This window comes from Cupressus sempervirens, chromosome 7 (assembly GCF_028749045.1).
Source record: "Cupressus sempervirens isolate cs-2001-9-10 chromosome 7, ASM2874904v1, whole genome shotgun sequence".
NCBI classification, from domain to species: domain Eukaryota; kingdom Viridiplantae; phylum Streptophyta; class Pinopsida; order Cupressales; family Cupressaceae; genus Cupressus; species Cupressus sempervirens.
In genome coordinates, this window is record NC_143124.1 from 308,341,828 (window position 1) to 308,413,916 (window position 72,089).

Below are 72,089 nucleotides of genomic sequence, written 5' to 3' on the forward strand. Positions count from 1 at the left end.
AAGATAAAATATCATGTTGTTGGATTGCATTGACTGAGAAATATATCCAGCAACTAAAGAAGCAATGCTTAGAAAAATGGTATAATGATGCCTTGGATTTTTCATAAAAATAATTGATGGTGACCATGAAGAATAAATGGGCAGATATACAAAGCATATAAAAATATGTAGTAATGGTGGTCGACACATTGAAATTATCTTACAGTGTTGATAATATAACTACTATATATATATATATATATATATATATATATATATATATATACTAATTATGTTTGAAAGGGAAGTACAACAATAAAAATGTTATTAATCTCTTGGAAGAACAAGTGGAAAAATATCAGTAATTCTCCATAGATATCAACATAGAGGAGTTATTTGAAATTTTGAAGTAATTGAAATTGTGTCTATAACATATATTAGAATGTGGAAAGAATAATGGCATCCTAAATGATATTTAGTGGCATCAAGTCAATTGCATATGGTGACCAAACTCCATGAATGTGTAGAAGTTTATATGGAGAAGAGACTAGTAATAGTATAATCAAATATATATAGCAATGCAACTTACAAAAGATCAAGACACTATTCAATCATCAATGAGTCACAACGTGCGTAGTATTAGGATAAATTTATCACATACAAAGTTACAAAAAGAATATGCATATACGATAAAATATGAAGTCAAACAATAAATTCTTTATTTCCCTTCCATAACCTTGAAAATTGGGATGGATTCAAGTTGTGCATGAACACCAAAATTACATGGGTGTTTTTGTTGATTTTTTCCCACAAGAACATTTGGAAGGGCTTGGGAGTAGCAAGGATGCTCCCATTGCCATTCTGAACATGATCCTATTAGGTACAATAACTTGAATTGATTAAGAAGAACTAGTAACTTGTATCCTACTAAGATTTACCTGAGCATGGAGTTCTTTTAAAAAGGTAAACACAATTTATAAAGAGAAAAATTCATAATAGGGAAAGGGAAGAATGATTTTGCCATTTCTTTCCATCAACCCTCCCATCTAAATGTCTAAATAAACTCAAACAATAGATGCATCTACCCAACCCTATATTTACTTCATTAAACTTTATAAAGGAATGTTATAATAGATATTTACGCCTATAAATAAGAGCATCACTACTTTCTAAGGGCTTCTTTTTGTATTTTAAAAGCTACAAATACTTGCCCACATGAATCATATGGTAGTGAACTTAGAGGTTTGAATAACAATTCTATAAAGTTATTAGGATCAAATGGATCCACTTCTATACATACCTAAAATGAAAAGAAAAATATTATGACAATTAAATGCTAAAGTATTTCAAAATTGATTGTGGTAGACATCATTAAAAAGTTCAAAGGATCCCACACCTAATCATATTATTTGAGACATCTGCATGCATAGTAAAGTCTCCATAAAACCTAAAAAATGAGTAGAATGCATCACAAGAGTATATTAAATCCATTTATTGAGATACCTACATTCTCCAATACTTGTCTTGGTGTTGTACTTGTGAACTTATATAGAAACACATCATCATTAACATAGAATAGATAGGGTCAGTCATGAAGAAGGATTTTTCAATAGGCATTGAAAAGGCATATAACAGTCACCTAAAGTATCTCTAAGACATGAATGCAATGCTATTTAAGTGATAATGTCATGCTGCCATGTGATGATGCAAGGAAAAGAGAATGATAAAGTATTCAATATAATAACATTTAAATGTAAAAAATCATTTAAATAAGATCCTATTATAAATTATTCAGTCAAAAATAAAGTAATGAATAGGTTCAAGAAGTAATAAAGGAAATATATTAGTGCCATGATCAAAGTGATAAAAGTTTGCATTCCACTATACAATTTTGGGGCTCTTGTCACTGAAATAAAAGAACAAAATTGATGTGACACACTAAGTATCATTCCAAATCCTTAATCTTGGCTTCTTTTCAAGTCTTTTGGATCTTGGAAATTTTGAGTTCATAACTTTTTCAACATATTTTGGCTAGTGAATATTTTTTTTGATAAGATTCTTTTAAGAGACTGACCCAAATTTTCTTTATGTTAATTTAATTTCTTTATGTTTTCTACGTGAAATTTATTTCAACAATTGAAGCAATACAAACTCTCATTTTTTTTCTATTTATGTTGGATTCTCTATACATTAAGGACACATGTTTCTTCTATTTTTCTCGTGTGAATAAATGTGTACTATTGTAAAATTTCTCTTGAACTAGTCTAACTATAGGCACTTTAGATTATTAATGTAATAAATTGTGTATGGTGGAAAGACCTTCACTTATTCTACCCTCTAACATTTATAGTTGTCCTCTTTGTAAACATAATCTAAATGTCCATTGTGGAGATGGTTATCAATAACATGTGTCTCAATTCCTTTTACAAGATCCAAGTACTAGTCTACTTAGATGTTGTGTTGGGATCTTCACTTCTTTTAGCATCTTAAGTTTCATGATTGAGATGTCTTTAGTTGGTAAGCTAGTAAAAAAATTCTTGATTTAATTTTGCTCATTTCTATTGGTCAAGAAGCACAGTCTTCTATTGAAGAAGGAAAAAAGGAAGGTGTGATTATCAATTGAGTATTTACTATGATTGACCAAAAAAATCATTGACCTTTGGGAAAAGCTATCCAAGTATGACTCATCCCGCCTACTATTTAATTTTTGTCGCATAACAACCTTGTATTATAGGTTCTTCATTGGTTTTGTCACCTTAAACCTCTAATTTGACCGGCCATTTTGTTGAAAATATATTACATAAGTTTATAGAAAAAATCGGAATAGACAAAATATTTAGTCGTTTCAACATTCGTTCAATTCCAAGAGAATAAATCAGATCCTTAGTATACTAAATGAAATATTAAAACTACTTTTGCATTAAAAAGTGGGAAATATCGCCTATTCAGATTAAAGTTGAAACCGCAACCTTACAATTCAATTACAAAACTTTCTTATTTCGTATATAAATTATATGATCAAATCAAAAGAGTACATGTGGCAGCGATAGTAAACGTCAGAGGAACAATCGCAACAGAAGAATACATCTACTTAAGACAGTTTTGGTTACAAGTGGAGGCATTTAGGTGACGGTGACCCTTTCCTCAGGAAACAATCTATAAATATTTTAGGGAGTAACAGAAGCATCATATTAAAACATATCTGATACGGACAATGAAGTATATGCAACCTAAACTGCATCAGATTAGGTCAGCAAACTTGTGAACATTGTTTTGGCCTATATTCGACTGCAAGATCCACGTAGAAATTATGAGTAAAAGCAAACAGTAAGATGGTGCCAGGACTGGTTGCCCATGAACTTCTCCAGAAATCCCAATGTCGAAAGCATCCACAATATATGTAAAATGAATAAGTATAAATGCCGGCCAATTTTCTAAGGTTACTGAAATAAATGTTAATTAATAATATTTAAATGACAATTGTTTAGAATGTGTTGCTTAGTAATAAGACACAAGCGCTAGAAAGAAAAAGAACAAGCTACTAAAAATGGAGGCATATCTCTGGAGTTCAGCTTGTGCAGGCAATAAATATGACAAAGAGAATCTTTTGTTATTATATTCCTAAAGTGTTGTCTTTGGATCTAGTACATACCAATCAAATGAAATTCTTGAAGCATCTAATTGGCATTGCAAATGATATAACATTAGTCTTTCTATGCGGTTGTGAAAGACCTAGAGAGCAACGATGGCATCTAATCTGCCTGTTGCTTACCAAATTGATAGTGCGGATCCAGAATGGCTGAATCCTGGCCACAATGCATGGCAATTGACTGCTTCAACACTTGTGGGATTACAATGTGTGGGCATGATAGTTTTCTATGGTAGTTTTGTGAAGAAGAAATGGGCAGTAAACTCAGCCTTCATGGCATTCTATGGATTTGCAGCAGTACTTATTTGTTGGGTAACATGGGCATATAAAATGTCCTTTGGAGAAAAGCTCCTGCCCTTTTGGGGTAGGGCAGGTTTTGTGTTGGGTGTAGATGATCTTCTTCAACAAGGGCCATTTTCAACACCATTTCCAGTGGCAACTATGGTGTACTTCCAGTTTGTGTTTGCAGCTATCACTCCCATTTTGCTGGCTGGATCTCTGCTGGGAAGAATGAATTTTCATGCCTGGATGCTGTTTGTTCCTCTGTGGCTTACTTTCTCTTATACTATTGGGTGCTTCAGTATTTGGGGAGGCGGTTTTTTGTTTGCCGCTGGAATAATAGACTTTGCAGGAGGGTATGTCATCCACCTGTCCTCCGGAGTGGCTGGCTTCACTGCTGCTTATTGGGTATGTTGCAAAATCATATCCTACCCACTAGCAATGGCTTCTTTTTTTCTTACTATATCATTACAAAAGCTTCGTTTTTCATTCTCTCTTCACAATTTCAAATAATTACAAGGAATATATTTGGCGTTCAGTTTAATTTATTTAACTTAAATATGAGATGAAATACATTTAATTTTAAAAGAAGTCTTTACCTTTAGAAGTCAATAAATAATGTCAGTGGAGCTATTCAATTGTGTTGACATGATCGATTTGAAGATGCAATTGAATCATGCATTTGCTTATTTGCTTATGATTGGTGTACAAGTTTATTTTCACGTATTTCTGAAATTAAAAAGGGCCTTGGATAGATTTAGAGTCTGAATTTTAATTCCACTGAATAGTATTCTTACTCATTTTCTCATGATTGGTGTGCGAGATTGTTTCCATCTATTATGAGTTTGAGAGGGGTCTTTGATTTTAACTACATTATTGAAGTATAAAATGTCTTCCTATTTTGTGAAATCTATATTTGTTATACATAAGCTGCAGTTAAAAAGTATGTTCCAATTTTCATTAAATATAAAAAATATTAAATTGTTGTCATGCTCAATATTTTGTTTATATATATATATTCTCTAGAACTATTGTAAATTAAATATATTATCATATAAGTCAAAATCTTATTTTCTTATTGGGAGTTTGAGTCTACTAGAGAGTAACAAATAATAATAATTAATCTTCATTTTGTCCAACTACCCATCTAAAAACAAGGTCATGATGTACATTTATATTTATAAGAAGTCTTTTTTTGAAGATATGCATATTCTTATCAATCTAGATATACAATTGTGTTGATATGATATTTATAAAAGTCCTAAAATCCATCTCAATTGTTAATTTTAGTGAAGTAGGTAATTGAGTAATCATAACAAGATCCATATATTCATTAAGATGAATTTAATTACTTGCCACACTAGATAAGGATACTGATGAATATAATTATCAAAGCTATACATCTTAGACATATGATTAGCCATATACACTGTCATACTACACTTTTTGCACCCAAAAATTAACATTGAATCAAAATTGAACTCCAGTTTATATTACTTCTCTATGTAATATAATAACCTAATAATATATTATGATGAATCTAAGGAACAAAAAACAACATTAGACACTATGCATATACAAAAAAGATGAGCAAACTTATTGTTTGAAGGGAAGAGTATATCATGGTGTGGTGCTCTATGAGATCCTAGAAAAATCTGTACTTGACAAGAAAAATGTTTAGAAATACCTAATTCAATAATACAACCAATATATCTATTTTGATGAGTGGTAACTTGATGTAGTCTTCTTAAAACTAGTAGAAGAAAAATAAGCTGAACAAGGAGTAGAAATAAAAGATTCCTTGAGTATTTTTTAAACTTGTGAATATCCATTTTGTAGCAATGTCATTAACTATGCCCTTTCCTTGGAAATAGTTAGACATGGGTCTCTCCTTAGTGAATGTTATTGGATATATGCTTGAAATCTCACTACATTTTATTTTTGGCTTCTTATTTCCCTTTTCCTTTCCTTTACATGGTATGATAGCTAAATGATGTTTTGGAATAAAATTATTTTGATAGAATTTTTTATTTAGATCTCTAGGCACCCTTTTGCAAAATGGGTCAAATTATGGTTTGATAAATAAATAGTCTAACCCATCTATAGAGGCATAGAAGAAAGTAGAGAAATAATGAAAATGTGTCATGTTCAATTTATCCCAAATTAAGAATTTCTATATTTTATTTATTTTATCTTCCTTGCAACCCACTAGTTGAGATCCTAATAATCTGAATTGATTCAAGTAACCCTAATAGTATAAAGTTAATCAATAAAAATAAATTTCATTCTTTTATAGATTATACTCTTAGAAGTTCAAAAGAAATTCAAGAGGTTGGGGATATTCAGGATTCTGTGTGTAATAAAAAGAAATTGTTGGTGAAGTATCAAGATATTGTGACCAAAGAACTTTACTGGAGCTTTCTAGATAAAAGTTGGTGACCATAACATTGATTTTTTTTCATCTAATAACTTCTAAACTTAGAGATACTAAAATAATTATAGATACTTCTACTCATTCTGGGGAATTTCACTCTAATGAGAACCTCTCTAAAGCTTTTAAGGACTTTTTCTCCTATCTTTTGAAAAAAGCCATCTTTTGGATTCTATCCCCTCTCTAGTGGGTGAGGAGACTAATCGGATGCTAGTTGTTATTCCCTCTATGGATGAAATTCAAAAATATATGTTCTCTTTTGAAGGTGAGAAATCCTAGAGACCTCATGGGTTCTTGATGTTATTTTTCAACACTATTGGGATGTTATAGGGCCAAAGGTATGTGTTGCAGTTAAAGAATTTTTTGGATCTAGGAAATTTCTCAAGAAACTCAATTCTACCTTTAGGGTAGAAGGAAGAAGTTGGGTCTCATTGCACAAAAGTTGTAGATTGAGATCACACTATTTAAAAAATAAGCACCCACTTTTAAAAAATAGGCACCCATTTTAGGCTCTAGTGCTCAATCCAAAATTCAAAAAATAAGAACCCATTTTTAAAAAAATTAGATGGCCATTTTTATTTTCAAAAAATGGGTTACCATTTGTTTTAAAATAAAAAATTTGAAATTTTTTTAAAATAGGTACCCATTTTTCAAAATTAGGTCCTATTTTTTTTTAAATCATTTTTTTTTGTCTTTTTTGGGATTTTAAATATGTTTTAAATGCTGATTTCACTTTCTCATAATTGGCACCCATTTTTTTAATTTCAAATAATAGCTGCCTATTTCTCACAATATGGGGCAATATTTTTTCACTCCTACCTCAGATTTTTTTTTGGGATAGGTTTGGTAAGGCCAAGCCTATGCCTTGATCTCTCAAGATTTAGCTAATGCATTGAACTAACAAATTCATGCCTTGCCATAATTTCCAAAGGGTCTTCCCAATCTAAAAAATGTATGAAAAAAAAATCATTAAAGTTCTCACTGTCCTGATTTCAAAAATATAAATTTGGTAGTGTTATGATTTTATTTACTATTTTTGCATTTTTTTTAATCAAAGGTGGTACCTAAATGTAAAATAATGAGGTTCACTAAAACTTTAATACCTTTTTTTTCTTAAATTCATTTAAATCTTATCAATCTACATAAAATTCTTTTGAAGTTTAACAAAATGAGAAAAGTAAATTTTTGATAAAATTATGGTGTTTGTACATGAGAGGTTTTAAAGTTTACTTTTATAACCAATTAAAAATTATTAATAATCAAACTATTCAATAATAAATTAAGGAAATATGTTACCATCAATTTGGTGTCTTCGATAACTTCCTTTAAAAGGATTTACAAAAAATTATTTATTTGTGTCAAATTATTGTGTTTGTACACAAGTGTGGTATGGCCATGAAACAAGCATTTTGAAAAAGTAGTTTTTAAAAATTCATACCAAAAAAATCTATAATATGGGCACACAAATAAATTGCATATTCAAAAGGTAGATTATGAACACTTCAATTTATATTTCTCAAGTTTTTAAATATTCAATCTCTAAATGCCTCAAATTTTGACATCAATTGACAAGAAATTTCAAAATTAGGAAAAACACTTCCACTTTTTACTCAAAAGTGAGACCCAACTTCTTGCACTTACCGTTCATTATTTTGATTCCTAAAAATGAAGGTACTAGAATGGTAAAATTCTATAGGTTGATCAATATGTGTGATTATATCTATAAGTTTTTCTCTAAACTTTTTGAATTATTAGATAGTAGCCAAAATGATGGGGGGTTGATCCCAAAGTACAAAAAAGCTGAAGAATCTACCAGAGGTTACCTCCTAGTCATCTACCCTATGCCAACTTTAAACTTCAAAAAACAAGATATAACCATAGCATAATTAATAGTACTATCAATCCTTAAACTAATATGTAGAAAAGAATGTAAAATAGACTAGCAACACCAAAACAAATTGTTGCTATTAGTCCCTTTAATTATCATAAGCATAAAAAATAGGACGCCATAGGGGAACAAGTTCATAGTTACAAGCATAAAAACAACAAAAGTAAACACCAGAACTAGGGCTAGCTACCCTCTGTTGGTGCTCAAAATTGCGTTCTTATTTTGAGCGACCATCTAAAATTTTGAGTCAAATCAAGCCTTATGAATGCCCATAATTCCATGTGTACCCAACTATACCTATGAGGCCCTTGAGGTGTTTAATGTTTCTAACACCCTCCATTCAGCCTATTTATGTGTTCCATGAAGATCAATTGTCATTCTGAGTTATTTGGCAAAGTCTTGTTTTGAGCTAGTTCCGAATTTGCATTTTCACCTGTGTCAAACAGCAACAGGAGACTGTGTTTACCAATAAATATCTCACACCCAGAAAATTTTTGTGATTCACCACTTTGGGAGTGTCTAATATCCATACCTGAGAACCTATGTTTCAGATTTTGAGTCGTTTCAAGTCCATTTGAATAGGTTTTGAATCCCTCAAAGTTGGTCAGTTACTGTTTCCATGCTTTTGCACTTTGCACCTAATTCTGGGAAGCCTTGTTTGACATGCAATAACTTTTGACCAGTTGACCCAAATGAGAAAATTCCTTTTGTGTTGTATTGTAGATGTCAGAGACTTGTTATGTTCCAAGTTTTAGCTTATGACGAATCCGTTTGGTCAGTTTTCAAGCGTGATTCCAAATGCAATTTATAAGTTTTAACTGGTGTCAGTAATTGCAGATTGATTGTAACCCCTGTTCTGGATGTCATATCTCCTGATCTGTGATAGGTGTAATCGAATGGTTAGTTTCCCTATGTTCTATACTAAAACTACTTTAAGTGTGCCAGTTTGCAAGTTATGACGAATCCATTTGCACACTTTTCCAGGTCAATTCCATTCACAAAAAATGTTTTCTGTCAGCATGTCTAGTTTACAAATTTTTGAGTGGCAAACTTTGACTGAACGCCATTCGTGCCCTGTTATTCGTCATGAGCCTAAATCATAGATCTGTAATGTACTCATGACAAAGAATGAGTTTCCCGGTTTTAATTTTCCAATGTGCTAATTTGCCTTGTTTTCAAGGTCAATTCCAAACCCAGTTTATTGCTTTCTAACGTGTTTCTCTATAGGTAATTTTAAGGAGGCAACTTCAAAGGTCGATATCTTTTGACCCCAATGTCTTCATGCAACGAGATCTTGCAAACCTACTGAACATGTTAGAGAAATGATATAGCTAGAGTTTTGGGTCTCTGTCAGATGTTTGAATCAGTTTTTAAAGGCAGGCAACAGGCCTCCTGATAGTGATTTCACAGTGGGGTGGAAATAATTGCATTAAGTTTTTAGTGATGATTCTATGATCAATTTGTGATTGAAGCTAGTTCCTGACATGTTTGAAGTTCTCAGTGGATCAATTCCATGAATCAGTTGTTCGGAAACGAAAATTTTTTAGCTGGACCCAATTTGGGCCCGGCTGAATCCATCAAGGTTGATAAAGCTCAAGGGAATTTAAGGATGTCTCGGGGGAGAAAGTAATAGTGTTAACCACCAGAATGCACTTTATATGTTTATCATCTTGTTTGAAAGAACGATGGTTAATACCTAATATGTGTTTACTAGCATCTAGGGCATTCAAAAATTGGGTTCCCACCTTTTGAGAGAGCCCACGTCAAGAAGGTTGAGCTTCATAACATATCCAAAGGAAACTTATTGCACGTAGTATGTATGATTAAATCATATCCAGATGCCACGAAGCTGTTGCAAGCAACAAACCAGTAAATAGCATGGAGCCATGGGAACGTTTGCATAAAACTTGGAAGATCCCACATTGAAATCTTCTTCAAAGGATTAAAAACAAGAGACAACTCGCAGCCATAAAGGAAATGGTAGAGCCAAGAGTTGAAGCCACCAAGAGGCGTCCACAGTGGGCAGAAGGAAGAGAAGCTGCAAGTTTAAAACAATCAATGTTTGACATGGAAGTCCACGCAATCCTAAGGAAGCCTTTCAAAGGCTGATATGCCAAAGGCGTTTAGGAAGCCCATGCAAAGGAGGTGATAGTTGAAAGTAGAAGCCTGCATGAGTTAACATGAAAGTCCACGCCAATAAAGAGAGTAGCTCACACATTGAGCAATCAACGCATGGAGACAAGGTAAAGAAAGAGGTTGCAGTCTTAATAGGCAAAGAAGCCAATTAAACAAGCAGCCACGCCCAAACAAAGGGCAGTGATCAGAGCAACGTGCAAGAGGAGCCTCTACATTAGAAGCAATTCCCATGTGTGTAAGAGGTAATTCATAGCAACTAGGAGAGAAAACTTATAACTGCCAATGCTGAAAAAGTAGCATGAAACGCAGTGAGAACCATGCCAAGAAGGCAGATGGGGAGCAGGCATAAAATGTGAAACAAAAGGCAAACACATTAAAGGGCAGGAGAGCCTGCTAAAGCCTAACGTCAAATGAAACCAGTTAGTGTTTCTAGAGGCAAATGCATCTGCAACATTGAAAAAGGATGCCTCACGCAGAAAAGGGAAGGACACCTTGTGTTGTCACCCCTGGAATAGTTCACGCATTGTTTTGAAGCATTTATGTTTTGACAAATTCAGTCTACTCAACACACTTCCCCACTAGAGATATATGTGGCATGAACTGAATACTGAAGGGCCACCTTTGCATAAAAAAACCATGGCTAAAACAAAAGGATTTAGTCCCATATTGCCCTTGTGGGGTATTTTAAATAAGTTTAAATACAAGTTCACTTCAAACACATTGTGAATTAAAGGCGGAGGCATTTGAGAAGCGTCTGGTCAGAGAGTAGGGCCCGTGGTCATATAGAAGACATCGAATTTGAAGCCCTCACAATATTTTAAATGAAAGAGCATCGAAGCTGACATGGTGCCAAAATTTAGTTTGCTCTAGATTTCGACACATGGCTTAGATCGATGAATAGCGCATGCCCACAAAACTGAGTTGCATGGACATTTAAAAATGCAGGGACGCGCTTGGGCACCACATGGCATGGTGGGTCCCACAGGTGATGCAATGGCCAAAATGAGCAGTTCAGACGGAGGCACAGGATTTAACCACGTGGCAAGATCCGACGGTCTGCGCATCCCTGCAATATGGAGTTGTAGGGATTTAAGTAATGTGGGGAAGTGCATTCTCGACACGTGGCACCTGGTCCCTGCGATGCTGACGTGGTATTTGAGAATAGTGGTCGGCCAATCAAAAGCTGCCACGTGGCAAAAAGTTGGTCAACTGAAGCTTGACCTCAAATTGGAAAGAGAGGGAAAATATATGATGTTTGAAAAAATAATTTTTTAAATATATTTTCTTAAAAAATGCACGTGATTGAGTTTTATTTCAAAAGGATGCATATTATAAAGTTTGGACATTAGATTTTTTAATTTTGGAAATAAATTTAAAAAATCAAATGTGAAGACCATGTTTTGTATACTAGAGGGGCCATTTTTAAAATGATTTTCAGTAGCTTTCTAATAAGAAAAATAGGCGATGTTATATATCGCCGAAATTGGGAGAAGACAAACTTTCTGATTTTGGAGTCAATTTTTGCACAGGTAGTAGCCGGTTCAAGCTACAAGAGGTTTTCTTTCAGGTTCCCAGATTGCAACCGAATTCAAGTGTCAATATTCAAAGTTGTTTTCTAGCATGGAAATGACCTAAATATGGTTAAAAGGAAGTGAAAATGAGATTTGAGGCAATTTTAACCATTTTCTAATCAGATTGAATCTCAATTTCATCAGTATTTCATTGAGGCAAATCAGATATTTTGGTGATTCAAAGAATTTCATCATTAGGTAGAGATATTTTCAAGTTTATTACAAGAAATGATGAGAACAGAATCAGATCAAGATGGGAGGAAAGAAGAAAGAGGTTTTTCAGTTGCCAGAAGATTGAATTTCAAGTGGACACTTGTCATCTTCAGATCAAATCTGAGAATTCTTTCTCTTCTATATCTTTCTTTCTTGCTTCCATTTGAGAGGTTCCAGTTTTTGTGACTGAGAAACCAGGGGGTTCCAGTCTTTGGAGAAAAACCAGTCACTACTGAGATACCAGATTTTGGATCCAGTTTTGATATGTTGCCATACTGCAATACCACATATTTTCTTCAGCAGAACTCTCATGTGAACAACATTGTAGCGATAATATAGATAGTTCTGAGATATTAGGTTGTTTCATGTTTTAATTTTATGCATCTGAATGTATAGTTTCAAGGAAATGAATACATATGAGCAACAATTTCACTAGTTTTGTTTTGGTTCTTGTCTCCTGTCTCAGCAATCTGTAAGTCTTATGTGGTTTTGGAACAAAGATTTGAGACCCATTTGCATCCCTTTCAAGTTGTATGTTTGATGTATTTTGTTGTTGGACCAAAGGGCCAAGTAAATGCTCGATATGTTTAAACAAGGTTACTAGTTATTTGAGAAGGATATTTTGTGAGAATGAGACCTAAATGAACACTGATGTCTGAATCACAAGGTGGTTGGATAGATCTGATGTCTGGGTATATGAGATACATCCTGATGTCACAGATGTATGTTTTGAATTAATGGAATTGCCCAATGGATTAGGCACTGATCAGTTATAGGATCACTGGTTATACTATTGCAATTTTGAGGTTTTGTTGAATCAACATCTTTAATCAAATGAATTTCCCTTTAATGTTGAAGAGCTATAAACAGAATGCCCTCACTCAGCTCATGAATTTTATTGTTTTGCATCTAGCTACTGTAGATATATGTTATTTCATAAGTTATTAGGAGAAATAAGGGTTTCTATCTGCTTTGTATTAGATTTAGCATATGCTTTGATAACTGGTACCATATAAGGAATCTATAGGTTCACTTGCCTAGGTTTTGTAGAGCCTGAAGTGCAGAAGGAGTATAGCCTTATAGCTGGCCTGGTGTCTGAATGGATGTGTTGATAATGGGAGTTAGCTACCCCTAGATGTGTCATATTCTCATGGGGATAATTGGAAACGGGTAACGTTTTCAAACACCAACAAAATGGCGACTCTACTAGGGAGATAAGATGGCAATCCATTTTGTTGAAAGAACAAGAGCCTCTGATGTGAAACACAGTGGGTATAGCATATCAATAGAAAGATGTGTTCCTTTTCCTTGCTAAAGTTTCATGTTCCCCAGTTAAGCTTTATTCATTATCAGCAGTATGTTGAAAATGGATGAAATTTGTGTTCTATGACTGTCATAGGTCTATCTTCAATCAGTTTAGTTTTTGCAAATACTGTTGAGAAAGTTTCAAAGTCAAGAATTCATTTATAAAGTATATTTTCTTTCCAAGATAATAATGATCTGCAAGTTTTTCCTACATTGAAAGTCTCGTTCAGATTTGTCAAGTGACTAACTGTGTTTTATTTCTCACAAAGTGTGAGTGGCGACTCTCAAATCTCTGTACCAGTTGTTTCTAGTTGATTTCTTTGCAAAATCTTGAAGGACTTTCAGTCGCATGGGCAGATCTAAAACTGTTGGTAGTTTCTTGGAAAGGAATTCTAAATTCTTGATAAGTTTTGAAGTGCTGTTTGAAATCTGTTGTTATAAAGAAATTGAAATGTAAAAATAGATCACAGAAGTGGTTATTTCATTCCTCTTGCAAAGAGGTGGCGACTCTACAAATTTTTGACCAGTGGTGTAAAGGATTTTCAGTCTTGCACCTATGCCAGATCAGCAGATCGAAGTTTTCCATCAGCACTTGAGGTATTTTGGTTTTCATGTTTTCTTTTCATGAAAGTCAAATGTTAGAATCAGTGCCTCTATTCTGTGATTTTTTGCACTAGTAAGAAGAGGTAGAAATTTTGTTGTAAGATGTAGTCAGATCTCAGATCTGAGATTAGTTTACCAAATTCAGAGATTTTAGAAACTATGAGTAATAACATTACTATGTTGAATACAATGGTCTACAAAAGGATTGTCAATCTTATAAGAATTGAGGTAGGAAATACTAAAGGTTTAAGTGTCAAACAATGTTATTTAAGGCTTAAGTCAGTAATCAGTAAGATGCCTTTTCATTGTAGACCTAAGGAATCTTCCCTGCCAAATGTTTTCCTTGATGTTCTACTACCCAATTCAGTCAATTGGCCAGCACCTATAAGGTACAAATAATTTTGCAAACTAAAAAATTTATTGAGGAGATGGAAAGTGATGATTATAGATTTCATGTTATGTCTTCTGATGATAATGAGTGTGCTGAAAGTCAAGGTAGTAATGAATACAATGAGTCCGTAGAGTAAGATAATCTATCTTCCGAATGTGAAGAGGTGGATTCAAATGTTAATGAGTTAGGTAATAGCAATCAGCATGAAAAATATGGATATGAAAGAGAAGATAAATTTTGTTACAGTACATATGAAGTTGAAGAAATTTGTAACAATATTAGATCTAGTGATTGCCATGATATGAAAGAATGTTGTAATAATTTTGATTTTCCAGATTATTACACTAATGATCCTCCCTTTGTAAGTTCTTCATGTTGTCCAGATGACAATCACAGCCATGAGAAGATTTGTGAGGCAGTCTTCTTGAGTTCTGATGAAATCTCTGTTTTGCTGGCTCGTGAGTTTGAAAAGCATGTAAGTATCTCTAAGGATCTTCATATGTCCTCTCATAATACTTTCAAATTCCCCAAAGTTTGATGAGAAAAAAGAGGTAGAATCTGAACAATCTTTGTTAGACTTTGGAGGTGTATATAACAGAACCTCAAATGTTTTTGCACATGACGATTTGTTGGATGTAGAGAAAGTTGATGAAGGAAAGTTTAATGTTGTTTCAGATTCTTTTCATGTTGATCTTGCTAAACATTGTTTTGATGTTTCATATGATGAAGTGGAAAATAGTAAAGGTTGTCAATCAGATTATAGATTTTCTTCATGTACTGATAAGTCTTGTAAATATGAGTTCAAGGTGTATTCCGACATTCAATTTGATGAAGAAAATGATAGTGATCAGCATAGTTTAGATCAACACTTTTAGAATGAATTTTCATGTATGGTGACTAATCAATGTTTTGAGTGTGAAGAGGTTTCAGTGAAGGATGAATCTAATTTAGTGAATGATACGACTGCAAGTAGACAACAATCAGATTCCAAACACTCTTTGCAGCCGGAGACACAAGGTGAGTTGAGGGTTTTTGGTCTTTGCGACTTGGTGAATGATGTAGATTTTGAAGTTTTTGTGTTTCTGATCAGCATGCATGAATCATCATTGGATTTTGATTCTCAGTTCAGTTTGTGTAGTCATGAGCATCCTGATGCTTTTTCTCATAGTGAGCATGAAGATGAAATGGTCTTTGAATTTTATATGCGCTATGAGAATGAAGGAAGTTGTTTTGTTTTGCCAAGTTATTTGTTTCAGTATGATGATCTAATTGGTGAAACAAATGATAATGAGAATTTCTATTTACCTCAAGGAGATGTAATTGAGAATCAGGTTTATGATAGAGGTAAGGAGTTCTGAAACTTTCTGGTGGCCCGGGTCATCGTGTGTACATAGTAGAGTAGTTTCCCTATTTTCAATAAAGCTGTTCAAGAGGTTTTTGTTGTCAAGTGTGTGGTCTACTTCTCCCAGAGATCTAAAATCTTTCCATGACCGCAAGGTACATGCATCCCTAGACAAAGCCACTGTTGGTGCTCAAAATTGCATTCTCATTTTGAGCGACCATCTAAAATTTTGAGTAAAATCGAGCCTTATGAATGCCCATAATTGCATGTGTACCCGACTGTACCTATGAGGCCCCTGAGGTGTTTAATGTTTATAACACCCTCCATTCAGCCTATTTATGCATTCTATGAAGATCAATTGTCATTCTAATTTATTTGGCAAAGTCTTGTTTTGAGCTAGTTCCAAATTTGCATTTTCAACCAAGTGTCAAACAGCGACAGGAGGCTGTGTTTGCCAATGAATATCTCGCACCCAAAAAAGTTTTTTGATTCACCACTTTGGGAGTGTCTAATATCCATACCTGAGAACCTATGTTTCAAATTTTGAACCATTTTGGGTCTATTTGAATAGGTTTTGAATCCCTCAAAGTTGGTCAGTTACTGTTTCCATGCTTTTGCACTTTGCACCTAATTCTGGAAAGCCCTGTTTGACGTGCAATAACTTTTGACCAGCTCACCCAAATGAGAAAATTCCTTTTGCGTTGTATTGTAGATGTCAAAGACTTGTTATGTTCCAAGTTTTAGCTTATGAAGAATCCGTTTGGTCAATTTTCAAGCGTGATTCCAAACGCAATTTATAAGTTTTAACTGGTGTCAGTAATTGCAGATTGATTGTAACCCCTGTTCGAGATGTCATATCTCCTGATCTGTGATAGGTGTAATCGAATGGTTAGTTTCCCTGTGTTCTATACTGAAAGTAATTTAAGTGTACTAGTTTGCAAGTTATGATGAATCCATTTGCACACATTTCCAGGTCAATTCCATTCGCAAAAAATGTTTTCTATCAGCATGTCTAGTTTGCAAATTTTTGAGTAGCCCACTTTCACTGAATGCCATTTGCGCCATGTTATTCGTCATGAGCCTAAATCATAGATCTGTAATGTTCTCATGACAAAGAATGAGTGTCCCAGTTTTCATTTTCCCATGTGCTAATTTGCCCCATTTTCAAGGTCAATTCCAAACCCAGTTTATATCTTTCTAATGTGTTTCTCTGTAGGTAATTTTAAGGAGGCAACTTCAGAGGTCTATATCTTTTGACCTCAATGTCTTCATGCAACGAGATCTTGCAGACCTGCTGAACATGTCAGAGAAATGATATAGCTAGAGTTTCAGGTCTCTGTCAGATGTTTGAATCAGTTTTTAAAGGTAGGCAACAGGCCTCCTGATAGTGATTTCACAGTGGGTTGGAAATAATTGCATTAAGTTTTTAGTGATGATTCTATGATCAATTTGTGATTGAAGCTAGTTCCCGACATGTTTGAAGTTCGCAGTGGATCATTTTTGGGAATCAGTTGTTCGAAAATGAAAATTTTTTAGCCAGACCCAATTTGGGCCCAGCTGAACCCATCAAGTTTGATAAAGCTCAAGGGAATTTAAGGATGTCTTGGGGGAGAAAGTAATAGTGTTAACCACCACAATGCACTTTATATGTTTATCATCTTGTTTGAAAGAATGATGGTTAATACCTAATATGTGTTTACTAGCATGCAGGGCATTCGAAAATTGGGTTCCCACCTTTTGAGAGAGCCCACGTAAAGAAGGTTAAGCTTCATAACATATCCAAAGGAAACTTATTGCACATAGTATGTATGATTAAATCATATCCAGATGCCATGAAGCTGTTGCAAGCAGAAAACCAGTAAATAGCATGGAGCCATTGGAATGTTTGCATAAAACTTGGAAGATCCCACATTGAAATCTACTTCAAACGATTAAAAACAAGAGACAACTTGTAGCCATAAAGGAAATGGTAGAGCCAAGAGTTGAAGCCACCAAGAGGCATCCACAGCGGGCAGAAGGAAGAGAAGCTGCAAGTTTAAAACAGTCAATGTTTGACATGGAAGTCCACGCAAGCCTAAGGAAGCCTTTCAATGGCTCAGATGCCAAAGGCATTCAGGAAGCCCACGCAAAGGAGGTGACAGTTGAAAGTAGAAGCCTACATGAGTTAACATGAAAGTCCACGCCAATAAAGAGAGTAGCTCACGCATTGAGCAATCAACGCACGGAGACAAGGTAAAGGAAGAGGTCATAGTCTTAATAGGCAAAGAAGCCAATTAAACAAGCAGCCACGCCCAAACAAAGGGCAGTGGTCAAAGCAACGTGCAAGAGGAGCCTCTACGTTAGAAGCAATTCCCACGTGTGTAAGAGGTAATTCATAGCAACTAGGAAAGAAGACTTATAACTGCCAACGCTGAAAAAGCAGCATGGAACGCAGTGAGTCCCACGCCAAGAAGGCAGATGGGGAGCAAGCATAAAATGTGAAACAGAGGGCAAACACATTAAAGAGCAGGAGAGCCTGCTAAAGCCTAACATTGAATGAAACCAGTTAGCGCTTCCAGAGGCAAATGTATCTGCAGCATTGAAAAAGGATGCTTCACACAGAAAAGGGAAGGACACCTTGTGTCGTCACCCTTGGAATAGTTCATGCATCATTTTGAAGCATTTATATTTTGACAAATTCAGTCTGCTCAACACACTTCCCTGCTGGAGATATACGTGGCATGAAGTGAATACTGAAGGGCCACCTGTGCATAAAAAAACCATGGCTAAAACAAAAGGATTTAGTCCCATATTGCCCATGTGCGATATTTTAAATAAGTTTAAATACAATTTCACTTCAAACGAATTGTGAATTGAAGGCAGAGGCATTTGAGAAGTGTCTGGTCAGAAAGTGGGGCCCGTGGTCATATAGAAGACATCAAATTTGAAGCCCTCGCAATATTTTAAATGAAAGAGCATCGAAGCTGACATGGTGCCAATATTTAGAATGCGCCGAATTTTGACACGTGGCTCAGATCGATGAATAGAACACGCCCGCAAAACTGACTTGTGCGAAGGTTAAAAATGTGTGGACACGCCTAGGTGCCACATGGCACAGTGGGTCTCGTAGGTGATGCAATGGCCAAAATGATCAGTTCAGACAAGGCACAAGATTTCACCACGTGGCGAGATCCGACGGTCTGCGCATCCCCGCAATATGGAGTTATAGGGATTTAAGTAATGCGGGGAAGCGCATTCTCGACACATGGCACCTGGTCCCTGTGACGCTGATGTGGTATTTGAGAACAATGGTCGGCCAATAAAAAATTGCCACATGGCAGATTGTTGGTCAACTGAAGGTTGACCTCGGATTGGAAAGAGAGGGAAAATATAGGATGTTTGAAAAAATAATTTTTTTAATATATTTTCTTAAAAAATGCACGTGATTGAGTTTTATTTCAAAAGGATGCATATTATAAAGTTTGGACATTAGATTTTTAAATTTTTGAAATAAATTCAAAAAATCAAATGTGAAGACCATGTTTTTTATACCAAAGGGGTCATTTTTAAAATGATTTTCAGTGGGTTTCTGATAAGCAAAATAGGCAATTTTATATATTGCCGAAATTGGGAGAAGACGAACTTACAGATTGTAGAGTCAGTTTTTGCACAGGTAGTAGCTGGTTCAAGCTATAGGAGGTTTTCTTTTAGGTTCCCAGATTGCAACCGAATTCAGGTGTCAATATTCAAAGTTGTTTTCTAGCATGGAAATGACCTAAATATGGTTAAAAGGAAGTGAAAATGAGATTTGGGCCAATTTTAACCATTTTCTAATCAGATTGAATCTCAATTTCATCAGTATTTCATTGAGGCAAATTAGATGTTTTGGTGATTCAAAGAATTTCATCATTAGGTAGAGATATTTTCAAGTTTGTTACAAGAAATGATGAGAACAGAATCAGGTCAAGATGGGAGGAAAGAAGAAAGAGGTTTTTCAGTTGTCAGAAGATTGAATTTCAAGTGGACACTTGTCGTCTTCAGATCAAATCCGAGAATTCTTTCTCTTCTATATCTTTCTTTCTTGCTTCCATTTGAGAGGTTCCAGTTTTTGTGACTGAGAAACCAGGGGGTTCCAGTCTTTGGAGAAAAACCAGTCACTACTGAGATACTAGATTTTGGATCCAGTTTTGATATGTTCCCATACTGCGATACCACATATTTTCTTCAGCAGAACTCTCATGTGAACAACATTGTAGAGATAATATAGATAGTTCTGAGATATTAGGTTGTTTCATGTTTTAATTTTATGCATCTGAATGTATAGTTTCAAGGAAATGAATACATATGAGCAACAATTTCACTAGTTTTGTTTTGGTTCTTGTCTCCTGTCTCAGCAATCTGTAAGTCTTATGTGGTTTTGGAACAAAGATTTGAGACCCATTTGCATCTCTTTCAGGTTGTATGTTTGATGTATTTTGTTGTTGGACCAAAGGGCCAAGTAAAGGCTCAATATGTTTAAACAAGGTTACTGGCTATTTGAGAAGGATATTTTGTGAGAATGAGAACTGAATGAACACTGATGTCTGAATCACAAGGTGGTTCGATAGATCTGATGTCTGGGTATATGAGATACATCCTAATGTCACAGATGTATGTTTTGAATTAATGGAATTGCCCAATGGATTAGGCACTGATCAGTTATAGGATCACTGGTTATACTGTTGCAATTTTGAGGTTTTGTTGAATCAACATCTTTAATCAAATGAATTTCCCTTTAATGTTGAAGAACTATAAACAGAATGCCCTCACTCAACTCATGAATTTCATTGTTTTGCATCTAGCTACTGCAGATATATGTTATTTCATAAGTTATTAGGAGAAATAAGGGTTTCTATCTACTTTGTATTAGATTCAGTGTATGCTTTGATAATTGGTACCATATAAGGAATCTATAGGTTCACCCACCTAGGTTTTGCATAGCCTGAAGTGCAGAAGGAGTATAGCCTTATAGTTGGCCGAGTGTCTGAATGGATGTGTTGATAATGGGAGTTAGCTGCCCCTAGATGTGTCATATTCTCATGGGGATAATTGGAAATGGGTAACATTTTCAAACACCAACACCCTCTTTGTGCCCATGCGTGTCCTTCTCCTTTTCTTTAGGCACATCCTTATCCACATCCTCCTCCTCCACCTTAACTAGTTTGTGCAAGATGGTCTTTAGCCATTCCTCCACCTTAAACCCCTAAATTGATCAAGTTGTCATAGTATATTTTCCCACATTCTTCTCCTCTTTATTTACCTATAAAAAGTAGAGGGGTATGGCTACAAAGTGCATGACCTTGGTGGAAAACTCAACAAAATTTTCAAATCTTTGATAGATACTATTTTGATTATATGCCAGGTCCCTCATAGACTACTCGAGCCTTTCTAGTCTCATATTATTGTGGCTATGCTTGCCTTTCTTCCCAACATCTCTTGTGGTTTCCTTCCTTAGGGATGTGATGTCTTCCCGCCTGCTTCTAGTCAAGTTAGCCTCTAGGGTGTCAGAGATATGGGAAGAGCTTAGAGGGTTGAAGGTACACTCAGTGTCCTAAGGTACTCTCCTCTTTCTTGCAGGTTTGACATCACTTTTGGAAGAATCGAAGGTGGAATCATGCTTTGGGAGAACTTAAATTTTCCAACTGGAGACATTTACTAGTTCTCCTATCACTCTACATACTCTTCCTAGTATCTTAATCTAACTCTATCAGGCTAACATTAACCACAGGGTGAATCATTTTCTTGAATTTTTTGAGGCTAGGGCAAGGGCTAGGGTCCAAATAGACTTGGGGCTGATAAAGACTAGAAGGTTAACCAAGAGTAATGGGTTTTGGGCTAGATGCCTGATAAATAGTTTGTCCATAAGCCCCTAATGGATAAGGTAGAAATTTTTATCCTCCTCATGTTTCCTCCTAGCCTTATAAATAAAATTTTCCAAAAATATAATAACATAAATTGGGAAGGAAATGTGGTATATATATCCTTGAAGTGATTCAAAATAGGAAAGTCCCAATAATATATTACCTAAAAGTAGTCCTCCTATGTGATATACCACATAATTGCATAGAAGATGGTGTCCCAAGGCTTAGGACGGGCTTCCTGAGAAAACCCTCCATGAATTTGCATTGTTTCCTCCTTGAATTTGAAAACTTTCCACAAACTAGCTTCCTCATTGACCTTGGCCTAACTCCACCAATTTTATCCTATCATAGTAAATTCCCCAACCCTCACAATAGTTTCCTCCAACATTTCAAATCCTATAACATTGACAGTCACCTTTTGGTCCTTCCAAGTCTGAAAGAACTACATCAAGACATTCTCACTAGTGCTCACGTCTTCTCCCAATTTGACCACCAATTCTTTAGATGACATAGCCTTGTTGTAGGGTTTGTAGTTACTAAATATAAAATGAAAAGCCTCAATGATCAAAATGGAAAGGTAGTGCATAACCATCATTATTATGCAAGGTTTCCTGAAAAAAAAATCCACCCTCCACAACATGTGTGAGCGATCTCTTTCCATCTATAAATGGTTCTCACCACCTATAGTGTGTGAGAGAATTCAACAACTTTTCTCTTTGATCATTAGTAGGCTTTTCTCTATATCTTGCTAAATCCACCTTCTGCATCCTTTTTGGGTAGTAATCAATACTCACGATAGTGGAAACGTTAATGTATATCATCATACAATCTTTTTAAACAATCCCTTTATGGAGCACCTTGAAAGCCTGCCACCTATTTTTATTATTCATATAGCATTATTAAAAGTACACTCCCTTTCCATCATAACTTGTGTTGATGAAGACAAAAATATGGCATGCTCTCATTCAACTAATCTCCTACCACCATGGCAAAATTTATCCAGCTCATCTACCATGTCATTCCCTTCCTCATATATGTGAACAACATAGATCTCATGGTAATCTTCCATCAACCTTCAGATTTTATTGATTATGACTTTAATCGACTAGTTACACTAGCCCTCACCCTTAGCAGCCTTAATGATTAGCATAGTGTCCCCCTCAATGGAAAGCTTATTGATTTCCTAAGCTCTCGCAATTCTCAACCCCAATAGGAGAGCTAGTGCTTTAGCTTCATTGTTAGAGCCTCCTTCATATTTTCTAGTATATAGGTGACTACCATATTTCCCATACTATTAAGAAGGACACCTCTCACTATAGTCTTTCACATCATGGTCGAGCCATAAAAATTTAGTTTGAATCAAGACTCAAGGGGTGGGTGCCACATCATCTTCTTTCTAGTCAAGACTTTCAAATTGTCAAATTGTACCATAATTGAGTCAAAATTCCAAGTCGATGCCTATTTAATATCTATTCCACTTAGGGAGTTTGGGGGAGGGGGACTTCCAATGTTAGATACTACTACATTCTTTTAGGAGCCTAATAATCTACTAGGCCACCCCTAAACTAGTACTGGCATGTTACCTGAAAACCTTATTGTTTCTCTCCTTCCAGATTTTCCAAGTAACATATGAGCAAATAATTGACCATAAGTTTCTAAGATATGGGTGAGAAAATAGACTATCCAATGAATAAATTGCTTCAACTCACTCTACATACATGACTACACCTCCCATAAGGTAAGGACTTCCCTCTAAACATCTATGGAAAAGGGGCAATGGCTAAGTACCTGTGTGGAATAGATTTCCCATCTTGGAGACATAAAATGTAGCAGTTAGCAAGTTAACACCCTCTACACTCAAGGTTATCTACAGTGAGGATCAAACCATGAAAAGTCATCCACCAAAAGTAATTTATCTTTGGTAAGATCCAAGGGTGCCAGGATTTTCTCCAATCAACCTAGGTCACACCCCCCATACAATAGAGATAAGTAGACTTAATTATGAACTCCCCCAAGGGTGTGAGTTTCCACACTAAGGAGTCATCAACTAGCATGAGGGAGATACTATAGGTATGGTGCAGGTCTTGTAGCTCTTGGCAAAGCCTGAACTCTATTGGCTCAAGGTTCTATAAAGTTATCTATTATCTACTAGGGGTAATAAAGTTTCAAGTCTGATGGCCATACAATTTATTGCACTTCTCATGCATAGGTAAACACTTAGTATGCATAAGGGTATCTAGAAGAATTTGGTATAGCTTTGATACCATGTAAGAATTTTCCTTAGGGTAGAATTCACCCAAGACCTAGAACTCAAGCACAAGCACAATAATAGACCAAAAGAGTATGATCAAAATGATGATATGATATTCATTCAATGTGAAACTACACTAGGAGTGCCTGTATATAAAGGCCTCTAGAATACTTCTAGAATGCATAGGAATCAGTAACATGATAAGTTGTACAACTAGGCACATGTCCACCAAATATGGTTATACTCCATTAAGCACAGGAGTAAGTGCAATGATGAGAGGATAAGCCTACAAAGGTGTACCATGCAAAATAATGTTTTAGACACCATGTGCTAAATTAGGAGTGAATAACTATGTTGTCCACATGGCAATGCAGTTAATTATACAAACTCCAATTTTTTAGACACCATGTGTTGAATTAGAGTTCCTTACTCCAGTGTTGTCAACATGACAACTCAAAAGAGTACACAAACTCCTAAGTGTCTCACCTAAGAAATAATAAAATAATGCATTAACCTAAGTAAACTTAAGTAAAGTGTAAATAGTAAATACTTATTTACACCAAAATCCCCCCTAAGTGTAACTTAGGGAAATGCACTTAAGCTTACGAAAGCTAGGATGAAATGCATGATGGATCCCAACTACTAGGCCATGTTAGGTACCCATGTACATAATGAAATGAAATCTCTCATAAAACAAAGAAAGAGGGAAAACCTCATGGGAAAAATCCTCTTCCAAAAAGAGAGATAAGAAAACTAGATGCATGGATGGATGGAGTAATCAAGACTCCCCCATTATGACATACATCAAGTATATACAATAGATAAATATGAGAAGAAAGCAGTCGAAGAAGAGGAAAAGGTCCCCTCCTTAAGAGAGAAGAAGAAGAGAGACAAGGTAGTCCTGCCAAAAAATGTAGAGTGCCAATCAGTGATAGTTGCTCTGCTGTAGAAGCTGATGTAGGAATGCTAAATAATGTTCCTCCCTTTTGGAAGAAACAATATCATGGGTACATAAGGGATGCTTCCCTTATGTGTAGAAAGAATCTCGATGATCAATGATGCCTTTGAAACCTAATCAAATATTGCTCTGTCGACACTGACTGTCACCCCTTCTAATGTTGCTGAAAAGAATAATGCTACATCTAGCAAGGATGTATGTAGAACCTATCCCAAAGAATCTACTATCTCCTCAACTAACAAAGAGACCTCCTACAACTGTTGTACATAAGTATCCACAATCATATGAACCTGTGAAGATCGATCATGTAGACAATGGATATGAGGGTCAGAGTAAGCCCTCACAACAACTAAAGAAGGATCTTCTCCAAAAAAAGAAAAGATGTATATCATCAATGATGTCTTTCAAATATGCTATTTGTGACTCCATGAACAAACCCAAAATATCTATCAAGAAGTCATCCACTGATGTTGGAGCTTGAAGACAAGGTGTACCCTGCTATGCTAGACCTATCACTATGGCAATATGTGCATTTGGAATTTGTTGATGTTGTAACCTCACACTATATATGTCAATAGGATCCCACATATCTAAATCTATTGAAGCACTATTACTAGAGTCATGATCAGTTTCCACAATGCATGAAGTAGTCTCCTCAACAAAGAGAAGACAAATGGTATCGATGATGTCTCCCACATCTTCAATGTGAGGCTCCACAAATAGACCTACAATATCTAGAAGGAAGTCATGTCTTAAAGCTGAAGTAGGAAGACATCGTATATCCCATTGCACTAAATTAGGAGCATCTATGGATGGAACTAGATTAGTAGTATTAACAAGAGCATCGGGAGGTGTGATCTCATCTAGAGGTGAAGGAACCAATACTAGAGCTGCTAAAGATAGAATGTCATCTAGAAAAGGAGGAACTGTTGGATCTCCATATTCTTTCCAAAGAGCCATCCACACATCATACGGGTGAATGAGCCTTTTAATGACATGCCAAGGATTAGAAATCATATTTATTATAATAATATCCAAGAGTCTATTAATATGTGGTTGTGTTTCAGTGTCAGAGATTAGTTTGTTGGAACATAAATAAGGAAATACCTACTTATGCTCACTTTTTAGATGATTAATGACTAAAGCACTCCATTTTTTATAGTTCTTTTTTGTCAATAGAGGTCTAATCCCAAACTGACATGTGATACAAAACTCATCCATTGGATCAATGACTGTAAGCCCCCCCCAAAATGCAAAAATATTCAATCAACACCCCCCCCCCCCCCCCCCTCCCCACCATGTATGATTTGGCACTAAGTGCGATATCCACATGCCAATTTAGGGCCTATTTTTGAAAGTAGTGTTTCTATCCATAGAAGCCTATAATCTGATTATAGATCTAGAATATAGAAAAAAAAAATATGAACTTTCAAAAAAATAGAACCTAATTATGTGTCCAGATGAGCCCATAATAAGCATTTGAAGTGGCAAAAATCAAGATTTGTGAGTTGTAAAAAAATTTAGGAATAGTGATCCCAAACCACCTACACCAATGTGTAGACCATTAAATTCTACCCCAAAATATAAAAACTTGCTCTCAAAAAGGAGTTCATATGAGAGAGATATCATTGTTTGAAAATTGTTGTTGTAATTATTTTTCCCGAATCGCTACTATCGCACCTCCAAGAAACAAATGGCTTAGGATTTGGTCGCAGATGTCCAATTTGGATGAATCAAAATCTAATATGGGGTTTTTTTGACCTTCTGAATGTGATGCAAATACCTGATTTGCACCAGCAAGCTCCAATCTTCACATATAAAAAAATTTCCCCTACTGCCCTGATTGCCAAAAATTTCTCAAAAAATAATGCAAATTCAAAAAAATTGAAGAGATTGAAATGATAAAATATGCAGATCTGAAATTTAAATTTAGAGATCTGAAATGATCATACCAATTCTACAAATCAGGCCTTCGAGTTAGGGTTTACAAAAAAAAATTGCCTCAATTTTGACTATGGCCCAACATAAGTGAATTTATAGTCAAATTTCACTAAATCAACACTCTACATGCAATGGCAAGGTCCAGTTTGGCTCTAGATGCTCCCATTGTCTATGGATTCTCTGGATCTAGGTTGAGGTACATAAGCAATAATGGTGTTGAACTGCTATGTGAAGAGAATCTCCCTCAGCTCTAATACCATGTAAGAATTTGGTATAGCTCTAATTCCATGTAAGAATTTTCCTTAGCAACTCAAGCACAAGCACAAGCACATTAGTAGACCAAAAGAGTATAATCAGAATGATGATATGATATTCATTCAATGTGAAAGTACACTAGTAGTTCCTATATATAAAGGCCTCTAGAATGCTTCTACAATGCATAGGAATCAGTAACATGATCTAAGTCATACAACTAGGCACATGTCCACCAAATATGGGTTATCCTCCATTAAGCACAGGAGTAAGTGCGATGATGGGAGGATAAGCCTACAAAGGTGTAGCACAAAAAATAATGTTGTAGACACCGTGTGCTAAATTAGGAGTGCAAATAATTGTGTTTTATACATGACAACTCAGTTAATTATGCAAACTCCAGTGTTGTAGACACCATGTGCTAAATTAGAGTTGCTTACTCCAATGTTGTCAACATGACAATTCATAAGAGTACACAAACTCCTAAGTGTCTCACTTAAGAAATAATAAAATAATGCATTAACCTAAGTAAACTTAAGTAAAGTGTAAATAGTAAATACTTATTTACACCAACATGGTTATTATGAATCCATTGATCTTTCGAGAAGTCAATAGAATTGTCATTCCTCATAATCTAGTGACAATCCATTTTTTAGGATCTTTTGGGTGTTAACCACATTGTTTTAGATCTTGGAGCCCTTAGGGAGATCATATGTCCAAGGTAATTGGTGAAGAGAAGATCTTCTAAGATATTTAGCCTTTATAATGTTACACCAACTACCTTGGGAGATCACCAATTTTGGAAAATTTTAATTAATAGGGCCTTATATAAGTTTTGTATTCCTCTTAAATTTAGATCTCCAAAAGCTTTCGATTGACAAACTTTCTCCCAGCTAACAAAATCATTCTAGACTCCTTTTTAATCCTAGACCATAAGAAATTCCACCAAATTTTCTCAATAATGTCTATGAATCTACCTAGGATTTTGAGAAAGAAAAGGAAATACACTAGGATGTCATGCAAGGAGGCAAACAGAAGATGGAGTTTCCCAACATTACTCAAGAGTTTTCCTTTCTAGTGCATTGGTTTTTTTTGAAAGCATTCAACCAGGCCATTCCAATACTGATTGGGGACTTCCTTTATTGTAACTGATAGACCAAGAATGCCTAGGAGGGATGCCTCCTAGCAACCAAGAATACTTGTCATCTTTTATCTCAAACTCGCAATCGTGTTAAAAGAAAGATGTTTCTTTTCTGGTAATTTATGCATTGACCAGAGCCAATACTAATTTAAGGTTTCTTTCCATTTTTTAGCTTCATGGATGGAGGAAATGCCACCAAATAAGAAAGTATAATTTGTGAGGGGCACCAAGAAGTGGGTTTAAGGCCCTTAATTCTGCTAGAGTTAGTCAAAGAAACTAAATTTCTACTTAGAAATTTCACATAATAATAAAAAGGTAGGGAGATAGTGGGTCACCTTGGCAAAGACCTTGGGAGGAAGAGAAAAAAAATTTAGGGCCTCCATTTATGATCATTGATAAAGTAACAAAGGTAACAACATTTTTTATAATACTATTAACCTTCTCATTAAAGTTGAGTTTGGCAAGAATAGAAAAGAAGAAATCATGCCTGACCTTATCATTGGCTTTGGAAATATCTAATTTAAGTGTCATACCTGGGTTCTTAGACCTTTCCATAGAGTGTATTACCTCATGTGTGGTTTTAACCAAATCAAGAATGTGCCTCCTAGGCACAAAGCCATTTTGATATGGGCCAATAAATTTCTCTAGGAGGGGCTTGATATGATTCACCATAACCCTAGCAAGAACCTTATAGATTGTAATGCAAAGGCTGATGGGTCTCAAGTCTTCCAACCTTCGAGGGTCCTCTGTTTTAGGGATGAGAACAATGAAGGTCTAGTTAAGTTCCTTCAATATCATTCTGATCCTAAAAAAGTCAGGAACAACATGGATGATTTCATACTTAATAATGTCCCAAAATTCTTGGAAGAAAGTAGGACAAAACCCATTGGGACCAAGGGCATTATATTGATTCATACTAAAAATAGTCATTCTAACTTCCTCCTCTCTGACCTTTCACATCATTTTCTCATTCATCTAGTCGTTAATCACCAGTTGAAATGACCTCAAGATATCCTTTTGTAAGCTTCTATTAACTTGGGCAGTCAGGGGATTGTACATTTCCTGGAAATCAGAATTGACTTTATCTTGTATCTATTCAATTTTAGTGACCTCGTGGTCATTATCATCCATCAACATGTTGATAGTGTTTCTATTTTTCCTTCTGAAGGCTGATCTATGAAAAACATCATATCTTTGTCTCCCTCCTTCAACCATTGGACACTAGATCTTTGATTCCAAAAGACTTCCTCCCTATTAATGAGGGTTTTCTATTTGTTTCTACACACCCCTCTCCTCCTACTACTATTCAATATGTACATTTCTTTGTACAAATTGATTCTTAATAGCTTTCAGCTTCTTTTCAGTAACCGTCTTTTCTTTGGAAAATTCCCAATTGAGGATTTGCTCCATTCTCTCACCTCCTTTCTAATCCATCAAGTTTTCTAGGAACATGAAACATGGTCATTCCTTCCCCCAAATCCTTCCACAACTCTGCAATACAATATTTGAATTTACTATGTGAGTGCCATATGATCTCATACCTAAATGGCCTTCATCTAATAGAACTTTGTGTCCAAGAGGGAAGTAGCATAGAATGATCTGAAATGGTCCTTGGATACACCTTTAGAGGGGTGTACTAGATAATGCCCCATCTAGAAGAGATTATATCCCTTTCCAGCCTAACTTGAGTGAAGCCATTCACTAGTATATTATTAGATCAGGTGAAGGCAAAACCCTAGAGATCAATATATATTAGATTGTTTATTCACAAAAGATCCTTCAAGTCTTGCATAGCATCTGAAAAAATTTCCTTGTCTCATGGAATCATCCATAGTGGTAGCCTCATTCCAGATAAAAAGCCTACCATTGCAAGTGTTGGGGGCATAGAAATTTTAAAAATTCAAGGTGCCAATTTGGGTGGTGAAATTAGTGGCAAAAAAATGGATGCTAGTAGAGATATCCTCACCCACAGCCCTGTTAGAATTCTACGTCATAGCAATACCACCAAAAGTTCCATTAGCATCACTATAGGTATATTTAGCACTTGGCCAAATATAATTAGCCTCTCTCTAAAAGACTTGCTTAGTCATTTTCACTTCATGCAAAAGAATCATATTAGTGTTAAGTTCAATGATCTTCTATTTGATTTTGTATTATTACCTAGGGCTATTCAACCATCACAGATTCCAGAATATGATCTTCATCTTTTATGGTTCTAGGTTTCCTTTAGGGTTTTTTGTTCCCCTTATGCAATATCCTTTTCTATTTCCTTTTGGTGGATGTTCCTGATCGAAGGTCTTCCAATCCTTGCAGTGGATCTAACATACACCTTATTCCCTCCTTTGATATTTCTCTTTGGGATCATCCATTCAAATTCATTGCTAAGGAAATCAAGGCTTGGGCACTTAGAAGGGGAAAGGACTTCAATAATAAGTGGAACAGAAACCAAAAGAGTTCCATTTGTGAGTGTTAATCTAGCCCCTAAGTCAAGAGGTTTTTCTCTAAAGTTATGACTTCTATATTATTGTCAATTCCCATGCCTTAGTAGAATGGTTTCATATTAGGTAGGAAAATCTTGGACTCCATTATCAAATTCCATGAGCTAATTCATTCCACTATTTGTTTGAATTATTAAGGTGTTCTTCTCAAGGTAGGCCATTCAAAGGCTAATGAAAAATTTGATTTGGAATTTATGTTCAATGTTTTTTTAAAAATTGGCTTTGGGGATTGTTTCAATCAACTTATTGCCCAATTAGATGATACTTCTTTATGTGTAGTTGTTATGAATGGATCCTCTTCAAAAAAAAATTAAACCTTCTAGAGGCACAGTGATCTTTTATCTCACATTTTTTTTGTGATTATGCTGGAGACCCTAGGAAGATCAGTTAGTGCCTATGTGCCTAGAGGATTCATTGTTGGTATGAAGTCATCTAATGATCTCACTTGTTCACATGAGAATTTTGTGGATGCCATGATTATTATGGGAGAATCTTCTATTAAGGAAGTCAAAAGTTTCAAACATTATCTTCAAGTGTACACTAAGCCTACTAGCCAATTGATCAACTGGCAGATCTTTCCTAATACCCTTATTCTAGGATAAATTGGTTGGCAGATTAATCTCTCAACTAGATAGCTAGAAAGGTGCCTTTTTTAGTTAAGAAGGGAACCTCCAACTACTCTAGTCCACTTTAAAAAGCCTTCTGATTTATGCTCTTAGTTTGTTTAAAATTCTTGGAAATTTCTTGGAACACTGAAAAAAATCTAGAGGAATTTCATATGGTATGGTGTTGAGGAGAAAAAAAGGTTGGCACTAATTTCCTGGGACAAATTTTGTACTCCTAAAGTGAATGATGGTGTAGGAATTCATTCTTTGAAATTATTTAATTCTTCTCTTCTGGTAAAATAAATTTTGCACATTTTTTATGATATTCAAGATTGGAACAAGATCGTAAAAAGTACCATGTTAGTAATCTGAATATTATGGACTTCTTTAGATCATTGACTTTGATTAATGGTCTAGTATTTGGAATAGCATTCAACAAGGCAAAGAGTTAATTTTATCTAGAGCTAGATAGAAAGTGGGCAATGACACTAGTGCGGACTTTTGGGAAGATAAGTTGATTTTCTAGTGTCTAGTTACCACTTTAATAAGGTTTCCTCCCTTCAAGGACTTCTACAAACTTTTGATTGGATCTCAAGTTGTGGACTGTTAGCATAATGGGAAGTGGGTAGATCTCACTACTATTGACATGTCTTTTCCTTCGTTAATGTTGGATCTCAACTCTATTGTGCTAGTAAGGAATGAATTGGATAGAGTTATTTGGAATGATAGTGTTAGTGGTTCCTATTAAACGGCTTTGGACTTTCTCTTTTCAAATGCCCATCTCTCCTACCCCTCTTTGGGCTAAGGCATGGAATTGACATATTATTCCAAAAATAAATATCTTCCTTTGGCTTGTTCTTCAAAACAAGATCCTCACAATTGATAATATAATGAAAAGAGGTGTGTCTTTTGTAACAGGGATTTTCTTTTTAAAGGGGCTCTAGAGTTTTGGGATCATATCATTTTATAATGCCCTTATGCCTAGAAGACTTGGATGTGTTTCTTCCAATACTCTAATCTTCAATAGATTTTTCTTGGGATAGTCACAAATCTCTAATATATGTTATGTGGTTGTTTTCAACCTATTGAGAAATGCCTTTGGTAGTTGAGCTAGCCCCCCATGTGTTATGGAACCTCTACAAAGAAAGAAGCAATAGAGACTTCAAGGATGTTGGTAGAACTCCATCTCTACTAGCTACTAGAATCAAACTCAATGTAGTCAAAAAAATTCATAAAAGCTTTAAATTTTATTTGGATTTTGAGGCTACAATTTGATGCAAAGTGGTCAATGGAGGTGATGGATAGGTAAGAATACTTCTTCAAGTTTGAAAAGTTTATCCTAGAAGCCACTAGCCCTTAAGGCACTTAACTAGTGCAAGTACACCCCAATGACTCCAAAGACCTCCAAATGCCTATGGTGGATTGAAATAATTTTAACAAGGTGTATTAGGTAGGATCCAACTATTTTTTGTCTACTATGCAACTTCCAACATTCAAATCCCTCAAAACTATCTTTTAGGCCTAAGAGATCCCAATTAGCCCTGCTGGACCTGTTTTCTCAAGCTTTCTCCTAACTTTTTCAAAGGAATAGGAAAAAAAATTGCATTCTCAAATACCCTTTTTGGATTTTTTCAACATACAAAAATTTAAACTATAACTTCTTTGACAAGTTTCATCACAAACCCCTTGTTGACAAGCATATGAAATAGGTGCATTTACAAAGCAACTCATAAAAGTACTTAACACATAGACTTCAAATTTTTCATAGGTCCAAAAAAGTCCCCAATTAGAGGATTCTTCAACCAATTTCACTCCAGGAGCCTTCTAACCCCGAAAGCCCCAAATTTGCCCTTTTGAAACCCTTGTTCCTAGGGCTTTCTATATCTCCCACATGAAAGAACTTCTAGAACCAATTGGAAGTGAAAACATCATTATTTAAACATTCCAGACATGTTCCAAACATTTAACCATGCTCTCCTTAAGGCCAAACACCCGCTGCTTGAGCCTACTAGGCCCTTTTCTACCAATTTTCACCCATGTTAGTGGATAGCTATCCTTCAAACCTTGTTAACTAAAAATGTTAGTGCATAGCTATAATGTACGTGTTAGATTTGAGCCATCCCATGAAAAATAGTAGAAATATCTCATGGAATGACCATGATTATTAGTAAAAGCCCTCAAAATTGCTTGAAAGTATGAGTTTCCAACCAATCAGTGAATAATAGGTTAACAAAATGCAATGAAAAGTAAGTAGATCTCCATGAAATAGTGTTAAACATCAATGGAAATGATCGTACCACTTACTCCTATCAGATTGGAACTCATAACACCAAGAAATCTTCAAAATGCACTAAAAAACAATGCTTTTTCATTCCATTTATGGAGCAGTCTGTACAACTGATGTACCTATCTATACAATGAAGGTTCCTGACCTTATATAGATACTATAGGGACCCCTTAATCATTTCCAAGTGGTTACACATGATTATCATTAACCAAATTCATGTTATGGCTTTTCCCTCCAAATGCATTTAACCATTACTATTTGAAATTTTGAATTTTTAAACTATTAAAACAAGCATTTAATGAGTCCTTTGAACCTTCCAACCTATCAATTGACATGAGTTGACTATGACCAACTATTTGATCCTATAAAATGACTCATTTAACCTATGCACCCCCTATTCCTCTTACAATGCAAGATTTTCACAATTTGTCCTTTTAGGACTTATTACAAATATATGTTTTTTTAAGCATTTAAAATTTATTTCATGAAAGACCACATTATATCTTCATCCTCCTAGTTCTTTGGTCTTCAAAAGGGTCCCAAGGAGATGCCCCTGCATCACAATCTTAGGTGATAGTTTGCATATCCCTAAAGATAGTAAAAAAGTTAAAACAGATAATAAGATATGGGATAGCCCTCCAAAAGGGTGTGAGTAAATTGAATTTTGACAAGGAAGCCAAAGAAAACCTAGGGGCTACAAGATATGAGTCTACAATCTCTAATAATTCTAGTAATATGGTCAAGGTCATGGTGTTTCTGCTTGGAAGTCAAACCAACTACTTAGCAGAAGGGATAGGTCTTCTCCATGGTTTGAGGCTAGTGCTCAAGTGTAATTGTAAGTGGTTATGGATAGAAGGATATTCTTTGAATATTCTTTTTTTTTTTTTAAATGGGTAAAGATTTTTGGTCAATTCACACTATAATGTTACAGTTTTCTTTTATATTGTTAATACTCTTGACAAAGTGGTAATAATCCACATGTATGGGGAACTATGTGGATAGTGTACTTGCTAAGGATTTTGTTGCTATTGAAATACCCATAAATGGATGAGAATTTATTAGCATACAAAGATGTCAAAGTTTTGAGTGATCATGAAAAGGTACCTTGCAAAGTTGGAGATTTTAAAATTTTGGTTATTAATGAAAAGTATGCATTGTGACATGAAGTGTGATAGTGAGTGTACTCATATCAAGATCAGGCATTGAAATTAGAAACTTTCTCATATTTTGTAGGAAGTTATTAAAGTTTGATTTTTTATTTGGGTTTTTCTCTATTTTTAGAAAGTTACATTTCTAGTTTCTCTTGCACTGGAGATAGTTAAAAAAGTATCACCATGGGTGGAGCTTCCAAGCAGAGGGAGCTAGGGAATTGTGAACACTAGAAATGTGAATCAAAAGCTTGGGAAAAGCTAGACAAAGGTTTCCTAGTGTAGTATATGACTAGAACAAAGGATCCCAAGCTAGAAATTACTGAATCTTTCAACAATAGTTGGGAGACAAGTATGATAACTCTTGTTGGGTGGTATCTCAAACTTGATATCAATATAATAGTTCTAGTTATGGGTCTTTAAAGTCAAATTATGAATTTCTACCACAACAAAGAAATTATTGAAGAACTAGTTAATAAATTTCCTAAGGCTAAGGATGGGGCTCTTGTTAGGGAAAAGGTGGGGAGGGGGGGTTGTGGCCACTTATTCCATCAAAAATTTGTGGAAACTTATTCTTAAAGTTGTAATATAGTAGGTTACTTGTGATGGGAGCTATGATAGGGCTCATAACTATCATTTTGTTTTTCTTAATCACTTTTGCCAAAAAAATTAAGGTTTGTTTCCCTTTTCATCTATTGCATTTTCCTACTCATAGCATCAAAGAGTACAAAAAGAAACTCAATAAACTAATAGTTCATGAAGGGTTAATGTAGTTAATTTTTGAATTTATGGTGTATCATGCAAAGGAGTCTCTCCCATTTCCCATGCTTATTAAAAAGGAGAAAATCCTTAAAATCCCAGATAGTAGTAAAGCCAAAGGAAATATGTTGATGGATGAGCTAGGAGAAGTGAAAAGGGAGTCAGTTAGAAAAATTATTTTTCCAACTATAAGTAAATAGAGTCAGATTGGAATGAAGCCTTTGAGGATAAAGCTAAAAGCTTAGAAAGAGAGGAAACAAAGATTGATTTCTTTGGTGGGTTGGTGGAAAAATGTTGTTGGCCACCAAGTACTTATCCTTCCCCTATTTCAATTTATTATGAGGAGATTAAAGCTGATTTTCAAAAAAGGAACAAAAGGTAGGTACAAATTCATAAATTGGTGAAGAAGAGGAGGGAAAAAAATGTTGACATAGGGGAGGAAGAAGATGAGTATGATAAATAGGACCCTTGTTATATATCCTTTTAGGATAATGACACTCATGATATGTATATAGAGACTAAGAAATCACCTCTCAATGTGTCCCTCAATGATTCTAATGAGAAGATTAAAGAAAATAGAGAGAGGTAGATCCCTATTACAAATATTGTGAGTGTTGAAGAGGTCCACATCAAGTGGATGGAAGAAGACCTAAAAGGCATTGATATTCATCCTCCACTTGGAGTACTCTAACTGGAAAAAGCAATTTCAATGTACACTTTAAAATTGGAGTAGTGGACTGTCAACTCCATTAAAAAAATCAATTTTAATTATAGAGCCTTGAATGCTAAAATGGAGGAAATTGAGAACAAGTTGAATGGAGAGGCAGAGAATGGTAATATTGGTGATAATGTGAAAGAGAAGATTCTTTAGCTAGTGAATAGCATTGTTAACATGGAAAGAAATACTTCCATGATGATCAATAATTGCTAGAAATTGATGGAAGCCTTGGTAGAAGATATGAACAAAAATACTTGAAATATGGATATGCAGGTTGAAAACATTATGGTCTTAGACTTGGATGAGGAAAAGGTTGTAGTAGAGACTCTAGGTAAGAAGAGAACAAGGTTTACTACCAAGAAGCTAAAGGCAAAGACAAATGAAGTTATTATAGAGGATGTCAAAGTTGTTTTTGAGAAGATTAAACAAAAGAAGCAAGAGATGGTGCTAGAGACTGCATACTGTTGGTCTATTTGCCTAGCCTATATTTTTTTGGCTTTTGTTTCTTTTTCATATAGGTAGTTATTTGGCTTTAGTGCTAGTTCAAGACTCTATCTATCAACTAGTTGTTGTTCCAACACTATTCTTTATGTTAAACTTTAATTCCTATTTTGTAATGACATTTGTAGTTTTGAATTGCTTGTAAAAAAACTTTTTTAAACCCTTAATTGAAAACACTAGCTAAACTAGATGTACTATTATATTACGAAAGCTTCTCCTGATGTATTTTACTCCTCAATGTAAAAGAATAATGAAATTAAATTTTGCATAGTAAATAAGTTGATTGTCTCATTAACTTTTTTCCTAATCATAAGTATGTTTGGCATTCAAAGTGTTTCATAATCCCTTCAACAAATGTAATCTTCTAATGATAACATTCTGTACATGGTCACATAACATATTTGTTTGAAGATATATTTTTTGTACCACATTTTAAAAGCATACATTAAGATAACAAGTAGTCCAATTTCATTTACATTTAATCTCTAATGCATATACCAGTTTTACCATCCAATGTAAATAATCTATTACTCTTTTGAATATTTAATACTTATACATCCATTATTTAGTCTCAGATTATTAAAACATTATATATCCATTAATTATTGATGTCAAAAAATATATAATACTTTCTGTAAGAATTTTCCTTAGGGAAAAATTCACCCAAGAACTAAGAACTCAAACATAAGCACAATTGTAGACACGAAAGAGAGAGTATGATCAGAATGACAATATATTCATTCAATATGCATTAAGAGTACACTAGGAGTGCTTGTATATAAAGGCCTCTAAGATGCATCTAGAATTCCTTAGAATCACCTACATGATAAGTCATACAACAAGGCAAATGTCCACCAAATATGGGTTATCCTCCATTAAGCACAAAAGTAAGTGCGATTATGAGAGGATAAGCCTACAAGAGTGTAACACACAAATCAATGTTGTAGACAACATGTGCTGAATTAGAGTTGCATACTTTTGTGTTGTCAACATGAGAACTCACAAAGGTACACAAACTCCTAACTATCTCACAAAATAAAATAATAAAATAATGAATTAACCTAAGTAAACTTAAGTAAGTGTAAATAGTAAATAAGTATTTACACCAACACCCCCCCTTAAGTGCAACTTAGGGGAATGCTCTTAAGCTTATGAAAACTAGGATGAAATGCATAATGGGTCTCAAATACTAGGTCATGTCAAGTGCCCATGTACATAATGAAAATGCAATCTCTCATAAAGTGGAGAAACAGGGAAAATATCATGGGAAAAACCCTCCCTCAAAAAGAAAGATGAATAGGGATGCATGGATGAATGGAGTAATCAAGACCCCCCCCCCCCCCATTGTGACATACATCTAGTATATAGAAAAGTAAAGAATGAGAAAAACAAGACCTTATAAGAGGAAAAAGTCCCCCCGTAACAAATAAGAGGAAGACAGACAAGGTAGTTTCTCCCCGCTCCCCACCCCCCAACTAAAGAGTGTCTGCCAATGACTGCTGCTCCAAAGAAGAAGTTGGTCCAGAAATGTTGGATTATGTTCCTACCCTTTGGAAGAAACAATGGCAAAGGTGCAATGCTAAAGATGTATGGTGGTCCTCTAACTTGCTCAAGTATCCCTGTGTTCATGCTGATGGTTGCCCCTTCCAACTATGCTACAAAGAATGAATGAAAATCTTGAAAAGATGTCTATTGAACCTATTCCAATGAGCCATCTATCTCCTCAACTAATACAGAGATCTCTAAAAAATTGTGTTCATATGGATCCACAATCATGCCAACCTGTGAAGATTGATCATGTAGAGAATGGACATGAGGGTCAGAGTGAGCCCTCGCAACAATTGTAGAAGAAACACCTTCATCAAAGAGAAGATGTAAATCATCAAGATTGTCTCCCAAGTCTACGGTTTGTGACTCCACGAATAAGCCAGAAATGTCTACCATGTAGTCATCAACTAAAGCTAGAGCTGGAAGACAACATGTACCCTACTATGTTGGACCTTTCATTATGGCAATATAAGCATGTGGACTAGACTAATGATGTAAGCTCTCACTACAACTGTTGATAGAACCCCACATGTCTGAATCCATTGAAGCACTATCACTGGTGTCACTATCAGTTTGCACTGTGTATGATGTGTGGAGAGGTTTAGACGATAAGTTGGGTAAACTTTCCTCAAAGTGTACATCCTTCTAAACAAAAATCTCATGTGTCTCTCGATCCAAGAGTCTATATACCTTCACATTGCCTTCATATACAATGAAAGTACAAGGCCTATGTCCTAGTGCCTTTCATTCCCTAGAAGATAGGTTTGCCCATGGTAGACAACTAAAGACTCTTAAATGACTCACAATTAGTTTTTTGGCACACCATGCAACAAAAGGATTCTTCCCGTCTAAGGCAACATGATGAGACCTATTAAGCATGTGAGTGGCACTTCGAATAGCTTCAACATCAAGTGTTGGATCAAGAGACTTGGCTTTTATCATGCAACTTGCCATGGATTTGAAAGTCTTAATACTCATAGTTGTAACATCTATCTTGTGTGGACTGAATGCTATTGGATTTTGAAGATCAATCTCCTCAAATTTGCAAAAGTCTCTAAGTCTTATGTCCACATATTTGTTCTCATCATCCACCCATAGTACCTTGATGGCTTTCCTAGATTTGTGTTGAACATGAGTCTTAAAAACTTGAAGCTTATGAACCACTTCATTCTTCTGATGAAGGAAGTAGACCCATGTGTAACATGAAAAGTCATCAAAAGAAGTAGGGATATAGCGGCCTTGAGTGACTGAATTTAGTACAAAAGGTCCTACTAAAACCATGTGAACTAACTAGAGAATGACTAGTACTTTTAAAGACTTCACTTTATCATACTTCTTATCAAGATGCATATCCACTGAATATGATGAATGCACACTCTTAGAAAAGTTGATGTTAGGTAGATCTTTGACCATGTGTTTAAATCAAAGTTGCTAAAGAGAGAAGAAGGCAAGCTGACCAAACCACTCATGCCATAATGTGATTTGTGAAGTAGAGCGAGTCAACAAGGCTTGAGAAGGAGAATTAGGCACAAAGTGGGAGAAGGAATAAAGCCTCTTGTCATGATTGACTTTTCCCACTACAACAAATGAATTATCTTTTAGACTTCGTACCATTATTGAATCTAGAATGAACTCAACTTTATGACCATCTCCAAGGTAAGTGATTTGGTAAACTAAGAGGAGATTGCAGCTAAGATTTGGAATGTAGAGAAAATCTTTGAATTCCCTATTATCTATTTCTACATTTCCTTTTCCTTCAACTTCCATTTTAGTATCATCACCCACTAAGATGTGCTATAGCTTTGACAGATTCAATGAAGAAAAGTCTCCCTTTGAAGAACACATATAATTAGAAGCACTTCAGTCAAGTATCCATTTTGAAGAAAAACTTGAGTTCACCATAAGTTCTTGCCCTTTTCCCTTTGAAGAGGTTGGAGTTGAATCCTTGGAAGTACATGGAAATTGAATCTTGTTATTCCTAAGTAAGTTTTCCAACTCATTGATTCTTTTAGTTTTGCAGTGATGCTTGTCATGATTTGGCTTTTTGCAATATGCACAAAAAAAGTTTGTCCTTCTTTTTGTTACTTCCCTTCTTGTTGGAAGAAGAATTGCCTTCATGTGAGGAGGATTTTCGTGACTCAGATTATGATTACTACTTCCACTCCTTCTTGTTGTTGCTATAACTTTTCCCTCCTTGACTTGATTGGTGCTCATCACTAGCCACCAAGGCTTTGGTCTTTGATGTCATGAGAAGTCCTAAATCCATTAAGTGAGATTGTTCAACAATCAACATCTATGCAAATGCATCAAATGAAGGCTTTTGGTAAGAAGTTCCCATGGTTAACCTGTGAGTATTAAAACTTGAAACAAACAAAGCATACATTAAAGGTATCCTCTTTAGGATGTGATGAATCAACTTTTCATCCTTCATGGGATTTCCACAATCTTTAAGTAGTGCTCTATACTCATTGACTTTGTTGATGTAATCCTGAATTGTGTCAAAGTTCTTTGGATCCAAGAGAAGTAGATCGTCCTCAATCTGAAATCCCTTTTCTTCACCCACCTTACCATAGAATGATTCAATTTTATCCCAAGCTGGTTTGGATTTCATGAAACTAGCAATGTGAAAGAAGAGATCTATATGTACACAATTCTCTATAATTCCTAAAGCTTGTTGCTCTTTTTTTTTCATTCAATGAGTTCTTTAGCTTTAATATGTTTGGTAATTGTACTATCAACATACAAACTGTAATCTTTTTCCATTAATCTACTCCATGCAATATCTTTCCATGTAGAATAATTTTGTGAAGTTAGAGGTGGACATTTAAATGAACCCACAATGTAGAAAATATAAAGAACACATGAGAGAGACACAAAAAACATAGTACACCACCCCCCCCCCCCCACTTTCACTCAATCAAAAGACCCCCCCAAAAAGATGTTTTTGGCACTTTATAAGTAGTGCATGTACAATGGGCCACTTGTCAAAATGAACAAAGTGGGATTTTTAATTTTGCTTTTAAAACTACCTTTTGAGGCCCAAATCTATCACTAGGCATTGTAGATCAGATGTACAACAATTTTGAAAATAATTGAAGCTTTACAATGCAGAAAAAGCCCTAGTTCTGAAAGTGAGAATTTTTTCTAGACAACCCTAGAATCTGAGTGCAAATCTAGAAAGTACATTAAAAATAATGCTCTAAAAAAATAGTACATATTTTCGTGTTTAGATGAGCCCATATAGAGCATTTGAAGTTACAAAATGCATGATTTAACAGGTATAGTTGCCAAAAAATAATTTTTTTGAAAAATCCTTCAACCAAAACCGAAAGATAAGACCACCACTAGAAATTTCAAGAAATTCTACCCAATTTTTATAAAAGATGCACCTTAATTTGAGTCCTGATGACCAAGTTATGGGTGTGCAAAGTCAAGCTACCAAATGAAAAAGAAATCTAGAGAGCAGTCTGGAAGAAAAATTGCATGCTTAGATTTGATAGTCAAATGGTTGTTGCAGTAGTTCAAAATTGCCTCAGAATGATGGTCAAACAACCATCAATTTTTTCCTATGAAATGATGACATTATCAAAAAATAAGGGACCCAGGGTGATGTGGCAGGGCAACTAGACTATCCATACAATACAGACGATACAGTTGTCTAACACAAGGTAGTCTATGCGTTATTATAGTCTTTGTTGCTAACTAGGCTAATGTGACGTGTTGCAGTCATACATTGGTGTGGACAAGTCCAAGTGTACTATATGAATGCTAACTAGTATGTGATTGTATCTCCATGTGAGCAAGTGGATGTGGCTATCGATGTTGACGTATCTGCCAATTATGTGTTGCATTGCATGTTGTGCTGGCAGTTTCGGTGGATGTGTGGTAGAATTGGACGATGCCTTGTGTCACTGAGTAGACTTCACCACTTTTCAAGTCACAATGACAACGAATATAAACTGGTAGTTGGTAATTATTTAATAGTGCCAAAAATGGAAGTGTAGGGTTGGAATCATGTTAGACAACTGCCAGAATCATTATGTAGTAGCCAAACTTGTGGGATTAGTCCCACATTCATTGTGGGACAGAGCTCAAATCACTTTAAAAGAAAGAGCCCATTGAATTAAAATAAAATATCATCGGGGACATAGTTGAAGTGACCGTTGGTGGATATTTGGCTAGTCTAGTTGGAATGTAATTGCCAGAAATTATGTAGTATGGTTGCGGTGCCCGCTATGTCTTAATCTGAACTACAAATCAGGGCCTCCAAGTGCCAATTTGCAAAAAAAATTGTCTCATAGTCAACTTTGGCCTAGGGTAGCTGAGTTTATAGTTGATCTTCATCGAATCAGTGTTACAGATGCAATGGCAAGGTCAGATCTAGCTCTAGACACTCCCAATTTATGGAGTACTCTAGATTTCAGCCAAGGTGTTGAAGCAACAATGGTCTCAAATGGCTATGTGATGAAAAAATCTCCAAGCTCTGATACCATGTAGGAATTTTTCTTAGGAAAAAATTCACCCAACAACTAAGAACTGAAACACAAGCATAATTGTAGACCACAAAGAGAGAGTATGATTAGAATGACAATATATTCATTCAATATGCATTAAGAGTACACTAGGAGTGCTTGTATATAAAGGCCTCTGAGATGCATCTAGAATGCCTCAGAATCAGCTAAATGATAAGTGATACAACAAGGCACATGTCCACAAGATATGGGTTATCCTCCATTAAGCACGAAAGTAAGCATGATGATGAGAGGATAAGTGTACAAAAGTGTAACACACAAAACAATTTTGTAGACAACATGTGATGAATTAGAGTTGGTACTTTTGTGTTGTCAATATGACAACTCAAAAAGGTACACAAACTCCTAAGTGTCTCACAAAATAAAATAATAAAATAATGCATTAACCTAAGTAAACTTAAGTAACTGTAAACAATAAATACGTATCTACACCAACACCCCCCCTTTAGTGCAACTTAGGAGAATGCTCTTAAGCTTACGAAAACTAGGATGAAATGCATAATGGGTCTTGACTACTAGGTCATGTTAGGTACCCATGTTCATAATGAAAATGCAATCTCTCATAAAGTGAAGAAAGATGGAAAATCTCATCGGAAAAATCCTCCACCAAAATGAGAGATCAATAGGGATGCATGGATGGATGGAGTAATCAAGACCCCCCCATTATGACATACATCTAGTATATAGAAAAGTGAAGAATGAGAAGAGCAAGACCTGATAAAAGGAAAAAGACACACCCCCCCCATAAGAAAGAAGAGCAAGAGAGACAAGGTAGTCACCCCCCTACCGCCCAAGTGAAGAGTGTCTGCTAGTGACTGCTGCTCCAAAGAAGAAGTTGGTCTAGGAATGTTGGATGATGTTCCTCCCCTTTGCAAAAAACAATTGAAAAGGTGCAATCCTAAATATGTATGGTGGTCTTAAAACTTGCTCAAGTATGCCTATTTTAATGTTGATGGTTGCCCCTTCCAACTGTGCTAAAAAGAATGAATGCAAATCTTGCAAGGATGTCTATTGAACCTATTCCAATGAACCATATGTCTCCTCAACTGATAAAGAGATCTCCAAAAACTACTATTCATATGGATCCACAATCATGCCAACCTGTGATGATTGATCATGTAGAGAATGGACATGAGGGTCAGAGTGAGCCCTCATAACAATTGTAGAAGGATCACCTTCAGCAAAGAGAAGATGTAAATCATCAAGATTTTATCCCAAGTCTACAGTGTGTGACTCCACGAACAAACCAACAATGTCTACCATGTAGTCATCAACTAAAGATGGAGTTGGAAGATAACATGTACCTTTCTATGTTGGACCTTTCATTGTGGCAATATAAGCATGTGGACAGGATTGATGATGTGACCTCTCACTGCAACTGTCGATAGAACTCCATGTGTCTAAATCTATTGAAGCACTATCATTTGTATCACTATCAATTTCCACTATGTATGATGAGTGGAGAGGTTTAGAGGATAAGTTGCGTGAACTTTCCTCAATGTGTACATGCTTCTTCACAAAAATCTCATGTGTCTTCAGATCCAAGAGTCTGTATACCTTCATATTGTCTTCATATCCAATGAAAGTACAAGGCCTATATCCTAGTGCCTTGCATCACCTAGAAGATATGTTTGCCCATGCTAGACAACTAAAGACTCTTAAATGACTCACAACCAGTTTTTTGCTACACCATGCCACAAAAGGATTCTTCTCATCTAAGGAAACATGAGGAGACCTATTAAGTATGTGAGTGGCATTGCTAATAGCTTCAACTTCAAGTGTTGGATCAAGAGACTTGGCTTTTATCATGCAACTTGCCATAGATTTGAAAGTCTTAATCCTCATAGCTGTAACATCTATCTTGTGTGGACTAAATGCTATTGGATTTTGAAGATCAATCTCCTCAAATTTGCAAAAGTCTCTAAGTCTTATGTCCACATATTTGTTCTCATCATCCACCCATAGTACCTTGATGGCTTTCCTAGATTTTTGTTGAACATGAGTCTTACAGAGTTGAAGCTTACGAACCACTTCATTCTTCTAATGAAGGAAGTACACCCATGTGAAACATTAAAATTCATCAACAAAAGTAAGGATATCTACCTTGGCTAACTGAAGTCACCGCAAGAGGTCCTACTAAAACCATATGAACCAACTAGAGAAAAATTGGTACTTTGGAAGACTTCCCTTTATCATACTTCTCCTCAAGATGCACATCCACTAAATAAGATGAACACTCACTTTCAGAAAGGTTCTTTTTTGGTAGACCTTTGACCATGTGTTTAAAGAAAAGTTGTTGAAGAGAGCAGAAGGCAAGATGACCAAACCACTCATGTCATAATGTGATTTGTGAAGTAGAGTGAGTCAACAAACCTTGAGAAGGAGACTTAGGCACAAAGTGGGAGAAGGAATAAAGCCTCTTGTCATCATTGACTTTCCCCATTGCAACAAATGAATTATCTCTTAGACTTCACACCATTACTAAATTTATAAGGAACTCAACTTTATGACCATCTCCAAGGTGAGTGATTTGGTAAACTAACAGGAGATTGGAACTAAGATTTGGAATGTAGAGAACATCTTTGAATTTCCCATTATCTATTTCTACATGTCCTTTTCCTTCAACTTCCATTTTAGTATCATCTCCCACTAAGATTTGCGGTAGCTTTGACTGGTTCAATGAAGAAAAGTCTCCCTTTCAAGAACACATATAATAAGAGGCACTTGATTCAAGTATCCATTCTAAAGAAGAACTTGATTTTTTCATAAGTGCTTGCCCTTTTCACTTTGAAGAGGTTTGAGTTGAATCCTTGGAAGTACCTGGAACTTGAATCTTGTTCTTCCTGAGTAAGTTTTCCAAGTCATTGATTCTTTGAGTTTTGCAATGATGCTTGTCATGATTTGACTTTTTGCAATATGCAAAAAAAAGTTTTTCCTTCTTTTCACTACTTCCCTTCTTGTTTGAAGAAGAATTGCCTTGTTGTAAGGAGGATTATTGTGACTCAGATTATGATTACTGCTTCCACTCCTTCTTCTTGTTGTTGCTAGAAATTTTCCCTCCTTGACTTGATTGGTGCTCATCACTAGCCACAAAGGCTTTGGTCTTTGATGTCATGAGAGGTCCTAAATCCATCAAGTGAGATTGTTCAACAATTAACATCTCTGCAAATGCATCAAATGAAGGCTTTTGGTAAGAAGTTCCCATGGTTAACCTATGAGTATTAAAACTCAAAACAAATGAAGCATACTCTAAAGGTATCCTCTTTAAGATGTGATGAATCAACTTTTCATCCTTCATGGGATTTCCACAATCCTTAAGTAGTGCTCTATACTCATTGACTTTGTTGATATAATCCTAAATTGTGTCAAAGTTCTTTGGATCCAAGATCAAAGTTCTTTGGATCCAAGAGAAGTAGATCATCCTCAATTTGAAATACCTCTTCTTCACCCACCTTACCATACAATGATTCAAGTTTATCCCAAGCTGATTTGGATTCCATGAAACTAGCAATGTGAAAGAAGAGATCTATATGTGCACAACTCCTAATAATTCCTAAAGCCTATTTGTCTTTTTTAATTCCATTCAATGAGTTCTTTAGCATTAGTAGGTTTGGTTATTGTACCATAAACTTACAAACTGTAACCTGCTTCCATTCATCCACTCTATGTAATATCTTTCCATGTAGAATAATTGTGTGAAGTTAGAGGTGGACATTTAAATGAATCCATGATGTAGAAAATATAAAGAACACACAAGAGAGACACAAGAAACACAGTATACACCCCCCCTTTCACTCAATCAAAAGACCCCCCCAAAAAAGATGTTTTTGGCACTTTATAAGTAGTGCATGTACAATGGGACACTTTTCAAAATGAACAAAGTTAGATTTCTAATTTTTCTTCTACAACTACCTTTTGAGGCAGAAATATATCACTAAGAATTGTAGCTCAGATGTACAACAATTCTAAAAAGTAATTGAAGCTTTACAATGCAAAAATGGCCCTAGTTCTGAAAGTGAGAATTTTTTTCAGACAACCCTAGAATCTGAGTGCAAATATGGAAATTAGATTAAAAATAATGCACTTTCAAAAAAATGGAACATATTTTTTTGTCTAGATGAGCCCGTACAAAGCATTTCAAGTTGTAAAATGCATGATTTAGCAGGCATAGTCGCCAAAAGATGCTATTTTTGAAAAATCCTAACACCAAAACCAAAAAATAACACATCCACTAGAAAGTTTAGGAAATTCTATGTAATTTTAAAAAAAATTGCACCTAAATTGGAGTCTGGATGACCAAGTTATGGGCTTGCAAAATCAAACTACCAAATCAAAAAGCAATCTAGAGAGCGGTCTAGAAGAAAAATTGGATGCTTAAATTTGACAGTCAAATGGCTGTTGCAGTAGTTCAAAATTGCCTAGGAATGACAGTTAGATGGCCATCAATTTTTTTCCCATGAAATGATAACATCAACAAAAAATTAGCAGCCCAAGGTGATGTGGTGCAGTGACTAGACTATTCGTACAATATGGACTGTATAGCTGTCTGACATGTGGAATTCTATGTGTTAGTATAGTCTTTGCTGCTAAGTAGGTTGAGGTGACATGTCACAGTTGTACATTGGTGTGGATGGGTCCAAGTGTACTATATAAATGCTAACTAGTATGTGATTGTATCTCCACATAAGTGTTGACGTAGGTCCATGTGGGCCAGTGGATGTGGCTGTCGATGTTTACATATCTACCAATTGTGTATTGCGTTGCATATTGTGCTAGTAGTTTGGGTAGATACATGGCAGAATAGGATGATGCCTTGTGTCATTGAGTAGACTTCGCCACTTTTCAAGTTGCAGTAGTAACAAATTTAAATTAGTGACTGGTAATTATTTAACAATGCCAAAAATGGAAGTGCGTGGCTAGAATCACATTAGACAACTGCCAAAATCATTATGTAGCAGCCAGATTTGTGGGTTTAGTCCCACATTCATTGTGGGATAGACCTCAAGCCAAATTAAAATAAAATATCATTGGGGACATAGTTGAAGTGACCGTTCGTGGGTATTTGGCTAGTCCAGTTGTAATGTAATTGCCAGAAATTGTGTAGTATAGTCACAGTGCCCGCTATGTCTTAGCCTGAACTACAAGTCGGGGCCTCCATGTGCCAATTTGCAAAAAAAAAATTGCCTCACAGTCGACTTTGGCCTAGGGTAGCTGAGTTTATAGTCGATCTTCACCAACTCGGTGTTCTAGATGCAATGGCAAGTTCAAATCTAGTTCTAGACGCTCCCAATTTTTGTAATACTCTAGATTTGGGTCAAGGTGTTGAAGCAAAAATGGTCTCAAATGGCTATGTGATGAGAAAATCTCCAAGCTTTGATACCATGTAAGAATTTTCCTTAGGGAAAAATTCACCCAAGAATTAAGAACTCAAACAGAAGCACAATTGCAGACCAGAAAGAGAGAGTATGATTAGAATGACAATATGTTCATTCAATATGCATTAAGAGTACACTAGGAGTACCAGTATATATAGACCCTTTTTTCTTCATCAAGATATTGAAATCACTATTCTTAAACACTCCATAAATCCAATTTTTTACACATGAGATAATATATTTTTACTTTTATTTTGTCTATTATTGGGAGAAAGCTAATAATACTACAAAAATTATTTATTTTATTAGATTCAATATTCTTTAACACCTTTACTCTACTAATTAATTTTTGATTTAGTAAGTAAAATACACAATGCACTTGGTTGATGACTCTAGTTGTCTGCCAAACATTGATTTCATGATTGAAATTTCTCTACAATTTGAGTATTGTTATCCAATTGATTTTATCTAAAATAAAAATAGTGTTCAAATATTTAATTAATAAATTAAATATATAAAGATACATAAAATGAAATTGGAATGCACTACATATTTCCTTAGAGAAAAAAAAAAAAATATATATATATATATATATATATACATATACATATATATACATACATATGTATATATATATATACATATACATATATATATACATATATATACATATACATATATATATATATACATATATATACATATATATGTATATCTATATATATATGTATATATATATATATATACATATATATATACATATGTATGTATATATATGTATATGTATATATATATATACATATACATAGATATACATATCTATAGATATATATATATATATATATATATATATATATATATATATATATATATATATATATATATATATATATATATATATATATGTATGTATGTATGTATGTATGTATGTATGTATGTATGTATGTATGTATGTATGTATGTGTGTGTGTGTGTGTATATATATATAGGTATATGTATATATATGTATATGTATATATATATATATATGTATGTATATATATATATGTATATGTGTGTGTGTGTGTGTGTGTGTGTGTGTGTGTGTGAAAACTTTGTATTTATATTAATATAATCAACTAGTTCAAAAGGGGCTCTCGGAGAAAGAACCAGGAAAGAAAACTCTATTCATAACCCATTACAAAAAATATAGTATACCTAGAGCTACCCAAGTAGAGAGTTGGAGGGCCAAACTCAATTACAATATATGTGCCAAGGATGGCATGAGAGAAATAATAAGCACCAAAAACCCAATTTACATGATAATTATACAGAATGTGAAGTGATACATGAAATTCGAAAGGGGTCATAACAGTAAAAAAACTAATAATCAGCATGTCCAAAAAGAGAAGATAGCTAAGAAACACCAAGCCGCATATCGAACTAGCAGTAGAAGGTGAACCAAAACCTGCATGTTAGGAGACAAAAAACCAAACATCATAGAGAAAAAGAAGGAATTGATATAGAAGATCACCATCCAAGACCAATCTGAGATGTTGGAGAAAATAATAGCGAGCTCCATAATTGGTTAGCCTACTCCAAGATAGGATCAATAGCAGTATGGGAAGTGGGAGGGATAATAGGGGAGGATGGGGAGGAAACATTAGAAGGGGGACTCCCAGGCCTAGCAAAAGAAGACCCAAGTGCAGCATCTAAGCATGCAAAATCATTATTGGAGTGAGCAATCAGCCCAAGAATAGCATGTGTATGTGCAAAGGCCTTTCGCTAGACCGCAACATCAAGAGGGAACCAAGTAAAGAAATTATCCAAGCGCAGAAGGAGAGTAAGATGATGTAGAAAAATGTAGTGAAAGATATGGCAAGATCCAATCAAAGTCAGCAAGGATGAGAATAATGCTAGGTGGAAACATGTTGTAAAGCCATAAGTGAGAGCTGCTACTAGTATGATGCCAATGTAATTAAGATGATTCAAATTGAATCAAGCAGAAAATCAATAAGTAGGTGTCTGAAGTGACATTATTAGATGGATAGAAAATAGAGCAGCTATCCACACCATAATTTGCAAGTAAATCGGCAATAGAGTTACCTTCACGAAAAACATGAGTAAGAAAAACCTCATTAAATGAATCAAGCAAAGACCATATTTGAACAAGAACATAGTGGATGTGTCATCCAAAGGAAGACCACCTAACATAGGAATTAATGACAACATAAGAATCTCCTTCAACATGAATACAACGAAACTAAAAAAATTTTGCTACAAAGAGACCTTGAAGAAGAGCAAAGGCTTCAGCAAAGTTGTTAGTAGCAGAAGCAATAGGGCAAGCCTCAAAACATAAGCCAGTCCCATGATGATCATGAAGGACATAACCTATCCCTAAATTGCTCAGGTTACCTTTGGAGGAGCCATCAAAATTAAGTTTGACAAATCCATGCTAAGGAAGGGACCATTTAATAGAGGCCCTAGCCTAAAGTCTATCCTTAGGACAGAGAGGAAATGGGAGGGAAGGGAATTTTAAGCCTTCCCAATTTTTAAAAACAACATTATCCTAGGAGGAGAATCCATGATCCCCCTTGAATTTGCATGCATATGCATTTGTCATTTCAAAAATGGAATGGAGAAGTTTATTAAGGACTGAATCCAGAGAAGAGGGAGAATTTCAAAAAATACATTTTTTTTGTTTCCATCAAATAGCCCATAAAACCAAAGATGGAGAGCATATTCATATACATGCAAACATTGATTTGGGGTACAAAGTTGGCCAGGCTTGAAAAAGGTCCCAGACCTTCAGAGGAAGTGGCATGGAGTAATCAAGTTTACCAAGCACAAATTTCCAACAATCTCGAGCAAAAGGACAATTAAGGAAAATGGTGTCAATTGTTTCAGGAGCCTGGTTGCACAAGACACATGAAAAATTATTAGTAATATTAAGTCTTGATAATCTATCACTAGTAAGAAACTGATTCCTAAAAACTAGCCATTAAAAAAAATCAGCTTTTGGAAGGACAAAACTATGCCAACAAAGAGAATAAGCCCATTGTTTAGATTTGGCAAGTTGGTTGGAATTGACCAAATCATAAACCAACTTAACCGAATAGTTACCATCAAGGGATTGACACCAAAAAAGTTTATCAGGTGAACAGGAGAAAAAAATAGAATGTTGGGCTAAGAATGAATTAGCAGAAGATGCAAATTGAGGATCAATAGGAAGAAGAGAGAAATCAAGCCAAAGTACATAGAAACTGCTAAGACATAGTTGACTAGCTTGGAACCCCAATGAGAACGAACAATCTCCCAAATATGGAGGAAGGGATGAATAGAAGAAAGAGGAGGTAAACCATTCCATGAATCCAGCCAAAAATCAACTGATTCACCATCATGAACTTCCCAAGGAATGGAAGATGTGATGATATGACAAGACTTAAGGATGAAGTTCCAAATAGTTGAACCTTTGGGGGAATCCAAAACTGACAGAATTCTAGAAGGATCCAAAATATCAAGATATTTTTCTTGCATCAACCTACACCACTTAATATGAGGCTAAGAAAAGAGTTTCCAAACAAGCTTAGCACCAAAAGCTAAGCTACGAGCATGCAAATTATGAATACCTACACCCCCAATTGATGGGGAAGTAGCCATTTTAGAAAGAGAAATAAGAGGAAGCTTCTTTTCACCTGTCATATTGGCATTCCAAAGAAAGTCCCTGATTAATTTCTCAATCTGAACAAGAATAGATTTAAGGGCAAGCAAAACTGAGAAGTAATAGTTAGGAATGGCAGATAAGATAATTTTTATAAGTAAAATTTGACCTGAAAGGGAGAGCCATCTAGCCTTCCAAGCCAAAACCCTAGACTTAATCTGATTAACAACAAACTGCCAATAAATGGCTTTATTGGACCCAACAAAAAGAGGAACACCCAAATAGGTCAAAGGAAGCTCATCAAAATAAAAACCAAGGATCCCCTTAATCTGAGAAGTAAAGGAAGATTTAGTATTAAAAATATAGATTTTGGACTTCTGAGTATTGATCTTTTGACTAGATACCAAATAATAAGAATCAAGTAGTTTGTGAATGTGACCGACTTCAAGAAGAGAAGCCCTACCAAAAAGAAGGGTATCATCAGCAAACAAAGAATGCATAACCACAACCAATGTAGTTGGAATAAAGATACCAAGCCATAACCTGACCAAATGAGAAGCAGTGATAGAACAACTCAAAGCTTTAGCTACAATGATGAAAAGAATCAGAGACAGAGGATCACCTTGCCTAACACCCTGGGTTGCAAAGAAATACCCTGAGGCTAAACCATTTATTAAGACAGAGAAATAGGCACTGGTAACACAAGCCATAACCCACTTGTACCATTTTTTGGAGAAATCAAATTTCAATAAGAACTTTAGAAGGAAAGGCCAACTTAACCTATCATAATCCTTCATCATATCAAGTTTAACTATAAAAGATAGAAGTGAATGTGTATGAATGGAGTGGAGGGTCTCATGTGCAAGGATAGCCCCATCCAAAGTATCCCTACCAGGAACAAAACCCCCCTATTCTAGGGAGACAATTGTAGGGATAATATGTTGAAGATGGGTATAAATAGCCTTAGTGATAACTTTGTAAATGGTATTATAGAGAGATATAGGTCTAAAATCAGAAAATGATTGGGGATCATTAACTTTTGGAATGAGGACAATATTCATTGAATTAAAAGACTTTAGCATGGTAGAGTTCTGTCTTGACTCTTCAATAACATTCAAAATATCAAAGCAAATGACATCCCAAGCTTTTTGAAAGAAAAGGGGAGTAAATCCATCAGGCCTAGGAGCTTTATTAGGAGCCATGGAGATAACAACATTTCAAACCTCAGCCAAGGTAAAAGGAGGCATTAAACTATGATTATCTCGATTCAATATAGAGGTGGGAATAGCACCCAAAAATGGGTCAATAAGAGCATCAGAAGGCTGAGGAGAAGGAGGAGGGGCCAATAGATCTAAGAAAAACTTAACACCTTGATTCCTAATATCCTTAGGATCAGTGAGAATATTTCTAGAAGAATCCTTGATGGAAAAGATTGTTTTCATAGCTTCTTTATGCATAGCAGAAGCATGGAAAAACTTGGTATTCTGATCACCCAATTGAAGCCAATACTCCCGAGATTTCTGATGCCAATATTCCTCTTCATGAGAACAAAGTCCAGCCCATTCATTTTGCAAGCATTTTTGAGAAGCATATAATAGAGGGTCTATCCTAGAAGAAATAATATGTTGATTGATAGCAGACAAATCCCTTTCAAGTTGGACTTTTGTTCAAAGATATTTTTAAAAACATTAACATTCCAAGAATTAATTAGAGTCTTGATATATATATATTTTTTTAAAGAAATTGAACATCTTAGTGCCATCCACTAAAGGGGTAATAAGCCACCAGTGCTTAAGGATGGAGTGGAACAACAGATGCCTAAACTAGACCGATTCAAATTTGAATGAAGATTTATAGGGAATGGGGATAGAAGAGTGAAGCAGATCAATCACTAAAGAGATAGGAAAATGATCAAAATTAGAAAATGGTAGGATAGATAGGGATAAGAAGGCATTCAGAAGTTTCCAATTATGAGAGGCAAGGAATCTATCAAGTCTAACAACAATTTGCAACAAAACTTGATCTGTAGTTAGTCCAAGTGAATGAACCATTAGTGGGTAAGATGTCATAAAGATCATTATCATGGATGAAGTTACTAAATTCAGGAATAACACAAAGATGAAGTCACTAGCAAGAAGGAATTTGGATTCCGAGAATTGTTGAATAACATTTGTTAAAGATTTCCAAAGTTGGAACTTGGCAAGCAATGAAGTAGGTCCATACAAATTAATGAGAAGAAAATTCAAAGAGAGATGCTTCACACTAAGGAGTTGCCAATTTGTCCCAGATTGGTGTGGAAAAATAGACACAGATTTGTCTTTCCAAAGGGTAGCAAGACCACCAGAGGTACCATTGGAAGGAAGAAATGAATGCTGCCATGCAGTCCACTTACCCAATGTAGCAAAAAAGTTATCAAAGGATAATTTTGTTTCTTGGAGGAGGACAATATCCCAAGGAGAACAATCAAGCCTAAGCTTGGTCCAAGAATGCTTGTCAGAGGCATTAAGGCCTCTAACATTCCACGAGAGAATCTTCATATCAAACAAGGAGAACCCTTAGTTCTCCTTGTTGAACATCTCTTGGAAACAAAAAAGTTAGAATCCAAAGTGGACTAAAGCCCAGCCACAATTTCTTCTAAGGCCGTAGTTGCCTTGGACTTCCTACCTCTAGGTTTGGGAGCAAGATTTTTTAGTTTAGGTGATAAAGGAGTTTGGACAATAGTAGCTTTATCAAGCTTCCTAGTTATGAGATCCAAAGGTGCAGGTACCAAACTAGGGCAAGAATCTAGTATAGACTTGGATCCCTAAGGAATTAGATTATTAGAGGTAGGGGATATGCAATCAGTCTAATCAAGGATAAAATGATCAGAAATAAAAGGTGAGACTAAAGGCCCATTAGGAAAAACCAATGGGCTAGAATTGGGAGAATTAGCTATATCATCCATGGGGTTCTCAAGAGGACAAAAATCATTCAAAAAAAGAGACTAAGCAGCAGATGATATTTCTTCTGCTAAGAGATTAACATTGCTGAGAAGTCATACAACCAAACTGAAATGGGTCATTAGAGAACATTAATTTTCTAACAATTGAATCTTTTATAGGAGACTTGACATCCTTAGATAAAGATGGAGAGAGAGTGGCACCAGAAAATTCAACACCCTAAAGGATCAAAATAATAGCAGGTAAGAAAAACTTCAGCATGCCAATAAAAAGAGCAAATAGCTGGGAAAGAAAAGTGAAGACTCTGATCCTTAGGGATCAATTGAGTGTTGATACCAGAAGGAATGTTCCTAACTATCAGAGATGCCTCATCACAAGATGGCAAAGAAATGGAAGGTGGGCTGGGAACCTTAGGAGGAGGGGGGATGAAGGGGGAGTCATTTGTGGAGGAATAGAATGACTAGTTTGAGTTGCCAAAGAACATTATGCAAGGAAAGAAATGTGATCCAAATAAACCACCAATGTGGAGGATCTAGGATCCCTACATTGGTTGGTAAATTGGCCTAAGAGCTTGGCATAGAGCGAAATAGTATGAGCATCTTGAATAACAATGTTTTGCTTCCAAGAGCCCCAATTAGACTGAAGGGTAATGAAATCAAGAAGTGGCTTAGAGGTGTCCAACAAGAGACAAAATTGAATTGATCGATGCGGTTGCTCAAATGGAAGAAGATTATGGCGAACAAAAGACCCTAGCTTATTAGAAATTGCCTCCACAATATCCATGTCTCTATATTCAAGCGAAAGGCAGTGAAGCTCCAACCAAAAAGGAATCCAAGCACAAGAAGAGTCATTCATAAGAAAATTAGGAGTCCAATTAACAACTGAAATACCCAAACCAGAACAAAACCATTAAGCATTATTAAGAACCCTATCCCTGTCCGACATAGAATGAAAGATTGCAATAAAAAAGTTAGATGAATGATCCATGTAGAAGAGATTAGACAAACCTGTCCAATTGGAGGAATCTCATGAAAAAAATTCCAAAATAGGGAGAAATGACCAGATCTTACCAATCAACGCGATATGTATCATAAGTGAAATTTGAGGGTGAAGAAGACCATCATTCAAGACCAGCACGGGGTTCTGTGTGGCCCATATCAAGAGGATCCAGTATAGGGGAAGAAGAAGCCTACAAGTTCGGTTTAGTGGAAGATGGAACCGGAGTAGCACCTAGAATGCCTTTTTGTGAATTAGGGCTCAAACGAGAGGAGGCCTTATGGGAACTAATGGGAATATCATTAGGTGCAAAAATGAAAGGTGAAGGGTGAAGTGAAAGCGACTTAGGCCAGGAAACATAAGAGGGTGGAAGGGATGAATTGGGGAAAATGCCATTAGGCACACGAGGAGGCAGGGGAGCGGTAGGAGAAAATTTCCTACCACCAGAGTGGGTTTGAAAGAAGTGCATTTTACCCTGAGATACCTACCGTCCATTAAGATTTTTATGTTGAGATCTAGACCTACGAGCATTCCCGCCAGAAGAAGAATGACCACCAAACTATGGCCCACCAAAAGAAGAACGACCACCAAGTTGCGAACCATTTTGATGCCCACCATGCAAAGATCCACCCAAAGAAGCAACATTTTGAGACACCAACGGAGGTAGAGAAAATCTCGAATGAGCGGCTTGCAACCACAAATTATCACTCGCATCCACCTGCGGAGCCATGATTGGATATGTTTGAGTCAAATCCTAAAATAATATTATGTTATATACTTTATCTAGAAATAATTATTATTAGAATGAAACACAAACAAAAATAATGCTAAAAAGATTGTTATTGATCTACATGTGATTATCTAGATCATTTAAACTATACTTTGCATGCAAATTGTTTAACCTTACAAATTATTTCTTGATCTCATATTCGATCTATTTTTTATTGTGAAGGAAGTTGAGATGCATCACAAATATGGGTAGTTTTGTGCAAGAATTTGAATAGATATATAACTCACCTATCCATATTTTTTGTGTATATATATTCCTTTGAGTAAATTTAGCATATATCCTTCAATACAAATTACAAAAAAATCCTTGACCCATTAATTGGAATAGTTTTTTTTTCTTTTCTATACCATTTCTAACAAGCTATGAAAGAATTAGTTTCCTATGTAGAATATTCATATGGAAAGACATTTCATTTAATCATATAAAGAGAGGAATACCATAAAAATTTTGATTAAGCTAGAGAAACCAATAGTTTAGTAATGTGTAATAGTGGGTATTTGAATGGGATGCAATTATTTTAATAGAACACAAAAAATCTCATTTCAATACTTATTCTCAAAAAAGATATGAATAGATTTTGAAAATAAATCAATTATGTGATTTCACATTAGCAGTTTGATAAATATGACATAATGCACAACAAGGGGTTGTCCTTTTATATTTTTGGATACCTTGGCCAAAGAGGCATGTTATCTAGCATCATATCTGACCATGTGAACTTGAAACTAATAGGTGGGGAACTTTGACAAGTCAATATCTGTCAAAATTCAAAATAGATTGTAAAAGATAAGATAAATCTTATGGGATAGAAATATGTTGTGACTAATTATAGGGTTCTCTCCCATGTCATTAAGAACCATAGTAGAAACATACTTTCTTCAACAATCCTACTGAGTTATGTAACCATCATAAGTGAGATAATTTGTTATGTCTTCTCCCTTGTTCATCATAGTATTCTTCATCTTTTTTATGAGAATCATATTTTGGCTAAAGGTAGCATTCTAATAAAGACTCTAAATCATGTTTCATATCTTCTTTCTTGTATCTAACTCAATGGTATAAAAAACTATATGGTCCTTGATAGCTTCAAGACTCCTCTCTTTGGTATCATTCTTATATGTTGTGAATTGTGTTGGATTTGTTGGTGCAACTACAATATTGATCGCATATTTCTTGAAATCATTACTCTCTAAAAATAAAGAAATTTTGGCTTTCTAGACATCAAAATTTGAGGCTCCATCCAATTTGTCTGAATATTTTGAAACTATTGAAGCCATATCAATGAATTAAATGAAATAATAATATTAAAGAGGTTAAACTAGGTTTCATAAACCCTTGATCGTCTTTCCTATGCCTATGATAAATCTTTTCTTCCCTCAACTTAACTATGATACCATATGAAAATCCTATGGTAGTTTCTAATTATTAATCTCCTATCTTATATACATTATTTAAATGTCGAAAAAAAAAAATTAATGACAAGACAATTGAAAATTCACAAATAAAATAAGAAAAAGGTTATGCAACACAAGGAACGCAACACTTTGGGACAAATTCCCAAAGGGAAAACCAATGCTACAAATGAGGAATTATACAAACTTTAGCAAATTAAGAGACACATAAAATCCTTTGTCTTACTAGCATAGCTTCAACAATTTCCCAATTTCTCCTACTGAGATTCCACCAATGTTATTAGCAATGCTAGCATTGTGCCCTTGCTAATAATTCAAGAATATTTACTAACATAGAAAATTCATTTGCTAACACTACAAATTCTTCACAAATTTTTGTTCTCTAAATATCCATTGACCACCTTCTATATTATTGTTGTTGGAAAGCTCACCAATGAGCCTTGTTCTCAATCAACTATGAGATTAATAAGACCCTAAAAACATATGAACCAATAAGTTTCTAGGTGTTTCTAAAAGAGCTCAATTAATTAATTTAACCAATTGTCCTCATTCCCAAAAAATTTGTTAGAAAAAATAAGTATTTTCTAAATCAGTAAGTAGATGAACAATTGTCCAAGCTACCAAAACTAAGAAAGAAGAACTTGTAAATTTTGGGTTAGCTTTTTAATGTCGTTATTCTCAAGCTTATCCTAGGGTTCACCTATAATGAAACATAAAGGTCAATGCAAAATATTAGAAAAGTTTTTTTTTTAAAATAGTCTCATTGTATTCAATATTCCTTTTAAAGATGAATATTTTTCTCAATTTTGTAATATCATATCTAAAATAGGCATTATGTTTTGTATATATTGCAGGTTGGTCCTAGACTAGTAAAGGATAGAGAAACATTTCCACCAAACAATATTGTCTTGTCATTGGTGGGAGCGGGTTTGTTATGGCTTGGTTGGAGTGGATTCAATGGGGGGGCTCCCTACCATGCAAACATTGTCTCTTCTCTTGCTATACTTAACACCCATGTATGTGCAGCTACAAGTCTACTTGTATGGTTAAGTCTCGACATGCTTATTTTTGGGAAGCCTTCTATAAATGGTGCAATTCAAGGAATGATTACGGGACTTGTATGCATCACCCCAGGAGCAGGTATCAACATTTTTTTCCAACTTTCTTTGTTTATTTTGATATATGCATAAAAAAATCTATTTTAAAAATATGTAAAATATAAAATAATAACCTACGAACATGTCAAATATTAAAAAATTATACAATGTCTAAATGTGAATTATTATTTAAACTAATTTCACATATTTATTGTAAATATTTTCATATATATTAAACTAAAAGTTGATCAAAACATTCAACTTGAACAATGTGAACATCTTACACACATATTTGTTAACAAATAAAATTAAAAACTCTTATCATAATATACACATAAACATGCATATTACATATGTGTATATATATAGGCATGCATAGATGGATAGATAGATAGGGGACACAATATTCAATATTTTTCATTGATGGATGTCTTTCAGCCTGTCTGTATGTCAGTAGTCATGTTGGGGACACAAGATTCAATCTTTCCCATTAATGGATATCTAAATTCTTTATTCTTTTTTTCGTTGAAAACAGGTTTGGTACAAGGATGGGCAGCAATTGTAATGGGAATAATATCGGGCAGCGTTCCGTGGTACACAATGATGATTCTTCAGAAACGCTCGAGACTACTACAGAAGATAGATGACACGATGGGGATTGTTCACACACACGCTGTGGCAGGCACTCTTGGAGGCATCTTATCTGGCTTATTTGCTCATCCTCGCTTAAACAGCCTATTTTTTGGGGAAGAAACTGAAGTGATAGGATTTATTTACAGTGTGAGAAAGGGACAAACACATCGTGGACTCAAGCAAATGGGAATTCAAATAGGAGGAGCCATATTTATTATGGTCTTGAATGTGGTAGTAACATCAATTATATGCCTTGTTATACGAGTAGTTGTGCCTCTCAGAATGTCAGAGGAGGCCCTAACAATTGGAGACAATGCTGCTCACGGAGAACAAGCCTATGCATTGATAGGAGATGGAGAAAAATATGAATCAGTTAATTTCTCTAAGGATGAAAAATCACAAATCAGCCACACCAATAATCAACACAATGCTCATGCCAACGCCAATAATCAGCACAATGCTCATGCCGGCACCAACAATCAGCATAATGTCCATACCCGCACCAATAATCATCATATTGCAAATGCCCATACTAATAATCATCACATTGCTGATGACCATACCAATAATCATCACATTGCTGATGCCTATGCCAATAATCATCACATTGCTGATGCCCATACCAATACTCATCACATTGTTGATGCCTATGCCAATAATCACCACATTGCAAATGCCCATACCAATAATCATCACATTGCTGATGCCTATGCCAATAATCATCACATTGGTCATGCCCACACCAATGGCCATCACATGGGTTATGCCCAAACCAATAGCCACCACATTGCTACTGACAACGCTATCACCCATAATAATTCTCATGCACTCAATATTAATCATCATCACATAGTTAATGCCCACACCAATAACCATCACATTGCTAATGACCACACTAATAACCATCACATTTCTCCTGACCACTTCATCAACCATTATGCTGTCCATGTGGTAACTAACAATCACCATGATGTGGAGATGATGAGATTTTAAAAGTCATCATTTATTAAACCTGGTTGAGAATTCTGTCATGGACTTCAATTTAGCTAATCATAAATAGCTTACTGTTTCACGTATAGATTTAATATGAATAATAAGGTTTCATATGGACTCATTTGTACCCCTTTTTGTCTTTCTCAATTAAAGTAATTTGGCTTGAAGATTTATTAAAAATTGGAATAGATTGCAACAAAAGTTTAGTTCAGACCACCTCAAACTGACCGAAAGATCAGATTATAAGAGTTTATTGCCTATGTGTCTTCTGCGTAACATAAGGCATATTAAGTATGAATTTATGAATTTTATTTCTATAGAAGGAGAATATCGTATGCCATATGAATAAATTCGTTTCTTTTTCATTGCTGCATTCTTTGCACACATCAGCATTGAAGGTTAATGTTTGTTTGCATATTATAGTATTTAAAGTGATGAACTTTGGATATTATCGGTCCATTCAGAAGTGTGTATTCATGGTGAATTCTTTATCTTCATTTCAACCTATTGATACTGGTCAATAATCCATGCATTCATTTAATTAAAAACTAAATAGAAGTTCTCAATTGAATATAAGTTTATATTTATTTTGATTTAAATAATACATTCCAAATTGACTTGTCAAGTGGTTCATACAAAAATATATTAATATATGAATTCTGAAAAGTAAAATGTTTTAAAGGAACCAATTAATTGTGAACTATAAATTTCTATATAATATTAATAATAAATTGTAGCGTTATGATTTACCTCCAATTAATAAGATTCCTTAAAATGTTGCTTTCACCCCACAATGGATTTAGACGTTATCTTGATAATTTCAAAAAATGTTATCATATTGATACGAATAAACCTTCCTCTGAAATTGCTCTGCAATTGGTTGTTATAGACCAGACTCGGCTAATATTGTGGGTTGCGTGTTGGGTTTCCTAAGAAGATAAGAATGGTAATAAAAAATGTGTTGCATGGTAGGAATGTTGCAAAATCACAACGCAAACCCACAGCACCTGAAAAAGACACTACATAGCTTATTCTAAAAATTGTCAAACATTGCAGCTTGAGGGTGCAGCTAAATTATTGTTCATCCAAATTCGTCACATCTATAAAAAAAATTATGAGACAAGCAAAAGCACTGCTTACTCTTTAAGTTTCCTCGTTGCAGATAGATTTTCAATGGCCAAGAAACACTTACTGTATCGTTCACCATTTCAAAACTAATAAATATGTTAAAAGTTAGTCTCTTCTTGTTTAGTGAGTATTTTATCATTAGATTCCCTTACGCTACATGGATGTTACGCGATAAGTATCATACAGCTAGGCATTGTAGGCTCCGACGGGTAAGAATTTGTGGCAACTGTTGCCACAAGAAAGAGAATGGGAGTTCATGTCATCTATACTATGTAATAATAGATGTAGTTATACAGAGAAATATCCGTAAATAAATTTTTATTTTTATTTTTGAACTGTTATTGCATTTTTAAACGTATTATTATTTTATTGGTTAATATATTGTATATTCACATTCAATTTCAAAATTTGATTAAAATTAAGATGGGAAGGAGATTTGAATTTTAATAATCTTGTAGTACATTATAATATATTTGGAAATACATTTTTTGTTTTCCTTAATGTGGATGTCTTTAAATAGATAAATTGCATCACTAGTAAGGACCATTTTTAGGAAAATGATAAGATTGTAAAAACTGTATACATTAGTATCATAAAAAACACAACATTACTTCTATTATTTTGTTCTAAATGATCATGTTATCAAATCCGACCCTTTCTTCTCTCACATATTTTCTATCTTTTTGTTGTAAATATCATTTTTCATCCTAACATCTAATCAAGTTAAAGTCCATGTCAAAAGTTATAACTTTGATATATTATAATTTATTTTAACATAGGTGTAAATCAATTTTTAATAAATTATAGTAAAATACTTTTATCTAACATTCTAACCATGCTTATTAAGACATTCATTTGTTTGGTATGTTTAAATATTTTGAAGATATTATTTTTCATTTTTCATACAGGAGTCAATTAGTTTTGTGTTTAGAGTTATATTTTCTAACGTTTTGAGTAGAGTATTGTGCATTTAAGGTTTTACTCATATTTTAATACTGCTTGATAGTTTATTTTCCTAACACACATTTTTAGCCATTAGATATGTCTCCCCACCAATCTTGACTTAAAATTTGATCTTTATTAATGTCTTTTTTCAGTAAGGGAATAATATCTTTTGAAGAGGCCTTGAAACCCTTTACAATTTTTTTTTGAGGGGAATCTAGCATCCAAATTAGCTGCAAGATATTAGTCTTTAAAAAATAGCAATCAATAGGTAGCAAGCCATTAACAGCCAAAAAATATAGATCATGCAATGCCCGGGTTGCCCGAGTGAACATGGCATAGAAGGCCCAATACTTACAAAAAAAAAATATTTTGAGGAGGTTTTGGAAGCTTACATAAACATGTTGCTACAAGAGATATGTCATTACATGCTAGTGCTACTAATCGCCAAAGAAATAATAGTCCAAAAATATAATAGAGTATGTCTTGACTGCAATGATAAGAGGTTGAAGCCTTTAATCTCAAGATAAAGGGTTTTGGAAATCTTTCATAACCTTGAATCCAAAGATAAAAGCTTTCTCCAAGATCCCTTAAGCTAAAGAATGGATTGTAACTAAGCTCCCACAACCATGAAATCTACCACTGAAAAGAATATGAAAATCATGTTTTGTGGATAAAAAAGATCCTTATACACAAAGGAAAAAATTATGAGAATGCAATAGGCACCCCAAATCTTTATTTTTCCTTTTTGTAATTGGTATTTTGAATGCCTTCCCCATTTTTCAAGATGGGATTTTAAATGGCTCACAAAATCAATCTAAAGACAAAAACAAAAGAAGCCCACTCACTAATCTATAGTTTTCCTGCACAAAAAATCCTCTTCCCCAATATCAAAATGATGCCAACCTCAATAAGAGAAAAAATGAAAATTATCCCAATGAGTAAAATTGATAACTAGTTCAAAATCACACTTCAATAGCCACAAATAAGAAAAATATGCAATGTTTCACAATTAGCAACTTTTCACAAGGAGTACTCTACCTTGATTAGATATTCCTTTACCTCAGAAGGATACTGGAAAGGGGATAACTAGATCTATAGGATCTAATACCACATCATAGCCAACACAAAAAAACCCATCCCATTAGGGACATGCTTCACATCCATAGAAGTTGTATAGGAAGTAACATAATCTAGAATAACAATAACTTATGAGACAAATGACTAAAAAATTCCACAAGTTCCAACAAGGAAAGGCACAACCCTAAAAAAACTCACCTCTAACAAAAAATAGACAAAACCCAAGATGTACTTGAAAACTAAAAGAAACTACTTGATCAGAAGAATAAGAGTACCAAAAGGAAACACCCGACAAGGAAATATCACATTAAAATCCCCACAACCAAAAATCACAAGATTTTTTAAATATTTTTTTAAAATCTAGCAAGACTAATAAAACCCAAAATAGAAGAAGAAATGGAAAGGTAAAGCATCAAAACCACCGCAAAAAAAGAAAAGGGGAAGAGGTGTGAAAAAAGGACAAGAATCCAATAGAATTTTCATCACAACCAACAAGAAAATAAGTACCAACGCAAAGAAACACTCCCAAGACAAATCCACATAGAAACACTCCCAAGACAAGCCCCCAAAGAAAACCCCAAAAATACCAAAAATACTAGCACCAAATAAACCTCCAAAAGAAAGGCCAAAAGAAAGAATAGACAAGGAAATAATTCACCTAAAGTGCTCCAAGAGAAAATCCATATGGATGGAAATGACCACAAGCTTAGAGAAATAACTAAGGAAAAACATAGAGGATTTTGAGTAATAAAATGAGAAAGTGAATCCAAAACAATACAAAGAAAGACACATACCTAGCTATACTTAATGCTCAACTAGAGAAAGGGACAAACAATTGAAAGAGAAAAAAATAACAACAACAACAACAACAACAAAGAGCTAGAAAAGAAAGGGGGTACTAGAACTTCCAAACTCTACCCACCACCATGGGGGAACCCAATAATTACTATAGGTAGACCAATTGAATCAACAATAATTAACACCAACTTCAACATCTCCATAAATGACATTCTCCCTAGCCCCCTTGCAACCTAAAGCACAAAAAACATATTGCAAAAAGGAAATAAGCATAGAATAAGTTGAAACACTAGAACCAAGAAAAGTAGCACCCCAGTGAAAGAGATACAAATTCCTCCATAGTTTTTAATGTAGTAATCATTTTGTTTAGATTTGGTTTTTTTGTATCCCAATCTTGTATACGTCCACCTAGTTTCCCACATACATCCATACACTCTCTTCACACTTTTATTTTAAGCTTTTATTACCTTAAAATTCACATACATTTTACTCAAGGAAATATTCTTTTGATTAAAAGGGATATTTTATTACATACAAGGATTCTATGTATCCTTTCTAAGGAAAGGATATTCTAAAAGAGACATAACTTGTCCAAAAGCCTTTCTTGGGAGGTGTGCTCCCCCAAGGAAAATAATACTCATTTCTATGTCAATTGAATTTTTTGACATCTAACATGTTTTGGAAATATTTAGATTAATAAGTACCAAGTTTCCCTTAGTCCCCTTCTTCATGTTCTATATTTGATTCGATTGTTAAGTTTATCCATGTCTTTGTCATGTAATTTTGAAATTGGGTAAAGAATATATCATTGACAATATGATCTTGAACACTTTATATTGGTAACAGTCATGTCTTCAAGTTTAACTCTATATTTTCATTATAAAAAGTATCCAAACTTAGATTTTTAGTTTCTAGTTTTGAACTTGTAGAATTTGACAACTACTTTAATTTTCATTGTTATTATAGTATTGAAAAGGTGATCCAAGGATCTTAATATCTGTAGAGTCACCTTTTATAGATTCTAACTTATGTGAATTTATTTATTTATTTTGTATTTTCACATACTAGTTAATTGATTAGATAATTTTAACCTCAAAAGTATGGTTGTGTGAGAATATTTTTTTCTTTTTCTTTCTATATATAGTGAAGGTTTTTAGTTTAGTCATAAGTATTTTTGTCATCATATTGTAGTCATCCTAATGAAAGGTAATTATAAGCCTCAATGAACTAACATCTTCACATATTTTGACAAGTATAAAATCATATTTTAACAAACTACATAAGAATGTAGATTCACTCGAGCTATATAACATATTTTTTTCTAATAATAAAAAATTTGAGCCATAGTGGACCTTGAGTGTTCCTAAATACTTTGGACTAGACGTTACGAGATTCATTGAGAGGGATACTCATATCTATGGTCCGAAAGAATTTCAAAGTGCTTTTACTTGTTCCCCTTACATATGTATATTGTATACATATGATGAGGATACCTTGCAAAGAATTGACTATATTTAATTTACTCATTATTATAATGAATCAAAGGCATTTCCTATCACTAAGATCCCATCTAAATCTTTATCTTTAGTTTTCCTAGTCACATTTCTACTTGCACATGCATATTCTTATTAATTCAATGCAACAAGAGAATAATATTTCAAACATAATTACTTATAAGATACATCTTATAGATTTTAGTATTTTCAAGACATATTTATTGTTGAAAATAGATTGAAAAGATCGTTGTTGAGAGAGATTATTGAAGAAGACTATTTGTTTCAATCATTGTTTCGTCACTGATGTCAAACCTACAATTTCCTAGTAAGACAATTGCTTATAAGATTCAAGTACTATCACTTAGTTGATTGATGAAGAGGATTTGATCAAAAGATGTAACAATAGCACCTAGAGGAAAGGTTGAGTTATGATTATGTAATGAAGTACAAGGATCGATTAAGATAGTGATGACATGATGTATTGATAATCCACTTAAGGTTATAAAGGTTAGTTATAGTTAGACAACTTAGAAGAACAAGTTACACAAAGTTTGTCTGCCAAGCTTGACTGAGTAGAGAGTAGGTGCCGAGCAAAGTCAATGCAAGCCAAGCAGAAAAATTAGATGGAGCCGAGTAAAAGTTCATTCTAGTGAATATCAAGAAAAATAGTTGATGTTGAGTAATGTTTAGTTGATGTCGAGCACCAATAAAATTTAGTGGTGGCGACTAATTTCATAGTGGATGTCAAGCAACATAGTATGTGCTAAGCATTAGAAGGTTGATAATGCCAGGCTACCACATTATTTTAAAAAATCAAAGATTCAATGAATTTGAGTCAACAAGTTTATTTTATTAGATTTTGTTAACTAGGTGGAAGATTAGGTTGATGAGCTGGTGGCACAGAATTTGAGATAAACCATTTTTAGGTGAATTCAAAGTGGATTCTGGGAGAATTTTGTAGAAATGATATGAGATATGGGGTAGATACATTATATCCTACCTAATCCATCCAAACCTTAAAATTTGGATGATGGAAAATGAGCGGCAAACTATATTAATTTCTTATTTATAGGAATGTTTGGTCATGAAAAAAAGTTGTCATGTGTGAGAACCTAAGGGAGACAAGGAGTCAAGGGTTTTGCTTCATCAAGTGACCTAAGAGAAGAGTTTGCAATGGCATGTTAAGAAAGAAGGCTTAAGGAGTTGAATGCTTGAAGGATGAACAAGTTATAAGTGTTACAAAGTATTAAGGCCAAGTAGAAGTGAAGATTGAATAGAGATCTATAATCTGCAAGAGAAGTCGTAAGTTATATTAGATCAATGCCTTGCTATTACTCTCTAGAAATTGTAATAGTCTAGGGTAAATCATTTGCACTAAGGTTGACCTAATAGTCATTTGTAAATCCTTTAATTGGGTGGCATTCCAAGTGAATTGCCTAAAGTCCTCTAACAAGGCTCACTTCTAATAGGGTGATTGAAGTGCTTTAGCAAGGTCACATTTAATAGTGTGTATTGTAACCGTTAACAAGGTTGGCCTTTCATAGGGCATCACTTCATAAGAGTGAAAAACAATAGCATGTTACTAGTAGTTTTTCCCAAATTGGATTTCCATCTAAATTATTGTGTCAAGTGTGTTGATGAATTTATTATGTTTCATGATTTACATTTTTGATTTGACAATAACCTATAGGTTTTAGTGATAGCATAATCTTATGGATGCATGCATAAGTATAAATATTTTATGGGTTCACTAATCTATGAAATTTTTTATTTGAACATCTAAACCTTGGATAACTGATTCACCCTTCCCCCTCTAGTTATTCTAAAGTATTCCAACAATTGGTATCAGGGCTATTTGGTTAAGAGAACTGGTTTGAAAGTACTAGAAGCACAAATATTGAGATGTCTAAAAGAGAAGGACCCGAGCTCAATAGAGATAGCTTTCTTGCATGGAAAAGTTTGATGAAGCTGCACCTTGGAGGACTTGGAGATCATGCACAATCTTCCATTTCAGTGCAATAGGTTGTTCTTGCTGATGCTCCAACTACTGAATATATGAGGAGGAAGAAAGAACACAACTCAAGAATGCTAGAGATTGCCTCTGTCCTAAGTTATGACAAATTTGATGATATCAAAGGTCTTGAAAATGCAAAGAAAACGTGGGATGCCCTAGCTACCATCTATGGAGGAGACACCAATGTTCTTAGAGCCAAAGTCGAAAGCCTTAATGGTAAGTTTGATGAAATGAGAATGGGAGAAGGTGAGAATATTGTTCAATATGTTGGAAGGATAAAAGAAGTGGTTAATGAAATAAGAGGAGCAAATGGAAAACTAGATTATGATACTATTTTAAGCAAAGTTTTGAGAACACTTCTACCTATATATGCTATTAGTGATTTTGAAATTGAAGAACTGAGATGTGTTCGAGGGAATAAGCTATCACTAGAAGGTCTAGTAGGTAGACTCACTACTTTTGAGCTATCTAACTTTGATAATTACAAACCTAAAAGATTGAATGTGCTTTCAAAGATAAAGTGCCATTAAAGGAACCTGATAAGAAGAAGAAAAAGAAAAAGAACTATGTATCTAGTGACAATGATACCAATGAGGAGAATGTTGAATAGCTTGAAGCACTATGAGGAAGAAGATTCCACAAAGGAAAAGGAAAGTTCAAAGGTAAGTTTCCCATCATTCATTTCATTTGCAATGAAGTTGGTCATATTGTTTCTAGATGTTTGGAAAAGAAGAACTACAAAGGTGGTGACAAATACAAGAGTAGAAGAGATGAAGACAACAAATATTACAAATACAAAGGCAAGAAATCTTACTACATTGCTAAAGAAAATGATTCTGATGAACATGATAATGAGGTAGTATATGTTGCAGTGAAGGAAAATTTTGATGAAGATGACGCAACTGCACTTGTGACTTGTGTGAGCAAGAATGATAGATGGATCATTAATAGTAGATGTTCACATTACCTGATTGGAGACAAAAGTAAGTTCATTACTTTGAATTCTTATGATGGAAATAGTGTAATATTTGATAATGATGCACCATGTTTGATAAAAGGAAAAGGTTCTATAAAACTTACAGAGAAGATTTTGTGTGATAATGCTTCCTATGTTGAAGGACTTAACTATAGTTTGTTGAGTGTGTCACAACTAAATAATTTGAGATATAAGGTTGAATTTGAAAATAAGATTGCCAAGACATATGACACAAATGGGAAACTAATTGGAAAGGGTGGTCAAACTAGAAGTAATCTATTCATCTTGATATAGATTATGCTACTTGTCTTGTTGTAAAATTTGATAATGTATGTCTATGGCACAAGAGGTTATGTCATGTTAATTTTGATAACTTGGTTAGTATCAATAACATGAAGAAAGTTAGAGGTTTTCCTAAGTTGAAAAAGTCTGATGATGTAATGTTCAAACAATGTCAGTTAGGAAAAATGAAAAACTCAAGTTTTAAGAGTAAAACTCATACCTCTAAAGAAAACTAGAGATTGTTCATACTAACTTGTGTGGACCAATTGATGTGAAAAGCTACAAGGGAGACAAGTACATAATGCTATTTTTTGATGAAAATTATAGGATGATGATAGTTATTTTTTTGAAACAAAAATCTGATGCTTTTCAAATGTTTAAGTGGTACTTAACAAGAGTTTAAAAAGAAACAGGTAAAAGTCTGAAATGCTTGAGATCTATAATAGAAGGAGAATTCACATCAAATGAATTTGAGATGTTCTGTAATGATAGACAAATTGAAAGATAGACATATGCCCCTATAACCCCTCTACAAAATAGAATAGCTAAAAGAAGGAATAGATCTATAATGGACCATGCTAGAACACTCATGATGGAGAAGAATGTTGTTTTGAAATAGTGGAGAGAATTTGTAAGTACAATTTTCTATACCTTGAACCATGTGCAAATCAAGAAAAGTACTCATTCAACACATTTTGAATTATGGTATTGATACTCACCCAATGTAAAATACTTTAAGGTATTTGGTAGTAAGTCTTCCATTCTTAAAATGTTAGGAATGGCGGGCTTGATGCAAAAATGAAGAAGATATATTCCTAGGTTGCTTGAAAAGAAGTAAAGCTTATAAGTGTTTGAATACTAACACTAACAAAATTGTGGAAAGTGCATATGTGAACTTTGATAAATATAAAGAAGTATATGAGGCTGAACCTATGAAAGAACTAGAAGAATACAAATTATTTGTGTACTTTTATGAAGGAATGTCAGTAGAAGAAGATGTTGCAAATCAAGTTACTAATCAACAACACTTACAGTGACTGTTGAGTCACACCCTATGAATGCCAAGTTGCATTCAGGAACTAAGCTACATTTAGATGCCGATTTATAGAATGAAGTGGGAGTACATTCTAATTATGAGATTAGTACACATGAAAGAGAAGTTGAGATACCTTATAGAGGCAAACATAGTGATTCTAAAGTTGAAAGACAAAATGAAGAAACAAGAGTTGAACCAATATTTTCCAAGTGTGTCAAAAGACATCATTTTTTTGCTCAAATCATTGGAGATAAAGATGCTAGACCAATAACAAGAAATAGACTGAGAAGTGAAACATGTTTTCTAAGCATGAAGGAGCCCAAATCAATAAGAGATGCATTAGAAGATGTTGACTGGTATAAAGCCACAGAAGAAGAGATTGAACAAATAGAGAAGAATAAAACATGGAATTTAGTTCCCAGACTAGAAGACAAAAATGTGATTGGTACCAAGTGGGTATTTAGAAACAAGCTAGATGAATACGAGAAAGTCACAAGGAACAAAGCAAGATTATTTTGCAAGGGATATGCATGAGAAGGAATTGACTATGGAGAGACATTTTCTCCTATTGCTAGATTGGAAGGAGTAAGAACTCTACTTGCATTTCTAAATGGCATATTAGAGGATGAAGTTTACATAGAACAGCCAAAAGGTTTTGTTGATGTTAACAATAAAACCATGGTATGTAAACTACACAGAGCTTTATATGGTTTGAAGAAAGCACCAAGAGCATGGTATGAGAGACTTCATAATTATTTTGTGAAAATTGGATTTGAAAGGAATGATGATAATAACAATTTTTACATGAAGAAAGTGAAAGGTAAAGGTATTTTTTTATCTGAAATATTTGTTGATGATATCATATTTGGAGGTCAAGATGCTTTATGTAAGGATTTTGCAAATCAGATGAATCAAGAATTTGAAATGTCTATGTTTGGAGAGATCATTTTTTTTGTGGGTTTGTAAGTATATCAAATAAAATATGGTATATACATCACTCAATCAAAGTATGTCAAGGAAATATTGAAAACTTTTGGGTTAGAGGATTCCAAACCATTAAGTACACCTATGGTGATAGGGCACAACTTGTCAAAGAATGATGATTCAGCGGAGGTGAATCAAACATTGTATAGGTCTATGATTGGAAAATTGCAATATGTAGTACATAGTAGACCTGATATTGCATTATCTATAGGGATAGTTGCAATATTCTCTGATAATCATAGGGAGAATCATTTAATGGATGTAAAGAGTGTCATGCCCAAAATACAAGGGCAAAAACACACAATTTTTTTAATTTAAATTCCACTAAGTTTAATATGAATTTTCACAAGTTAAAGTATGGGCGCACGATAAGGTGGATATAGGATCACCTAACAAAACTTTAAGATTACAACTTAGTTTTAAAAAACATCATGTAGGAATAGATTGTTAATCTTAAATGTTCATTGTTAAATCAATTAATTAAATTAAACAAACTAATTTCAATTAATTAAAAGACCTAACACTTTAATATTTTCAATTACTCTTTAAATATCACATCCTTAGAACAATAGCAAAATATAATTTACAATTAATTTAAGTCCTATTAACTTTGATCACTAATAAATTTATTAGACAAATATCAATTAACAATAGAACTGATTGATTAGAATGT

At 34.6% G+C, this 72,089-nt stretch overlaps 1 pseudogene; it reads left to right on the forward strand.

Moving 5' to 3' along the window:
* Positions 1 to 3,724: 3,724 nt before the first annotated feature.
* Positions 3,725 to 60,680, forward strand: LOC149546644 (ammonium transporter 2 member 5 pseudogene; annotated as a pseudogene).
* Positions 60,681 to 72,089: the final 11,409 nt, after the last annotated feature.